At 33.7% G+C, this 55478-nt stretch overlaps 1 protein-coding gene across 1 annotated transcript; it reads right to left on the reverse strand.

Moving 5' to 3' along the window:
• Positions 1 to 26894: 26894 nt before the first annotated feature.
• On the reverse strand, positions 26895 to 33703 carry LOC132548618 (protein glass-like). The gene is made up of 2 exons (XM_060212491.1): positions 33510 to 33703; positions 26895 to 28008 (listed from the first exon to the last, which is right to left on the reverse strand). Exons 1-2 carry the CDS (start codon positions 33701 to 33703, stop codon positions 26895 to 26897), a joined length of 1308 nt encoding a protein of 435 aa, XP_060068474.1.
• Positions 33704 to 55478: the final 21775 nt, after the last annotated feature.

Genomic DNA, 55478 nt, shown 5'->3' on the forward strand with positions numbered 1-55478 from the left:
TGTTACAGTGAGAAGGTTAGGACCACAGGGACCTGAGAACTGGTGGATGTATATCATAGTTTGTTACAGTGAGAAGGTTAGCACCACAGGGACCTGAGAACTGGTGGATGTATATCATAGTTTGTTACAGTGAGAAGGTTAGGACCACAGGGACCTGAGAACTGGTGGATGTATATCATGGTTTGTTACATTAAGAAGGTTAACACCACAGGGACCTGAGAACTGGTGGATGTATATCATAGTTTGTTACACCGAGAAGGTAGGGACCTGAGAACTGGTGGATGTATATCATAGTTTGTTACACCGAGAAGGTAGGGACCTGAGAACTGGTGGATGTATATCATAGTTTGTTACACCGAGAAGGTAGGGACCTGAGAACTGGTGGAAGTATATCACAGTTTGTTACAGTGAGAAGGTTAGGACCACAGGGACCTGAGAACTGGTGGATGTATATCATGGTTTGTTACACCGAGAAGGTTAGCACCACAGGGACCTGAGAACTGGTGGAAACATATGGTTTGTTACATTGAGAAGGTTAGCACCACAGGGACCTGAGAACTGGTGGATGTATATCATGGTTTGTTACACCGAGAAGGTTAGCACCACAGGGACCTGAGAACTGGTGGATGTATATCATAGTTTGTTACAGTGAGAAGGTTAGGACCACAGGGACCTGAGAACTGGTGGATGTATATCATGGTTTGTTACACCGAGAAGGTTAGCACCACAGGGACCTGAGAACTGGTGGATGTATATCATAGTTTGTTACAGTGAGAAGGTTAGGACCACAGGGACCTGAGAACTGGTGGATGTATATCATAGTTTGTTACAGTGAGAAGGTTAGGACCACAGGGACCTGAGAACTGGTGGATGTATATCATAGTTTGTTACAGTGAGAAGGTTAGGACCACAGGGACCTGAGAACTGGTGGAAACATATCACAGTTTGTTACACCGAGAAGGTAGGGACCTGAGAACTGATGGAAACATATCACAGTTTGTTACAGTGAGAAGGTTAACACCACAGGGACCTGAGAACTGGTGGAAACATATCACAGTTTGTTACAGTGAGAAGGTTAACACCACAGGGACCTGAGAACTGGTGGAAACATATCACAGTTTGTTACAGTGAGAAGGTTAACACCACAGGGACCTGAGAACTTGTGGATGTATATCATAGTTTGTTACACCGAGAAGGTAAGGACCACAGGGACCTGAGACCTGGTGGAAACATTGTTTGTTACACTGAGAAGGTTAGCACCACAGGGACCTGAGAACTGGTAGAAGTATATCACAGTTTGTTACAGTGAGAAGGTTAGGACCACAGGGACCTGAGAACTGGTGGATGTATATCACAGTTTGTTACAGTGAGAAGGTTAGGATCATGGGGACATGGACGTTCGACATTGTAGGTACATTTTATCAGATGTGGTTCACAGAAACACGAGAATTTTTTTACAAAGTCTGTTTTATTTTTACCATTATTTCATCATTATTAGTTAAAGATAAATAATACACGTGTTAACATTATAAATAAATATTTATTATTGAAGCAACATATGTGAATCACGCAATATGACAGTTATAACAGGACGTCTGTGGAATTCTGAAAGAACAAAAGAAAAAAAAATTAGTTCTAAATTATTTTTGTTAGAGTTGTAAGTAAATGGCTAAAACATTTCCTTCGTATTTAATATATATATACATGTCCGCAGTTAAGCAAAAGACTGTGTATACCAATTAATACGTATGTTGATCTTTACTGAATGGCGTTGCCAAGGCGACATTATGAAGGGTTTATCGTTTATGTTTTTTCAATGATGATTTTTTAAGGTGAACCTGAATCAGTCAGTTCTTTTACAGTATCTGCATGATACTTAATAAGATAAAATATATATAATAGTTGTATAGATACGGTGAAATTGAAATATTCAGAATACTCACCATTTGATCTCTTGTATACATAGGGTGCATGTCAGCAGCAGAACATTACGCTTAACCAGTGATACTTCCAGTGGCGTTGGTCAAGATGAGGATGGCGAAGAAGAGCAGACCTGGAGTAAAAGACGTGAATCATTAGCGCTAACATCTCTGATATGAGTGACGTAAATATATACACAGATAAGTAGTATATAGTTGATTTTCTTTATACAATGGTTTGTTCTGTGACTTTGTCATGCTTTACAGTACTGCAATTTCAATATATTAACTCAAAAAAAAAAAAAAAGACATGTCAGTATAATTTGGTGACAGACTATGTAGACAAGTCTCTCCCTTACTATCGATACGTTAAATATTTGTTCTAATTTTCCTCCTGAACAAGAAATGACGAATACATTGAATCTAAGTCTATGGCACACGTTTGCATTGATATGTACAATAAAACAGAACAACGAGAATGCGAAACTTTGAATTTTCTCAGAACAATCGTAATCTTTCTAAACTTTGGGTTCAAACATTTGAGAACCAAAACAATTCCTTACCGAAGTTCAACAGGTTGCTGGTCTTGGCTCCTCTGGCGCTCTGTAGAGCGTAGTTGTAATAGTATCCAGGCCCGTAAGCGCCACCGTATCCACCCAATGCACCTGGGTATCCAGGCTGGTAGTACTGGGCCATGACGTAAGCCATCAGGCACGGGATAAGGACGAGCATCAAAGTCTTGTTCATCGTGACTGGCGGGCTGTTAGGCGGGCAAGGATTCTGAAACGACAATACCAATAAGACAAGGTTAGAAGGCGAAAACGTGTGTATATCTATTATTACAGTTGATTGAAGTTGAGTGAACACACAAACTTTCCTTTAAATCGCTGGACCTAACAGTTAATAGTATAAATCTAAAAGCATCAAGTACCTGATACAATTTCCATGCCTGATTTACGCTTCTCAACACATGATACTGTCTCAGTGATATCATAACTCAATTTTAGCTCAAATGAAAAAATATTACCATCAGTAAACTACCAACTTTTAACGGTACACTGTCGTTAATATGTAAAAAAAAATATGACGTCATAATGGTAAAACACTGACTGTCATTTATCGTACTGTATAGTGTACCTCTTCCTGATTAGTTTATAGAGGTAAAGTAATCAACGAACAAAGTATGGCGGTGACAGATGTTGGATTCATTCAATAGAAATTGGCACATTGTGGCAAATGCGCCTTCTATTGAGGAATTTTAATCCTTTTAAAGTTCTATAGTTCTATATTAACTCAAAAATGAAATACATTGAATGTCAACTGTTAAACATTTAGATACAAAATATTACTTGAATACGTAAGTAGACAGAATTATTCTTTATAGCTGCCGTATTATGATAGTTTTCTGTTATTAATAGCACCCGCTCTAGAAAAAAGTGGATCTGGGAATACTGTAGCCTTTTCAGAATTGAACTTTTCTTTAACACGACTTTTTTTTGGCTTAAACTTATGCTATCTATAACAAAAGGATCTTGTTATTTGTTACGTCGCTTTTGATTGGTTAGATGAACGGCGCAATAATTTCACAAATGAATTAGTTCGTGAAAGGTGGTCAAAACTGTAGAATATAAATTAACTTGGATTTTTAATGTGTTTGCCGGTAAAAATAATCTGGAGTATTCTCTGCTTATAAATCACGGTAAAAAACTGTTTATATTTTTTGTATTTCGGTACCACAACCCTAAATATCGAATGACCAAAATATCCTCAACCAAAGCATGATACCAGAACACTTACCTTACTCTGTAGCTGGTGACAGATCGAATGATTTTGCTTGGTGACCACCCGATATTTATACAGATCAGGGTGATCCGTGCGTGTCCAAAGTAGTTACGTCTGATCAGGCAACACTTCCGTGTCGCCACGTTCCGTCGAAGTGTCGTAACATTGCATTCAATAGCACCAGGAAGGCCGCCTAATATCTCTTTCAGGGTTCATCCTGTTTGTCTGGAAATACTCAAGGCTTGATAGAAAACGATTACATTACTTTTCATTTTTGGATCACAAGATGTCACACGGATATCGTGAAGAGTTACTTCGGAAATTTAACAGGTATACAATTAAAGGCGAAAAAACATTTAAAGTTTTTTGTTGAACTCCACGAAATATTCATTCATAATTTGACGTATTTATTTTTTTCATTCAAAAAAGGTTAACCCACAGTGTCAATTTTGTGTACAATTAAAACTAGATTGGAATGAAGATGGAAACAAAAGGACGAGAACCTAATTACAACACTCCAGACAAAAACAGTAGCTTGACGTATATATAATCTATATGATCACTGAAGTAATAACGACAGTATGGACAAGTGATTCTTCAAATCTATCTCTATCACGGATAAATGTTTTATATCGATCTCGGTCTGTTTTGCACTCTAGACACTGAGCGTGTATGCGATCGTACCGAAAACAAATGCATGCAACACACCGAATATATATATATATATATATATATATTAGTAAATATAGGTATTAAGAAATATATATATTAGGATATAAAATATTAGGACATATTTATATTAGGATATATAGATATTAGAATATAAAGATATTAGATATATAGATATTAGGACATATAGGTATTATGATATATAGATATTGGAATATATATATATATATATTGATAAATATAGGTATTAGGATATAAAGATATTAGGATATATATTTCTATATAAAGGATATATAGGTATCAGGATATATATATATATATATAAGGATATATAGGTATATATAGAATTTATAGCTTCAATACCTTATTAATCATTCTGACGTTATGAGGGTGAAGGAACACTTAGAACACTTAATATGTGTATTATTTTTATGTATTCATAAGAACGACAGATTTTAATAATATAAAAAAAAGGGGGGGGCGGGGGGGGGGGAGAGAGAGAGAGAGAGAGAAATTTTGAACGTACTGATTGTTAAATATGCGATTCCATGTATTGAGGTTGTATTTAGATATGTTGGAACAGGACACTACAGAGAAATCCTACTGAAATATGATAGTAACAGATAGAAGATATTGTGATGTTGAAATCAAATACATTTTCATATTCTATAATTATTAATTTTCAAACTTTTTGTGACATAACAATATTCTATTGATAGACGTTAAATACATATGAGCAATATAAAGAGGTACAAAATAGACTGGATAAACATACAAGTGATTAGATATTACTGGACCTTTTTGCTCCTGGGACGAGTTTCTCTATACTCGTCTGTACGTTAACACAAAGAATATTCCTCAGCAGACTGCAGATATTAAATAACGAATGATACCAGATAGTAGGTACATTTATAAAATAGTCATATTAAGATTGATTTCCTTAGATTACTGTGTTTCTCTCCTTGGTATAAGTACAATGTCAGATTACAATGATTTCTTCAGATTTAGGCCCAATTACCGTCACATCACCTTGCAAGAATTTCAGTTAGATTCCCTTTATCTTCGTCGTTAAGCATGTTACACTCTACATATTTCTTAACGAGGCCCAGTTGATTGTACACTGGTATTGTGGTGACGACAGAACAGGCTTTGATATATGTCTTGATCCTTAAGATGTTTAACATCATCATAAATATTCCAATGTTAGATAGTAGACGGAAGGATATGTTGGTAATACTTAATTCATAAAGTTTAGTCTTGATTCGTAAGATATTTCATATTTTCATACATAAATTCAATTACGATAACAGACGGAACAATATGTTGGTAATACTTAGTTCATTAAATTTAGTCTTGATCCGTAAGCTATTTTATATTGTCATATATATATATTCAGTTAAGATAGCAGACAGATTGAGGATGTTTTGACGAAGTCGTCTGTGACCTTGCGACTCATCCAAGCTGTTTTCAATTATTTGGAATTTCTACTGACATATGACGGTAAGCCCTCACTTATCCTTAAACTTGGGCGTCATTTTTCCAATCTCTCCCAATTATTCTAAGACATAAGATGTTCTGTTATGTTTTCCCTCATTGGTAATCAGTGCTAACACTGATACCGAAATGTTGATAGGAGTCAGAAAAGTCATTTTCAGTGTTAACATATGTAATAGCTTAATTAATCTGAATTGATATAAGCTTTAAGCTTGTTTTTCCATCCCGTAAGATTAAATGTTCCTGTCTGTATTTAAATGCTAATCATTGAATAAAAAATATTGTTTATTGTTTAAACTAATATCTTAAGAAGTAGGAGGAGAGACTAGTAGTTTTTAATCGAACAGAATCGGTTTTATCAAACCATGTTTTCATTCAATAGTCAATGATTTCATGATAATCATCAGTTACTCGATGTATTGGATTTCATTAAGGTCGATTATCAGCGAATAGTAAATAAAAGAGGCACAAAAGATAAACCATGACTTCCTCCGGAAGTAATGTCGAAGTCTGTATGAGTAATTTGATAAAATAATTAACCCATGACTGGCCCCATTCTACCTGTGGGCTCTCGTGCCTACGACCCGGTATACGCTAAGGGGACGTAACCCATGGTATCCCGTAGAAATATCTGCATATGGAATGGTTTGGGGTACAATTGTATTAATGATTGAGTGCGGTACAAATATGTTCATGTTACCGCCGTGCACCATGTTGACCACATGTTTGACCATACTGTTATTCCTAACAAGTGATTTTGCAGTTTTCTGTATCTTCGGTATAGATAAAAGACAAACGATATGCATGTTAACATTATAAATAGATATTTATTATTTAAGCAACATATGTGAATCACGCAATATGACAGTTATAACAGGACGTCTGTGGAATTCTGAAAGTACAAAAGAAAAAAAATATTAGTTCTAAATTATTTTTGTTAGAGTTGTAAGTAAATGGATAAATTATTTCCTTCGTATATATATATATATATGTACATGTCCGAAGTTAAGCAAAAAACTGTGTATACTAATAAATACTGTGTTGATCTTTACTGAATGGCGTTGCCAAGGCGACATTATGAAGGGTTTATCGTTTATGTTTTTTCAATGATAAATTTTTAAGATGAACATGAATCAGTAAGTTCTTTTGGTTGCGCGATAGTTTTAAATAAGAAAAAATGTCTGCATATAATAGTTGTATAGATACAGTTAAATTGAAATATTCAGAATACTCACCATTTGATCTCTTGTATACAAAGGGTACATGTCAGCAGCAGAACATTACGCTTAACCAGTGATACTTCCGGTGGCGTTGGTCAAGATGAGGATGGCGAAGAAGAGCAGACCTGGATTAAAGACGTGAATCGTTAGCGTTAAAATCACTAAGATTAGTGACGAAAATACATACACAGACAAGAGCAAAGTCCCGGTAGTCAAATGGATAAACCGACAGAGTCTTCAAAATAAAGAGAAGAAAGGTTGTTTTTGGCTAAGTATCATATAACTTGTCATCGTCATCTTCCTTAAATCAGAAATGGTGAATATATCACAGAGAAAACGATTTCTAGGTCAGTCATGACAACTGTGAGGAGATATCTTAATCCATTCAATTCATTCGCTCTAGAACATAAGATAATTCCTTACCGTAGTTCAACAGGTTGCTGGTCTTGGCTCCTCTGGCGCTCTGGAGAGCGTAGTTGTAATAGTATCCAGGCCCGTAAGCGCCACCGTATCCACCCAATGCACCTGGGTATCCAGGCTGGTAGTACTGGGCCATGACGTAAGCCATCAGGCACGGGATAAGGACGAGCATCAAAGTCTTGTTCATCGTGACTGGCGGGCTGCTAGGCGGGCAAGGATTCTAGAAACAAAACACGTTTTTAAATAAGCTCTGTAATGTTATATCAGATAAGTGTATATAAACACTATTTGGTGAATCTGTGGTATTGTGATATTTAAGTTCAATCTTCTGAGGTCAATGAAGTCTAGTTCTAATAATATGAAACTAATAGATAGGGAGCACAAACATTAAGAGGTCATTTTCAAAATCGTGAATTTTGTTTTCACATTTTTAAAGCATATTTTGAATAGTTTTGTTTTTACTATATCGAATCAGGAAGAATGACTCATTCAGTACTGACGATAGCCAAAACATTGCATTCTTTGATGTTCAATAACCAACTGATTCAGTGATATAGTTCAATGTTCTCCATAACATTCAATCAAGAGAGAGAGAGAGAGAGGGAGAGTTGTTGAACATAAGGAACAAAAAATGACTTCTAAATGATTTAAGCCTATGAAGTTCTAGTGAGATAAGAAAAACATACTTTCTTTTTAGATTAATACGTGAAATATAACGGTGTTAAAGCAGTGATGTTCACTTACCTTACACTGCAATGGCAAACAGGTGAATGACCTTTGAATGTCCAGCACGGCTATTTATACTAACTGGACTGGTGATTTCGTGTGTAGAGCCGTCACTTACATCACTGCCGGCACTTCCGCCTCAGTAAGTGTTACCTTGATTATCGTTATTATTATTCCTTTACTTCCTCAAAAATAAAGACCAAAAAGAAAATCACATGTACAACTGATTAGCGCAGATTAAGTACAATGACATAATAAATTCATAAATACACGTATATATAAGATGATACTAGCTTATTTGTTGTCTTGAAGTACAAGTATCAGTTGATAGGGTTAGTATATTTGCACTTGGTATAACATGACATAATAGACGTTCATCGTAACATACATTTTATCCAAGTAACGTATTATCTGTAGTGATGAAATTTTAACAGTGTAAAACAAAATTTCGTAATCATTTTGGTCTATTCTGAAGTTAGGAGCACCACCAAGCAGTATATGAATTAGAACAAAATCACATTAAATTCATTATTAAGCAATGAGACAAACAGGCACTAGAGATCATCCCGAAGACTTTCAGTTTTGGAACAATGCAGAACGATGTGTGTTGTATTGTCATTGTACAAAAGACCGCAAAAATGACATAGTTCAACATCATTAGACAATTTCAAATCTACACATAATCTTACTACATTTCCGATCTTTTCCAAATGTTCGGGAAACTTCAAAGCAGTAAAGTATGGGGATAAATAACATCATGTATCAACAAAAATCTAGAAAAATCAGAGTCGCTTTTCAAGAGCCATATACTGCTTTAAATACATTTGCTAAATACACAAGTAAAAAGTCAAACAAATTATATTTCTATAGTACTTTCACTATATCGGGAATAAATCTTGGCCAGACTCGTGTATACGATACACGAATAAACGTTTAAGAAATATTTCATTTGATATTTACAATTCATCCCAAAAAACAATTACTTTTTAATATCAATATAGCCATGTCTGTTCTAGTTCTACTGCTGAAACCCTTGTATTGATTTTACAATAAAATTCTGAGCGCGTTCTAATTTAACAAGCTCTGATTTTGTTGTTTGCCATTAGTCACATCCATAAAAAGCAGAAGGATATACTATATACTTGACGGTTTTTTCTACAGTTAACGGATTGAGAGTTCTGGGATGAACACCAGATTTTATAAGAGCCATTGTGCCACATTTTAGTTCTTTACAAGCTATATCAGTCCTGTCATATGAGCAAAACTTGAAATGCATAAAAACTCCGACATGAGTAATGTTTTCAACAACTGGCAATGCTTTGCCATATAAAAACACATTTTTTGGCAAAGCTTGTTTCCTAATATTGGTAAATACAACAATGTTACTTTTATTAACAGAAAAAGAAAATTTCTATCTATAACTATAATTTTCGCAAACTGAAACCATATGTTATAAACCCGTACATGTGTTGCTAACTAAACATATGTCACCAACGTGTGTTTGGATGTTAACTTAAGAATTAACCACCATTGCACATTGATCTAATGATTATACATTGTTAAGTAAGTCATTGATAAAGACCAAATACATTTTAGCAGACAATGATCCACCTTGTAAGATTCCCCCGTTTCATATGTACGGGAGATAACAAATGATCTTTAAAAGTAACATGGATAACAAAGCAAGTGTACATGTTCTTTATTATAGTCCAAATTTTACATCTAAACCCAATGTTATACAAATTAAGAAGCAAACCGTTCTGCCAAACGGTATCAAAGGATTTATTGCTGTCCAGAAAAGCAACATATAAATTAGAACTGTGCTCTAAATCATATATGACACATTATTGAATATTAAAAGAGGTACACAAACTACACATGTTCTTCTGGTAGGCAGATTGTTGTCTATTAGGAAACGTATTAGTCTAAAAAAGAATTCATTCTTTGATCCAGAACTGACTCGAAAATTTTGAAGGAAACTGGAATCAAAGTAATACCTCTATAACTGTTGGGGTAATTTCTGGGTTCCCTCTGACCTTTATACAAGTACAAATTATACCCGTTTTCCAAGCTTTTGGTATTTGTTCATATTTAATAATTAAGTTGAATAATTTTGTTATGTAAGTTAGCAAGTTATCTTTTCCATACTGAATATGTTCATAAACCAAATTATCACAACCACCAGCTTTGTTGGTTTTAAGTTTCATACAAACTCGTCGTTTTTCATCAACACTGCTATCTGAAATATCTGATAAAACGTAATCATTTCTATATGAATACCATTTTGGATTTCACTAATCTTGAGTAATACATTTTGAGCAAAGCTGTCGTCAAATGACTCAAAAGTATTATCGTTATCAAAACGTTTACTGAAGTGTTTACCCAAAGCTTCCAAAGTAATACCATTATACGTCATCTCTGCTTGGCAACAACCAACGTTTCGAGAAAGATTCTTGAAAAATTTTCAACAGATTTCATGGTCGACATCGCCAGATTTATCGAGCTCAGCGAATTGTTCATTCTTATACACATCAAATGCGCGACGAAGAAGTCGTCAAAATTTGGTTTTGATAGACTTGTAATTTTTTTTAAACAAATTACCTCTAGGTCAACCCGATGCGATCCAATTTGACCTTTTGGAAACCCTCTCACTATGGAGAAGTGATAATTCTTTGTTCCAGCATGGTTTCAAATATTTCTTAAAGGAATTCCTTTTAATCGACCTCTCTGCATCCTCAAGTAAACAAGATCTGACCGTAAAAAACATCTACGTCATCTGCTTCTGTATCATCTTCAGGTACACATGTTATTTAGGAGTTCATTAACAGTCTTCTTGTAAAGGTCAACCGATCTTTGTATTACCGCATCTCTCCATTTAAATCTCTCTAAAGCGGGACTTAATGTTTTACTGTTTTTTCAGGAATATTCATTGTACATATTACCGGAATATGATCAGATACATTCAGTTCATGGTCATCTAAAACTTCATAATTGACGACCAAATCTAAACAAGAAGACTCAATAGTAATGTGATCAATAGTAGTATTGTGGTCTGTTGCAGGAACATACGTGTACTAAGGACCTTTACACATCTCTGATACGGTTACTAAAGTCATATTTAGATCACCTAAGAATGACTGAAATTTGAATGATCTATCGTTCTCAACAAAGTGATACCGACTAACATGAATTTGGACATTCATGTCTCCCAGTGTAATGATTTTTTCTTTTACGGAATATACAGAAACTGAAGATTACAGCATATCAATATTTTCCACAAAAATATCTACCGACCTGGAGGCTGCACGCATGTAAACCGAAAAGATAAAGATATATTCGCTACGTGGCAATTGAATTTCAAGTCCTAATATTCTTGGACTTTCAAAAATAATTTCTTATATTCTCAAGTGATCTCTAAACAATACACAAACTCTACCTTTGATATTACACCTGTAGCGAAACTGGTCTAGTTCTTGAACAGGTTTAACAAAACAAGAATAGCCCGTGCCTTTAAATGAATCAAAAGGGACAAGTTACATTCCCTGATCCAATGCTCTGAAATACTAGATATATCAATGTCACACTTTTCTAAAGAGGTAAGGAGGATTCCAGCCATAATACCTCCGATGTTTAAATCAGCTTTAAATTATCTTGTGTCTTCATGTTGATTTTGGAAGACCCCACGAAGGTAACCACTCACGCAAATGGACAACATCTTGCCAAAACGATGAATCTTCAATTAGGTTTGTGAAAGTTTCATCATCAATTACATTGAGTCTAGCCGATGAAGTACGTTTCCAAGACCGCAAGAAATACCGTACATAAGTATATTTGATAGAGTTCTTGTACAGAAAATCGCGAAGTGCCTCAGCTGATGACTTTAACTTGTTTATGCCATGTATGTAGTATCTTCGGACTCGTCACCTTTTTTGTTGATGTGAATACGACATATCGAGAACTAAAGGATGTTGCCGACTGCGGCGCTTGAACAGCAACCATCTCCATAGTATATGGAAACAGACGAAGGAAAATGAGCTGGAACTGACTTCTCTCTCTGTTTTGGTTCCTTTATATTTTTCTTGCTCTTTTTGCAGGGTGTCATTCTTATTCGACCTGAGGAGAGTCTTATCTCTTTCTTCATCAGGCTTCGAAGTCAGATCTCGAAGATGACTGTTCTGAGGTTTAGAGGTGTTTTTTGTTTTGAAACAACCTCACTTAACTCCTCGGTATACTCTTCGACCAAAGCTCGAAGTAACACGAAACAATCTCTAGCAAGTTTGGACTGAATGGGTTGATCACCCGGTCTGCAAGCTCTGAGTCTCTTACGAAGAAGACATTCTTTAATAGGAAAATCGTCCTTTTCAGAGGCTAGCTTAAAAGTTCATACCGTACCTTGTTCGAGATCTGGTTCACTCTCATAGGTTATGGACCATATTTGTTCAATTAGCAATGTTCTGAGTTTGTCAATAATTGACCTCAGTTCATTGAGGTACCCTAGTATATCATTGGAGTTGGCATTAGTAGGTTCAAAAATGAAAGGTCGTTGTCATTGGGTGTATAGATAAAGGATTCGTCGTATTTATTTTGTCTGTTTTGCCCTGAACGTAATGATAGGACGTTCCGGGTGTAACATTAAGTCGCTCATTGTGTCATGCCATCATTATCGGGTATTAACTATCGCAATATGTAAAGTTACATCGTTCTAGAAACTTCACAGGTAACTCGATGATGGTAACTCTACCGATAGGTTCTGCATATTTTTCCACAGACTAAACTGATTTATATCGACAGATTTTTATTATTAATAAGTCCAGAATCAATAAAGTAGCGGTAGCACAGTGGTAAGATCCCTGTGTACGATGTATGCGAATGAGTGTATACCCCCAAAGACATCTTAATAGAACCCATATAAGAAATACACAAAAAAAGGAAGTCTTCAAACGTCACAAAAAGGGAGGATGGTGGGCGTGTCTCCGCCCCAAAAGGAAGTCTTCAAACGTCACTACATTTTTGTATGTCCTAAAAAAAGTTCGATACAGCAGAGTCAAAAAAATTAATTAAACTGCACCTTACAACAGTTTAAAATGGTTCTTACTTCTTCTACAATAGTAATTTGATATAAGCTAAGGGGACGTAACCCATGGTATCCCGTAGAAATATCTGCATATGGAGTGGTTTGGAGTACAATTGTATTAATGATTGAGTGCGGTACAAATATGTTCATGTTACCGCCGTGCACCATGTTGACCACATGTTTGACCATACTGTTATTCCTAACAAGTGATTTTGCAGTTTTCTGTATCATCGGTATAGATAAAAGACAAACGATATTCATGTTTACATTATAAATAAATATTTATTATTGAAGCAACATATGTGAATCACGCAATATGACAGTTATAACAGGACGTCTGTGGAATTCTGAAAGGACAAAAAAAAAAAAAATTAGTTCTAAATTATTTTTGTTAGAGTTGTAAGTAAATGGATAAAACATTTCCTTCGTATTTAATATATATATACATGTCCGAAGTTAAGCAAAACCATTTAATACGTATGTTGATCTTTACTGAATGGCGTTGCCATGGCGACATTATGAAGGGTTTATCGTTTATGTTTTTTCAATGATGATTTTTTAAGGTGAACCTGAATCTGCCAGCTCTTTTACAGTATCTGCATGATACTTTTAAATAAGATAATATATATATAATAGTTGTATAGATACGGTGAAATTGAAATATTCAGAATACTCACCATTTGATCTCTTGTATACATAGGGTGCATGTCAGCAGCAGAACATTACGCTTAACCAGTGATACTTCCGGTGGCGTTGGTCAAGATGAGGATGGCGAAGAAGAGCAGACCTGGAGTAAAAGACGTGAATCGTTAGCGTTAAAATCACTAAGATTAGTGACGAAAATACATACACAGACAAGAGCAAAGTCCCGGTAATCAAATGGATAAAGCGACGGAAAGTCCGCAAAATAAAGAGAAGAAAGGTTGTTTTTGGCTAAGTATCATATAACTTGTCATCGTCATCTTCCTTAAATCAGAAATGGTGAATATATCACAGAGAAAACGATTTCTAGGTCAGTTATGACAACTGTGAGGCGATATCTTAATTCCTTCAATTCAATCGCTCTAGAACATAAGATAATTCCTTACCGAAGTTCAACAGGTTGCTGGTCTTGGCTCCTCTGGCGCTCTGGAGAGCGTAGTTGTAATAGTATCCAGGCCCGTAAGCGCCACCCAATGCACCTGGGTATCCAGGCTGGTAGTACTGGGCCATGACGTAAGCCATCAGGCACGGGATAAGGACGAGCATCAAAGTCTTGTTCATCGTGACTGGCGGGCTGCTAGGCGGGCAAGGATTCTAGAAACAAAACATACGTTTTTAAATAAGCTCTGTAATGTTATATCAGATAAGTGTATATAAACACTATTTGGTGAATATGTGGTATTGTGATATTTAAGTTCAATCTTCTGAGGTCAATGAAGTCTAGTTCTAATAATATGAAACCAATAGATAGGGAGCACAAACATTTAGAGGTCATTTTTGAAATCGTGAATTTTGTTTTCACATTTTTAAAGCATATTTTGAATATTTTTGTTTTTACTATATCGAATCAGGAAGAATGACTCATTCAGTACTGACGATAGCCAAAACATTGCATTCTTTGATGTTCAAATACCAACTGATTCAGTGATATAGTTCAATGTTCTCCATAACATTCAATCACGAGAGAGAGAGAGAGAGAGAGAGAGAGAGAGAGAGAGAGAGAGAGAGTTGTTGAACATAAGGAACAAAAAATGACTTCTAAATGATTTAAGCCTATGAAGTTCTAGTGAGATAAGAAAGATATACTTTCTTTATAGATTCATACGTGAAATATAACGGTGTTAAAGCAGTGATGTTCACTTACCTTACACTGCAATGGCAAACAGGTGAATGACCTTTGAATGTCCAGCACGGCTATTTATACTAACTGGACTGGTCATTTCGTGTGTAGGGCCGTCACTTACATCACTGTCGGCACTTCCGCCTCAATAAGCGCTACCTTGATGTCGTAATGTTGTGTGTAAAAGATTTGTAAGTTACAGAAAACTCTACTTAATGTGCTGTGGTTACATATAATTAATTTGCTAAGTAATATGACGTGAAACTACACTGATATACGTATTACATTACAAATCGTGGTAGCAATGTCTGTTTACAGATCTGCGAGAGTGAATGGTGGTTTTAGATGTTTGCTGCGGCGATAGGGGACCAGAATATTAGTTAAATCTTCATTGATTCATTTTTTATGCAACTTCAGCATACATTTATATATTTATTGTGGAATGCATTAGATTTATAGAGCTAAAATCACACAAAAAAAATCGAATAAATTTACATTCTTTTTCTTACATGATGATTGGCTTGTAAAAGTATATTTTGCTTCCATTCTAGACTGAATCGAGAATGTCTAGTTAATATTAAAAATGTTTCTCCACATACGAGTTTATCAGATGTTAGTTTCCTAAATGATAACGTACGTTCCAACATAGGTTTTCATTAATATATATACATATATATATATAATAGATCAAATTTCGTAGTCTATGACCCAGTATTCAGATATAATCAACACCTTCATGAGTATTTTTTTTCATACCTTATCATTTTTCTTTTTCTTTCTTTTTTAAGTTTGAATTGAAATTCGGTTGCCTTGTTGGTATTTTCTTAGTTGCTTTTATTCGACAGTTCACAACGATTGTAAAACTGAACAAAAGACACCAGTAAATGCCATCATTTAATACATATAACGAATGGACATGAACGGTCAGAAATATAAAGTTATCATAAAAACTGGTTCCTAGCATCACGAGTCTCATAAGGACAGAGAAACTGTTTGTAGCTGTTTAATTCATCATACGGCTTTACTGTATCTAAATCTCTATTTGTATCTAAAGTATTGATAATGTTACTTCTATATTTAGCTCTACTGTATCTAATTCTATATGCGTATCTAAGGTATCGATAATGTTACTTCTATATTTAGCTCTACTGTATCTAATTCTATATGTGTATCTAAGGTATCGATAATGTTACTTCTATATTTAGCTCTACTGTATCTAATTCTATATGCGTATCTAAAGTATTGATAATGTTACTTCTATATTTAGCTCTACTGTATCTAATTCTATATGTGTATCTAAGGTATCGATAATGTTACTTCTATATTTAGCTCAACTGTATCTAATTCTATATGCGTATCTAAAGTATTGATAATGTTACTTCTATATTTAGCTCTACTGTATCTAATTCTATATGTGTATCTAAGGTATCGATAATGTTACTTCTATATTTAGCTCAACTGTATCTAATTCTATATGCGTATCTAAAGTATCGATAATGTTACTTCTATATTTAGCTCTACTTTATCTGATTCTATATGCGTATCTAAGGTATTGATAATGTTACTTCTATATTTAGCTCTACTTTATCTAATTAGGGCTTTTCACCAACTAGTGAAAAGACCTATTGTTTTGTTATGAACTTAATGTTTTGTTTTTCGGTAGATTGTCGCCAAAGAAGAGAAAAGCCCGCAAAATTGTTAGCAACAATTTCTAGTTCTATATTTGTATCTAAAGGTATTGATAATGTTACTTCTATATTTAGCTCTACTGTATCTAATTCTATATTTGTATCTATAGGTATTAATAATTTGTATACATAATGTTGTTTTACGAGTTACAGTTCTCATAAGATAAGGTAAGTTTCTGCTTCATCGACGACACCCGTCATATAAATGTAGGTAAATCCAAGTAAGTAATGTTACATTAACAAGACCGGTTGATTGGTAGGAATAAGTATACATACTACATTAAAGCTGACTGACTTGTTGCTTTTCTGTATCAACACCAGCCTGAGATTTCAGTAGCATTTGTCATAGGCTATGTAGATTTGTCAATATACCATAAATCACATAACAGCCGTGAATTTTCGAGTTTGATTACGCTATGGAAAGAGTATATACATAAACATACTAGTTTTTACAGTTATTTGTACTTGTAAAAATCATCACAGGTATAGCGTACAAATCGGACACAATTATGTACAGAAACTTAAATAGATGTCCTGTACTATCACTTTGCCCACGGGGGATATGTTTCCATGCTTTAAACGTGCAGCTGCGGGCAATAGTAGGATGTTATGGTAAACAATCAAAGAGCCATGACGGACAGATGAAGGAAGAGAAGTTTAATCAGAAAAAAATCATTATAGAGCGCAAACTTTAAACGATTTTTTTATAAAATATATTTATTTTCTAAAATACACAACTGTAATATTTATAACCCACATTAGAGAAGGAAACATGTAGACCTAAAAGATCATAAGAGACATGATATCCAAAGGTTCCATACACATACACGAGTAGATAACAGCGTTATCACAGAGGAATATTTTGGTGAGGAACATCCACTAGCAAGTAAACGTTCACATGAATCAGATAGATATTAACAATGAAGAATAACATAAACTATAACAACTTTTTATGGGATAGATTGATTGGATGTGGAATTTACAAGATTTTCTTATTTATCATTTTTGATAGATACCATTTGGTTTCATATTTATTTACTTTATCGTGTCGTTCATCTATTCATTTACAGTAGACAATAAAGTCATCGTGATTTGTTAACAATTAACAAAGACAATACAATTATGGTAATAATACAAATTATAATTCATTCACAGGAAACATTCACATTAGACCTGTATAGGATCAAAATAATTTTCTTGGAAAAAATGTCAAGTATATTGCAAGCGAAGGATACTAGGATTGTTATTGCTTGTTACACATTAATTGAACAGAATACCGTGTCCAATTCCTGATCTATAAATATATATTGTAAGATTTAAGATAAATAGAAGTGTTTTCTGAAGATAAGATTTCAGCAAATTTGTCCATATTCAATATAAAGAAATATTTCCTTTTCAAAAAATTTTATGCAGGTGGATGAAAATTATGAGGAGGTTTTATGGTCGTCATGGTGATCTCATTGAGAAAAATATCAAGCAGAACATAATCATATCCAAGCTATGCTGTGTGAAGCTGGACGTGTTTGATCCTTGTTAATAAGCAAAAGACGCTTACTCTTTCGGAACACCTGGTCTTCTACTCCTTGTACTTTTTCAGGAGTATCCGTGTAAATATTGTTTGTATTTTGCCTTAGTTTTATTGAAATTTTAGTTTGGATTATGATTATGTTGACATGTTGGCTTGTCCTTATTTTGCTTATACAACCCTTATCAACATATCTATGAAAGGGATCGACAACACACTGCTTGTTCATATATTGCACTATTTTTACTTAATTTGAGATTGGATTTGTACTTTTCACATATACATTGTATAATGTAGTATTGTGTGGTCAGAATATTCCGGAAATTTAATGATTAAGCTCCAGGAGACTTAGACACAAGCAGTCAGAATTATTCTTAATTAGGTACGCCCTCAAAAGTCGTGTTTGACGTTGTTACAAAATAAAAAGTAGATCTGAATAATGAAAAGAAACTTTAAGGTATAAAAGCTTGAATATGCATTCGGTAAAAATGAATATAAAGTACAGTGGGCAGAATAACAGTATTAAAAACAAATATCATGCCGAAATTAATTTATCTGTTCATAAACATTTTTGATAAACATTAAAGTGTCTTGAGCGGATCTTCCTAAAATGCATATGGAATAAAAAAAAAAGACAAGATTACAAGAAATATGATTGTAAAACCATGTGTAGATAGTAAGAAGTTCTAGGTAGAATAAAATCACTGGAGTTGACATGGATCCAACGTTTAGTAAGATCTAGAGGTTTCTGTACAGTTTTTACTTGTAGTGATACCGGGTAATGAAATCTTGTACGTCACCCATTGAATGAGGATGTACATAAGAAAGCCAGTGCTATATTGAAAAAAAAATCGGAAAGAAGTTTAAAATTATTTCCAGATTATTCCGAAGGACGTCAATGTAAACCAACATCTGTGGTGCAACAGAAAATAAAACAATTCATAAAAAAATGAAAGGAAAAATGTTTTCAGTATGTAGATGATTTATTGTGTTCTGAAGTTTGATCCTTACGGACAGACCATCTTGTGAGAACGACTGTCAACCTCCGATAACTGAATTCTATGGTTACGTCTACAGGGAAATGTGATGCAAGTTACTACCATACTATCGTGTTACTATGTGACCTTAAATGTATGTAAAGTGGCACCTCGATTATCCGGATGCCTTCGTTCCTGGCAGTAAAATCGTCCGATTTTTCCGGCCTGCCGAATTCAGTAAACTTGCCGCGAAAAATTGAGTTACCTCCCTTGGTACTATAATTTACAAGACGCTGCAACTAATTCTCAGGAGTATTTATGTTCGGCGGTATTTATTGCAAATACGGGTGTTTATCAATGTGTTTATAATGTGTATTTTTAATAACAATATGTGAATTGTGTAGAATTACATAAATAAATGTTGTTAATTCACTGAAGTCCACTTTCACATAAGATTCTCGTACATCTGCCTGAAAACATTAGTGTTTATTTACTCAAAATATTTGACAAGGTGCACTTTCTAAAAACAATATACACTACATTTTTTTAAAATCTATGCAACCACATTCACAATGTTGCTGTTTGTTTATAGTATTACAATTCGATAAACTGCAAAAATTTTCTATGTATACGACAAAATGGTGTATAGTATTGTAAGAACAAATTATTATTTACATATTATAATATTATTAAGGATTCCTCTATATTTTGTTCTGAAACTATCCTGCACCTTTTTTGTCATAGGTATTCTGAAATCATCCTTCATCTCTTTTGTCATAGGTATTCTGAAACTATCCTGCATCACTTTTGGCAGTGCAGAATTTCTGGGAAGATTCAACTAAAAAGCAGGAAATTGGATCCTCAAAAATCACGATTTAAATTTTAACTGGGAACTTGACCGTAATAGTCCGATATGTGTATCTGGCGGACAATTGACCACTTAGTTATTAAAAATGCATCTAATTCCATTTAGCAGTCTACTGCTGACACCGCTTTTCCAAAGTTTGCACCATACAACCTTATGACTTACACTATCAAATATTCTCTATAAATCGACAAATACACAATTCATTTTTTATTTGGTCTGAATAAAAATATAAACTGATTAATGCTAGGATGTTGAGTCTGGTTAGAAGTCTAGATTGCGTACTAATTACTAGACATGGTTTCCGGTCAAGTTTTAAGCTTGACTAGTTTGAATGTTTTCGGTTACCAGTCCTTTTCCTTAAACAGGATCTGGAAGGATTCCACGCAGGACATGTATATCAGTTGGCGGAAAACACAAGTATTAAAGAAACTCTTATGTTCTTGAAATGTAGATTGTATTTCTCATCGTCCAATTTAGTCAAACTCCGTTAAACATTTAAAGGCAAACATCTGCAAACTCCGTCAAACATTGTCATTCTCCGTCAAACTCCGTCAAACATTGTCATTTAAAGTCAATGATCGTCAAATTATGTTCGGCGGTGTAATGAACTTTAAAAATATCATTAAACAAGGGTATATAGGATCGAAAGGGCGTTTGTTACATCCCTTGTTCTATAGGATCAAACAGTGCAATATCGTCATTTAAAACGTAAAGTGACCGTTAATGTCACTATAACTAAAACAATACTAAAATAATTTAACGATTTTTTTATTCAAAGCAACACAAATACAGCGCAATATCAGCTACAACAGGACGTCTGTGGAATTCTGAAAGTAAAAAAATACCTAAAGTTAAAAACCACTATAAAACGGATATGTTCCGCTTCATTTTGTACACAACGACAAATTCAGCTGCAGGCAAACGTATAAAATCAACAGTAGTAGGTTCTTAATCCAGAAAGACTGATAAGTGCTCTGGATATTATCTACTCTTTATAGATATAAATGTATTAATCAGTTACGTAATTCATAAACTCAAATCGATTCAATGGGGAAAAAATTCTCCCTTCTGTATTTATGAAAGAAAGGATGACAATATTCAGAATACTCACCATTTGATCTCTTGTATACATAGGGTACATGTCAGCAGCAGAACATTACGCTTAACCAGTGATACTTCCGGTGGCGTTGGTCAAGATGAGGATGGCGAAGAAGAGCAGACCTGGAGTAAAAGACGTGAATCGTTAGCGTTAAAATCACTAAGATTAGTGACGAAAATACATACACAGACAAGAGCAAAGTCCCGGTAATCAAATGGATAAAGCGACGGAAAGTCCGCAAAATAAAGAGAAGAAAGGTTGTTTTTGGCTAAGTATCATATAACTTGTCATCGTCATCTTCCTTAAATCAGAAATGGTGAATATATCACAGAGAAAACGATTTCTAGGCCAGTTATGACAACTGTGAGGCGATATCTTAATTCCTTCAATTCAATCACTCTAGAACATAAGATAATTCCTTACCGTAGTTCAACAGGTTGCTGGTCTTGGCTCCTCTGGCGCTCTGGAGAGCGTAGTTGTAATAGTATGCAGGCCCGTAAGCGCCACCGTATCCACCCAATGCACCTTGGTATCCAGGCTGGTAGTACTGGGCCATGACGTAAGCCATCAGGCACGGGATAAGGACGAGCATCAAAGTCTTGTTCATCGTGACTGGCGGGCTTCTAGGCGGGCAAGGATTCTGATAACAATTAAAATATGTTTTATTTAAGATCAAATTTATAGGGGTATATTTAAGGAACCGATGTTGTCATCAAACAAAATCACACTAGCTGTAGAGGGGACATCATTATAGAACTGATGTTACTGATAAAAGGGCATCAAACAAAATACTCTAGCTGTAGAGGGGCATCATTATAGAACTGATGTTGCATACAACACTCTTACTTCAACACGTACGAGGAAAACATTACAGAGTTTCAATTACTGGCAATATTGTTCATTGTAAAATCTTTACCATCTTCATGATCTTTTTAAGTGTTCGAACTCCAAATAAAGAACGACAAGAAAAAAACTTTCTAGTATTTAAGATATTATTGACTTACCTTGACACTGGATGGCTTGTCGAAAGAATGACCACACTGACTGACCACTCGCTATTTATACTGATCAGGTACCACGTGTCTGAAGCAATCATCAAGTACTTCCGTGTCTCCAGTCTACCGTAACGGTGTAATATTATATGTAGGACTGTTGCCAGGAAGACATGGTTTCTACGAAACATTATTTTTCTAAGGAAATGTGTTAATGTGTTCAGGTTACGTAAAGCAAGCCATCTGAAAGGTGGCAATTTTAAAATCTTTCTGATATTTCAGGATACCAACGTTTGTTACTGTTCAACATCATCTTTATACCAGACTTTGTATTCATTGGTTCCAGCGTTCTAAGTCTGCCAGTAACTTAATGCTTTGGAGAATAAAAAAGATATCTGGCAACTGAAATAGCATGTACATGTTGGTTAAACGAAGAAATGAAATGAGTTTCTCGGAGATGTTTGTTTCAAATGTAAATGTATTGATGTTTTCTGGACTCTGCCAGTTCCTACTGTCATATTTACTCTTTTTTAATCATACATGATGTTTTCTTTCATTTTGATATGTCACAGTTCTTGTGTGTTTCCTTTATTGTGTGTTTCCTTCGTCACCTTTGCTTTCCTTTCTTTCCTGTTATTGGTTTTCGTGTTGTGAAGATAGGTCCTCTGTTTTTTTTATCTAGAAAATTTGGATCCATTTAAATTAATAGAATTTAGGTCCGAAATGAAAATTTCAATTATAAATCAAATGATAAAAGCATTTCTATAATTTAGTAGAAAAGTAAATAAAATTATTATTTGCTCTTCAAATAAACTCTCATATATTCTTAGTCTGACAATTTTATGTATGTGTTTCCTTACTTCTGCTGCTGTGTGAGGACAGAAGTAAACATTTAATTTCTTCAGCTGCTGTGAGAAATTTTTGTTTTGGACACAGCTACAGTGTATGTTTTCCGTACTTCAGCTGCTGTGTAAAATTTATAACTGACAGGTAATTTTTGGACACAACTACAGTGTATAGTTTCCGTACTTAAGCTGCTGTTAAAAATTTATAGATTACCTACACACTAAGTGATAATGTAAACTGTTATTTGTCCTTATCTTGCTGTGAACTATGTTAGATAAGTTGCCTTATTTCTTCATTACTGTGAATTTTGTGTTCCTCACAAGAAAAACGACAAAAATGTTTTTTTTCATGTTATGAATTAAAAATCAATATATATTATTATTCTCACTATAGTAATATGTATGTCTATTTATTGAATGGTTAACCTATGTAATCACGTGCATGATTACTCACACGTGTACCCTGGAGTATCTCGCACCTGTTGTATCAGTAAGTCTATACTTATAGGCATTGATGTGATAACAATATTGTTATACAGGATACCAAAAACATGTTGGAACTTCATACCGACATTCCGTATCCTTTAGTCGGCAGGAAGAACATGAAATAATCTACCGAGACATTAGAATAATCCCTATTGTTGTAAAACATGTACAGAGTTTCTCTCGTTTGATGAGTGTGAAATGAGTTCATGACTTAATTACTGGTAATTCCTTATTGCTATGACATAGAAAATAAAAGTTAAAAGATAAATACCACTGCTCAAAAATATTTCAATTTCTCATAATATTTATTCACTTGATATATGTGTAACTTTTATTACAATGGTTGATATTAGTTTAAGATTACGGGTGACCTATACTAACATACGTGACGTGTACCCCGGAGTGCCTCGGGCCTCTCTATGAATTAAAATATACAACGTCCCCAGGGTAAAATTGGTACGAAGCGACCGAGATGGCAGGATACCATCACCCGCCTTTGACGAAAACTTTGTGTATGTAATGCTTTGCAAAATTATATCAACGTATCTGATATTATTTTTATCAGAAGGTAAAAAAAAGGAAGAGAAAAAGTAAACTATATACCTTGACCAGTTATATCGACTTTCTGACAGAAAGTTAGGTAACTGTTATACAAAATGAAACGGCAGGAAATTAATATTTAAAGTATGTTTCAAAATATCTATTGTGAAGATTATTCTGTAACCTGCATGCCATGTTTCCATTCATTCAATTAGTGACACTTCTTAGTATGTACACATGTACACGACGTTGTTCCAGAATTATCAGGTGTATAAAAATAAGGAAATTTATTGAGTTATAGGGCTAATGTATCCCCCCGTCAAAACTTTAACTTTTCTTTCGATCATGTTGGATTTTCCTCATTCGCCTCATGGACTTCAAAATTAAGGCCCTGAGCATCACTGACGAGTCCTAGAAGGACAAAACAGCTGTGTGATGCATTTCAATTCATTGTTTGGCTCTACTATATCTAACGCTAAATTTGTATTGATGTGCTATTCACTTGTGTGTCTTTTGTACAGTATTTGAACTTATATATAAATAATATTTTCATATATGTAGGTAGCAGTACACAGTTTCTCGGTGTGGTCATGGATGATAATTTTGTCCATTATAAAGGTTTTACTTAAAATTAAAAAAAAAAATCCTTGCTAAAATTGGTCTTGTCGTGTTGAAGTTGACAATATGGGGTTTCATTTTTTTCATAATAATATTTTAGCTTTGTGTTGGAGATTATTATTTGGACAGTCTCGAATCTGTGTCTATGCACCAAAAACTATTTTTACAGGAAGTGAAAATGTTATAGTGTTTACATGTGGTCATGTTATGAAGGATTTCCGAGTTGGAATTTGCTGAAATGTAAGTACTTTGTTACAATATCAGTGTTGTTGAGTTTAAGGTGTGAAAGTTGTAGTGTTAAGTTGGATTTAGCAGTATTTTTGCATTTGTAGCATTTTTTCAGTAGGTAACCATGACAATCACGTGCTAGAAATCAAAGAAAAATTTTTATGTACACAAATTTTATCTCTCTACTATGAATTTGTTTGTGATTGATTTATTTTAGGTAACGTAACGTGGGTTGTTGTCCGTTTCTGTCTTTGGTATTCCCCTATCATCGACAATATTGTATTATTCTTGGTGTCAGTGTTTTCATTTCATAACTTATATATACAGTATATTGACAATACAAACAACATATGCTTTATATTCTATTTAATGTATACTGTATATACTTTGTCAACTTTTTATTACCGTCTCTTGTACATTAAGAATTCATGTGACACGGGATTTTCATCAAACTGAATTGACTTAAATTGATGGTAAGTACAGAATAACAATGTCCATGCCATGGATATAATAATAGATAATGTAATGTTCACATTCATGTCCTTATACTTTTGTTTGTCAGTACGAGATTGTCGTTATACTGTTGTTTGTCAGTACGAGATTGTCCTTATACTGTTGTTTGTCAGTATGATGTTGTCGTTATACTGTTGTTTGTCAGTACGAGATTGTCCTTATATTGGCAGTACGAGATTGTCGTTATACTGTTGTTTGTCAGTACGAGATTGTCCTTATACTGTTGTTTGTCAGTATGATGTTGTCGTTATACTGTTGTTTGTCAGTACGAGATTGTCGTTATACTGTTGTTTGTCAGTACGAGATTGTCGTTATACTGTTGTTTGTCAGTATGATATTGTCGTTATACTGTTGTTTGTCAGTACGAGATTGTCCTTATACTGTTGTTTGTCAGTATGATGTTGTCGTTATACTGTTGTTTGTCAGTACGAGATTGTCGTTATACTGTTGTTTGTCAGTACGAGATTGTCGTTATACTGTTGTTTGTCAGTACGAGATTGTCGTTATACTGTTGTTTGTCAGTACGAGATTGTCGTTATACTGTTTTTTGTCAGTACGAGATTGTCGTTATACTGTTGTTTGTCAGTATGATATTGTCGTTATACTGTTGTTTGTCAGAACGAGATTGTCGTTTTACTGTTTTTTGTCAGTACGAGATTGTCGTTATACTGTTGTTTGTCAGTATGATATTGTCGTTATACTGTTGTTTGTCAGTACGAGATTGTCGTTATACTGTTGTTTGTCAGTATGATATTGTCGTTATACTGTTGTTTGTCAGAACGAGATTGTCGTTATACTGTTGTTTGTCAGTACGAGATTGTCGTTATACTGTTGTTTGTCAGTACGAGATTGTCGTTATACTGTTGTTTGTCAGTACGAGATTGTCGTTATACTGTTGTTTGTCAGTACGAGATTGTCGTTATACTGTTGTTTGTCAGTATGATATTGTCGTTATACTGTTGTTTGTCAGTACGAGATTGTCGTTATACTGTTGTTTGTCAGTACGATATTATCGTTATACTGTTGTTTGTCAGTACGAGATTGTCGGTATAATACTGTTTATTATTAAAAATATGCCTTTATACAGTTGTTTGTCCGTATAATACTACCTATCAGAAATGAGACATTATGAAACGACAATGGCATCAAATCTTTACTGTGCTTATATTTGGCAATAGTTATGTCATATTAAACATTGATCTGTTCTCATATAGCATTTTACAATTATAAGATTGTTTTAAATTCTCTTAAAAAACAAAACAAAAGCTGCAAACAGATGAATCCCATAAGCTGATTATTAAACAGTATGTAACGTCAGCGAGAAAGTTTCAATCATCCGATTTGCTGGTATACTGCATATTCTCCCATCACAAAATAGTTTACGGTTTTTTATGAGGAATTAGCATGTACTCGCATATGCCTGTTAAGATTGCCGGATTGTGAGAAGCGAAGAAGACAGAGCTTACATTGGTAGGGTTTTTCTCCACTATGGATACGAAGGTGCTTTGTCAGAGTAGAACTGTCAGAGAAGGCCTTCTTACATAACCTACATCTGTATGGTCGCTCTCCTGAGTGCGTGCGCATGTGCGTGGTGACGCTCGAACTCTGTGAGAATCGACGATCGCAAATTGGGCACCTGAACGGCTTTTCGCCGCTGTGCGTCCGAATGTGCGCCGTTAAGTTTGCTGCCTGGGAAAAGGACTTGTCACACGTTGAACACCTGTATGGTTTCTCACCTGAGTGTGTCCTCAGATGTGTCTTCAATGTACTAGGACGAGCGTATGTCTTTCCACATATCCTACACAGGTTGACCTTGTTATTTTCACTTTGTAACGTTGCATGCGCGTGTCGTCCACCAAAGAATTTGGACCGTTTCCAATGATTCACAGCACAAAGTCTCGCTGCCTCTTTTAAGTTATCATGAGGACGATAAAAAATTCCTCTGGATTCTGAATTCGAAAGAGGTCGTAAGTCCGAGGATAAGGAGTACGAGGACTGGTAGGGATGGGTTTGCGGACAGTTGTACTGAGGGGAAAGAGGAGCCATGTTGTACTGGGAATGCTGGTATTGAGGAGTTATAGTCCGTGGCGGTGGTTGCTGTTGTGTGCTTGGCCACTGTTGGTGATGCACTGGGTTATATTGACAATTACTGACACCGTGAGGGGACATCCCCACATTCATACTCATAGACACACTTACACTCATTGATGGAAACATGTTCGTCTGCGGTTCACAAGGGTAAGGGGGCACGCCATATTGTGGAGATTGCTGAGAAGGATAAATGTTCTGCGGCATCTGTGTGTTTGGATTGAGCGCATAACCGATACTTTGTGGGTGCTGTCCATTGTTTGAACCTGGTCCCGTAGGCGCTTGACCAATATGCATGGTTGGTGAAAGTGGAGATAACTGTCCTCCAAGACCCGGATGTACCACTGCGTGTTTCAAAGAGAGAAGGGCGTCTGCAATATCCTGTGGAGATTTCTCTTTGAATGCGGAAAACTCTCTGAAAGAGAAAAAAATCACTGTTGAAACACTTTTCTTTCTGTAATATATTATCAAAATTCCTAACAGATTTCCAAGCAACGACAAAATATTTCCAACAAGATGGAAAGTTGATATCTTTACAGAACTAGTTACCATTAACTGCCAACAGTATTGATTTCAGTACAAGAACATTTCAAAACTTCAAAAAGCTTTCCTCCTGGTTCATTAGAATTATTCACTGGTGAATAGACATACAATGTACAGTATTCGTGGTTCATTTAGCTTCGATATTCAAAGTATCACGAGCTGACGCCTGTACTGTCTGCTGATTCAATTTCCTGAAACAAAGTCTGAAGCAAATTGTCTATTTCAGCATTCATTACGATTTTCAAGCAATTATTCAGTAAATAATATATGCCTCATACTTTCATGTTTTTAAATTGTAGTCTAGTTTAGAAAAGTAATCTAAAGTTATGACTAACAAGTTTGTGACGATAGTATTTTGAATGATATTAAAAAAAAAAAAAAACAAAAGGGAGAGGTTCACTCATTTATAATACTAGAAAAGATTGTACAATAGACACACAAGTGAATACCACCTTTTTACTGAAATAGAGGACATACAGAACAGATAATTAATTAAACTGCACTATACAGCTATGTTGGCGTTCTAGGACTCGTCAGTGATACTACAGACTGTAAGGCCCCCAAATCGTGAACTTTAGGAGACGAAACTGAAGAAAATCAGAACTAGTCCTCGAGCAGAGTGTGTCATGTATGATTTCGAAGATTCAACAATAGCCGCAAGTGATAAACTTTTAATGGAAATCAACAAGAAAATACCAACAAGTCAAAATAATCACAATCCAAACTCAAAGTCAATAATACTAGGGCAAAATATGAGCAAGACAAAGATTTACAGGGAGACTCCTTTAGAGAAAAACTGCATAATTTCGAGGGAACTTCAAGGAATACGTATACCCTCAGTCGAGCCAAAATTAATAAATATAATAACAGTGAACGCCGATTTATATTCATACGTTAATAACTGATATTGTTTTCTGGAGATCTATCTACAAAACTTGGAAATCCGGAGACATCTTAATTTTGCCAAACCACAATAATGTATAAAGTTGTTATATTCCTACCCTCCTATATCGATAGATTAAATGAATCTAGGATCTTACATGAGTATTTATTTCCAACGAGATTTTATTAAAGAGAAGCAAAAATCGACACTTTGAGCCGATTTTCAAAAACTCTCATATGAAATGAATGTATTAAGATTTTTTTTTACCACACAACTAAAATACCCTTCCACGGGTTTTATTATCAAAATAAGGCGGACAATAAAAAACGATTGTTGCCATTTTGTTGCGCATTTTCAACTCATGTCGCGACGTTGTTACCCATATTATGACGTCACAATCGATTTCTGACCGGCGCATTCAATCAAAAACGCTGCAGGGTATACTATACTTGTGACATATACGCAAAACTATTAAAAGAACGAATTCACAAGATAAAATGCCAACTTTGCAGTATATTCTCAGATTCTATATATCATATCCAGAAGGGACATATTTCTATCATCTACTTGACCTTGTCTTACAAAAATAATAGAAAAAATTGACATTTATAAAGCACACAATTATAGCAAAATAACTTCTTTATATACAACGTCAAATGTAAGACATGTCTGTGATGTCGGGGGTGAAAGCGAAATAAGATTCTGTCTAAAAAAACATATATACAACGTCAATTGTAAGACATGTCTGTGATGTCGGGGGTGAAAGAGAAACAAGAATCTGTCGAAAACAATATATAGAAATTGGATAAGTGTATTTATTCCAGGTTTTTAATATAACGGCAAAGAAGCAAGAAATCGCCATCATGAAAAAAAGGGAAAATTTAAATGAAAGGAGGGAAAGAAAAGTTTCAAGGAGACCATCGGAAGAGTTCAAAGATTGTGAGACCAAATATTCCGGAATAATAGGCACCGTCTACCAATTCAGCCATTTCAATATTAGTTGATCCAAGTACAAATACCATGTTCTTCAATGTGAAAAAGTACTAGATTTATAAAACCAGGTATTCCGGTAGAGTTAGCGTCTTCTGATTCATCGACGACACTCGCCATGTAAAATTGGTAAATCTATATATGTAATGTCCCGTTTTCAAATGAGAACAAGATATACAATAACGTAACCAACAGGCAAACTAACGAGCACCAAGTAATAAACACCTAACTCCAAATCGTAAGAGAAAAAGATAAGTTTTCAAACAGACCATTTCGGTTATCATAAAACGTTACTGTAATCAGTATGATATAAAATTTGCGCACGTTTTTGAAAATTCTCACTAATTTCAGGAACCAAATAAGTCCAACTGTGATAATAAATCGTGTAGATATTCTCAAATACCTAATACTACGTGTAATTAACCTATGTGTATGTTACAAATACGTATTTTTACTGTATTATTTGCTGATAAATATGATATTGTAACTGATATTAATACCCCAATAAGTAACAATTAATTAAAAAAAATACATTTCCATCGAATTTGAGAATGGAAGATATTTTTATATCAAGGTGTAAATAAAAGTGTTTATAAAAAGAATCCAAATAGAATGTTATACAGTGTATGTTGCTTATTGTTGATATTATCATTTACACTTATCCATCATTTGATTAAATGAGAAAAAAAATATGAACGTAAATATCATATTGTATTTTATCTGTAATAGATATATCGTTTACCTTAAACTACCCGAAAAATGTATTCTTTACGTGGTGGCGAATCTTAACATCTCTTCAGTTTGACAATTAAGAAGTAAGCTTGGCCATTGTTCTTGAAAACCTTCACACCATGCTGCATTTCATGTCCCTTTTCGAGGACAAAGTAAACATTCAGACTTTGGGATCACACCGTATTTAAATACCCCGCACTAAATATAGATCCCGTGGCAATGTGCTAACATTTAAGTGAGCATTTACAATTCTATTAAAATTTCTGTCTACTTCTTTCGAAAAAAATCATAAATTAACGGTAATTTATTTCTGGATAAATAAATCAACATTATGAAATATTGTTCCTTATTCTGTAGTAATGTAACGTACTGTTATAAAGTTTGATATAGATCGGGCGAAATAAATTTATCGTAATTTTCAAACTAAAAATATAAATAGAAAAATAAATTCTTAATCTTTATAAAGACATTAGTTAGTTTAATATCCATCTGTTCATAAAGAGAAATAACCAGTCTTGCCGATTTTGATATATCTACGTCGTAATTAAAATTTACATTAGAAACAAGCTGTCCAGTTAGCAGTTGTATATGGCAACGTTTGTTTTGTACTTTATTATATTATATTTGATCTCAGAAAATATTTAAAGTATTTCAGTATATAATGTTATGTGTTTATGCATACTTAATCATTGAATTCGAAGCGGAAATATACATATATATACAGACCTCCATGCACCCATTCATCCGAATACGAAATACATAATGAACAGATGGCACACGGCTGAAGACAAGGACAATACACACGAGTAAACCACATCCATCTTTAAGTCAACACTATACACAGTATGTCCCTCAGATTAATCCATGCACATCAATAAAATTTGGAATCCCAACATTATATATGTATTAATCCCCTCATCCACAAAGAAGCCTTACTGTACCATTGCGTTAGGAGTAGATGACAATGACGTACATCAGAGAGCTGCTATTTCTAGGCTATACCATTCCAGGACAATTTCAAAATCATTAACATAATAAGTCTGCGTCTTCCTCGTTAGACGTTTGAACTACAGATCACTAAGTCCAATAAAGACAGCGTTCTGACAATTTAACAAAAAATATATATTTGACAGACCGAGTTTCCATTCACCCGATCACTTGTCCAAACTTTATATCACAGCGCATGTATTGACATCGACGCGGTCGAACGGATGACAACGGACCGAGATCATAAAGCGCAGGCAGCTTTGTGTTTATCCAAATATTCTTTATAACTTGTCATATCAACTTTAGATATTATAAACAACCATGGTATTTAAATAAAATTTATTATCTGGAATGAAATTATTAATAGAAATAAAAGAACCTGAAAAGTTAATCTATTTATCGAATAAAAAATGATAAAATTCTTTGAAGTAAGCATGATAGTCTCAAAGGCCGTGGGTTAGTTTATATAGGGTAGGGTAAATATACTACTCTCTCATAGTCTAATTAGAACATTTATCAGCCCTAATCAAATACTTCTAACAAACAGATAATTTTGTTTAAATTCGACAATACGTTGACATCTTTGTTACCACCCTGACACTGGAAGACTTACCTCTCCACAAGCACGACCCTGTAACATGAGCCATCATCATGCTCCCCTGAGTGTTTGGAGAAAGCAGCTATTTAGCAAACAATCCCACCCCAAAACACTTTTCTATCTTTACGTGAATGTGTTTAAGCATTAATGTATGAGAGGGTCAATATACTTGTCTTTTAAACCTGAGTCAGTTACATCTTGAGAGTTTTATCCTAGTGATACGTAGCTTATCGATATACTTGATGACCAAGTTCACGACATAAATAACATGTTTTTCAATAGTAAATTATACATCATTTTATTGACACGGCTGTTCACACAGAATTAACACGTATTAAACACCTATCCAAAACATCAGGGAATAGACCACGATTAACGGTCCTCATTACTATTATTCATTCCATCAATTTCGACTTTCTCTTCCGTTCAATTTTCTGAAATTTTATCCTTATTTAAAGAACCTGTCAATGTATTGGAATGTAAATATGTACTCAAATCAAAAACGAAAACTTACCAAACGAACGTACAGATTGTCACAAAACTTCTTTATCAATAATCTTTGTATATGTCGTTGTACTAGCTTTATTGAAATTAAAATTGTTCTAAAATTACTGTATAGTTGTTTTCACATCAGTATATTTCATTATTACCATATAGATAGATATGGCATGATATATTAGGCATTCATTCCTGATTATGAAATTTATCTAATTATCGGGCTGTTGCACCTCCACGTCTGGATTTTGACTTTTCGTTCGGTCACTTGGGATTTTCCTCAGTCGCCTCTTAAGAGGACAACACACCGGTATGATGCAGTTTATTTAATTGTCGTTGCTCTACTGTATCTAACTCTAATTTTGTATTTAAAAGATTCTATTCACTTGTGTGTTTTGTTTTATAACTTTATATAATATGAATTGACTTCATCAAGTCTATTGTTATTCTATCCATATCCGTTAATCAGAAAACATTTTTTTCTCGTCAAGGTATTAAAGTAATGCGTTTTATAAATTATAAATGTTTAAATAACAGCGATGGAAGCCTTACTTGGCATCTTCATAATCTGACGAATTAAGATTTTCGGTGGACGGAAGAACCATCTGGTAATTTTATTTTATTTTTTGAGATCTTTAGATTTGTGATATTGCCGTACATTTTGTGGTGACATTAAAACTATTCTCACCTGTAGGATGGCCCACACGGGGAGAATGTGAAGACGTTAGGGACGGGATCAAACTCTATAGTAGTCACGGGATACGACCCCACATTCAGTTCATACGGAGATCGCGAGAGATCTGGATAGGCTTGCTTTACATCCGGGGAATTTGTCCTCCAGACGTCCTCATATCCAGGGCTTCCAGGCGGATACGTTTCCATGTCTGCGTAATGTTTCTGACAACAAATAACTTCATTATACTTCCCGTTTCTGTGGACATGGGGTTAGTTGAAACAAGTCAAACATAACATATTGGATGATGATTTAATTCATCGATTTTAACGAGATATAACACTGTTAGACTGCAAAATATTGATAACGTGTTAATTATTATAGCAGTAATTTTGTTATCATCACAGCAAATTTTCTACCTATTGTCATAGAGGGTTTTAAAAACATCAGGATAAACAAGTTTCTATAAGCTTCCGACAGTAAAAAAAAACAAACAAACAAACAAACAAACAATAAAATAAGGTTCGGTAATTAAACATTTTTCATTTGATAGTTTAACACAGTTGATAATCTACTATCTAATACTGATATAGTTAGATAAGATAGGAAAGTAAAACGTTTGATTCTCACATGAACATGAGATAAAACAATAAAAAACGAGACAACATCACCTTTGCATTGTAAATATTTCTCAAATATATCATTGATGTTCACTTTTTAGATGTCGTCAATTTTTTAAGCTTCTGTTTTATTTAATTGAAATTTTAATGTAAAATAAACATTTGTTTATTCATACTTGCTAGTTCGTAAGGAAAACGGAAAGCAAAGTACTCCGGAACAGACAACGCAATTTAACACATGCCAGATGAATTCGGTCAGGATTAATAATAATTAAATACGCCTTTGATTGAACGAGAAAAAGAAATTTACTTGATTATATTTTAAAAGATGTAAAGCAAGATCCGCTTTCAGTCTTTATTTCGTATCAGACATATATGACAAAATTTTGAAAATTGAAAATTAAAAATTGCGGATTTAAAAGAACGTTTTCCAGTGAAAAAGACCAGGCTGCGTGGTTTGTGTTAATGAAGCGCTGAAAACCCTAAAGAACGCCCAATCAGGGTATATCCACGAAATTGAATTAAAATGCGAAGATGTAAAAGATAGGCTCTCGACCGCCGATATCTTTCACGTGAGGAAGAAACTAATCGGAAAAACGCTAGGAAGCATTACATATACTGCATTTTTGTGGTAATCGGGAAAATTTACTTATTTCAGAGATTTATAATCCTTACAACAGGAATCGGCGATAGGTATGTACAGATATAATTACGAACGTTACCAAACATACAAACGGCATTTTTATCACTGTGTTTAACAACGGCTTACCTCTGGTAATACGTGCTTGTTCATCCCTGGGCCCCGATCCTTCTTGCATCACAAACTCTTGACGACAAGGAAAAAAGTTGGTTGATTACACTATAAAGTCTAACAAGTTCACTCATATAAAGCCTAAATTGATGATACCAACTAAACGCAGGGATAAGTTGGGATATTTTATATTGAAAAATATTAATTATGATGAAATATATGAACACCTATGATCTTTGACCTTTTGGTGACAGGAAACATGGTTTCACCATTGGCCGACCAAGCTATGTGCACTGACAATTAATAAACAATCATACGAAAACGGTTTTGATTGGATACCATGTTTGATACATGATACGGACACCAGTCAGTTCTCCCTCCTCCACGCCCGCCCGCTACCAGAGGTGAGACACACAGCGTAGCTCTCGGTCTAGAGTAGCCCGCCGTGGTTCATACAAGATCTTCAGTCTTTAATTACACGCATATCTCGATCCATAATTGCTCACGTGCGCGGACAAACGTGACTAACGGTAGTCTGACACGTGACTACACGTGCAAACTAGCAAACGCGCTATCGATGACAGATCAAAAAAGATGCAAATAGCTAATTTTTGCAAGGGATTATCTAACATTTCATGAAGAGGATGAATTTATCTTCTCCTGAGAATCCTGATTTACGAGTGATTAGATTGAGTTTTTTTGCAGTATAAACTGCAATGACCTGTCATCAAAAGATGACAGTAGATATTTGTCATTGTATAGTCCGAAGAATGACCGGGGCTGATTACTGTATTGAATTAATAGGCAATAAAATAGAATTAGTGGTGCACTCCCTGTTTGTCAGTAGTGCATGCTGTTTACCCACGGAAGTTCACACTGGTCATTTTCCAAAGAGAAATTTTAATTTCTTTGAATAGCAGTCTCCAAAACAAAAGAAGTTTCGCTGATAATGATAATGAATAGAAAATAAGAAAAAAATAACAAATCTATTTAGAATTCCCAGTAGGAGGAAAAATATCAATTAAGGAAATATTTGATTTTTTTACTTACACAAAACTCCTGTGACTTACTTATTATTTTCCATACAACATCATCATCATCAACAACAACAACAACAACAAAAAAGGAAATAAACATATTTTGCAAACAGGAAAAGTGCATTGGAAATGTGATATGTTATGATTGTAAGGATGGCCCCAACAAGAATCCCTACGGTTGATAGGAATGTAAAGATAGGTATCTGTTTACATAAATGAATTATTTTCTGCTTGCAGTGTTGACAGCTCTCAATAAGCTGAGGACGTATCTCTGTATTCAGTTTAGTACATCTATTTTTTATCATGCGAGAATCACTGAAAAAAATCAGCCGAAATAAATAAATTAAAAACTTATTAGTGGAGAACAATAGGTTATATATACGCTTGTAGAAAGGTGAATGTACTTGGTACGGTAACATCATTTTGTACTGTAACATTATGTTCTACGATAACATTATTTTGTACGATAACATTATTTCATTTTGTACGATAACATAATTTTGTACGATAACATTATTTTGTACGATAACATTATTTTACACGGTAACATTGTTTTGTACGGTAACATTATTTTGTACGGTAACATTGTTTTGTACGATAACATTATTTTGTACGATAACATTATTTTACACGGTAACATTGTTTTGTACGATAACATTATTTTGTACGGTAACATTATTTTACACGGTAACATTGTTTTGTACGGTAACATTATTTTGTACGGTAACATTGTTTTGTACGATAACATTATTTTACACGGTAACATTGTTTTGTACGGTAACATTATTTTGTACGATAACATTATTTTGTAATGTAACATTGTTTTGTACGATAACATTATTTTACACGGTAACATTATTTTGTACGATAACATTATTTTACACGGTAACATTGTTTTGTACGATAACATTATTTTACACGGTAACATTGTTTTGTAATGTAACATTGTTTTGTACGATAACATTATTTTACACGGTAACATTATTTTGTACGATAACATTATTTTACACGGTAACATTGTTTTGTACGATAACATTATTTTACACGGTAACATTGTTTTGTACGATAACATTATTTTACACGGTAACATTGTTTTGTACGATAACATTATTTTACACGGTAACATTGTTTTGTACGATAACATTATTTTACACGGTAACATTGTTTTGTACGATAACATTATTTTACACGGTAACATTGTTTTGTACGATAACATTATTTTACACGGTAACATTGTTTTGTACGATAACATTATTTTGTACGGTAACATTGTTTTGTACGATAACATTATTTTACACGGTAACATTGTTTTGTACGATAACATTATTTTACACGATAACATTATTTTGTACGATAACATTATTTTGTACGGTAACATTGTTTTGTACGATAACATTATTTTACACGGTAACATTGTTTTGGTCGATAACATTATTTTACACGGTAACATTGTTTTGGTCGATAACATTATTTTACACGGTAACATTGTTTTGGTCGATAACATTATTTTACACGGTAACATTGTTTTGTACGATAACATTATTTTGTACGTACATTATTTTGTACGATAACATTATTTTGTACGGTAACATTGTTTTGTACGATAACATTATTTTGTACGGTAACATTGTTTTGTACGGTAACATTGTTTTGTACGATAACATTATTTTGTACGGTAACATTGTTTTGTACGATAACATTATTTTACACGATAACATTATTTTGTACGGTAACATTATTTTGTACGATAACATTATTTTGTACGGTAACATTATTTTGTACGTACATTATTTTGTACGATAACATTATTTTGTACGGTAACATTATTTTACACGGTAACATTATTTTGTACGATAACATTATTTTACACGGTAACATTATTTTGTACGGTAACATTATTTTACACATTATTTTGTACGATAACATTATTTTGTACGGTAACATCATTTTGTACGATAACATTATTTTGTACGGTAACATTATTTTGTACGGTAACAAAAAAACATTGTTTTGTACGGTAACATTATTTTGTACGATAACATTATTTTGTAAGGTAGCATTATTTTGCACGGTAACATTATTTTGTACGGTAACATTATTTTACACGGTAACATTATTTTACACGGTAACATTATTTTGTACGGTAACATTATTTTACACATTATTTTGTACGATAACATTATTTTGTACGGTAACATCATTTTGTACGATAACATTATTTTGTACGGTAACATTATTTTGTACGGTAACAAAAAAACATTGTTTTGTACGGTAACATTATTTTGTGATAACATTATTTTGTAAGGTAGCATTATTTTGCACGGTAACATTATTTTGCACGGTAACATTATTTTGTACTGTAACATTATTTCATTTTGTGCGATAACATTATTTTATACATCCATTTGTAAATAGGTTAACGTACAGTATATTGCACTTCATTTTAATCAAGTTTTATTTATTTACGATCGGTTGCTACGACATTGAACAAAATTTATTTTTATCCACTGGTCAAAACAGCCCCACACAGAATGTTATACTTTTATTTCACAAATGCTTGAACATAAATGCACTGTTTAAAAATTTACAAATTCACAACCTTGTACAATTGATGATTATATTTATTGTTATGTGATCTAATGGAAACCAAATTAAGAATTAACTAAAGAAGGTATTAATTTTGTTTTCATAATAATTGTTGCGATGCGTATAAAGTTGTCGGATACAAATGAATTCTGACCAGAGTCTTATTATTAAAACAACGAATTGTCTGTTTAAATCATCTAGGAAAATGGACTGAAGATACCGCTTTTGATATAATACATAATTTTAAGTATGAACACTGTCTACGTACTCTGGAAATCAAATACAGCATTATCTTAGTACGTCGTCCACAACAACAATAATTATATTGGTTATTTCAATCTTCAATCAAATTGCTTCATCAACAAAAATGCTATTGTCCCTGTTCTGTCTTTAACAAAGATTAATTCATTTCCAGTAATAAAGTCTGCTTGTTTGGTAACATTAAGAAATAGTTTATGATAAAATGGAAAACATGACTTTTTATTGAAATAGAGAAATAAAGAACAAAGCAACAAAGTGACATTCTCCAAAGCAGATTCAGCAGTATTCTAACTTAATTCAATCAGATTCAGCAGTATTCTAACTTAATTCAATCAGATTCAGTAGTACCCTAACTTAATTCCATCAGATTCAGCAGTAACCTAACTTAATTCTATCAGATTCAGTAGTACCCTAACTTAATTCTATCAGATTCAGCAGTAACCTAACTTAATTCTATCAGATTCAGTAGTACCCTAACTTAATTCCATCAGATTCAGTAGTACCCTAACTTAATTCTATCAGATTCAGTAGTACCCTAACTTAATTCCATCAGATTCAGTAGTACCCTAACTTAATTCAATCAGATTCAGTAGTACCCTAACTTAATTCCATCAGATTCAGCAGTAACCTAACTTAATTCTATCAGATTCAGTAGTACCCTAACTTAATTCTATCAGATTCAGCAGTAACCTAACTTAATTCTATCAGATTCAGTAGTACCCTAACTTAATTCTATCAATTCAGTCAGTAACCAACTTAATACATCAGATTCAAATACATCAGTACCCTAACTTAATTCAATTATCAGATTCAGTCAGTAACCTAACTTAATTCCATCAGTAAACCAACTATAAATACGTCAGGTGAACCAATTATAAACACGTCAGGTAAACCAACTATAAATTCAGGTGAACCAACTATAAATCAGTAGTAAACCTAACTATAATTCATCATCACTATAAATACAGTCAGTGAACCAACTTAATTCCATCAGATTATAAACAGTCAGGTGAACCAACTGTAAATACATCGGCTGGAATAACTATCAGATACAGACAGGTAAACCTAAACTAAATACATCAGGTGAACCAACTATAAATACGTCAGGTGAACCAATTATAAACACGTCAGGTAAACCAACTATAAATACGTCAGGTGAACCAACTATAAATACATCAGGTAAACCAACTATAAATAGGTCAGGTGAACCAACTATAAAAACGTCATGTGCACCAACTATAAATACATCGGGTGAACCAACTATAAATGCATCACGTGAACCAACTATAAATACATCACGTGAACCAACTATAAATACATCACGTGAACCAACTTTAAATACGATAGGTGAACCAATTACAAATAAATTAGGTGAACCAACTATAATTACAGCACGTGAACCAACTATAAATACATCACCTGAACCAACTTTAAATACGAGATTAACAAACTATAAATACATCAGGTGAACCAAGTATAAATACGTCAGTTGAACCAACTGTAAATACGTCAGGTGAACCAACTGTAAATACGTCAGGTGAACCAACTGTAAATACGTCAGGTGAACCAACTATAAATAGGTCAGGTGAACCAACTGTAAATACGTCAGGTGAACCAACTATAAATAGGTCAGGTGAACCAACTATAAATACGTCAGGTGAACCAACTGTAAATACGTCAGGTGAACCAACTATAAATAGGTCAGGTGAACCAACTGTAAATACGTCAGGTGAACCAACTGTAAATAGGTCAGGTGAACCAACTGTAAATACGTCAGGTGAACCAACTATAAATACATCACCTGAACCAACTTTAAATACGAGATTAACAAACTATAAATACATCAGGTGAACCAAGTATAAATACGTCAGTTGAACCAACTGTAAATACATCGGCTGGAATAACTTTAGATACGACAAGTGAACCTAAAATAATACATCAGGTGAACCAACTATAGATACATCAGGTAAATTAATATAAATACGTCATGTGAACCAAATGTAAATACGATAGGTGAATCAACTATAAATACATCAGGTACCCCAGCTATAAATGCATCAGGTGAACAAATCATACATACGTCAGGTGAACCAACTATAAATACATCAGGTAAATTGATCTAAATACGTCAGGTAAACCAATTATAAATACAATAGGTGAACCAATTATAAATACATCAGGTGAACCGACTATAAATACATCAGGTGAACCAACTATAATTACATCACGTGAACCAACTATAATTACATCACGTGAACCAACTATAATACATCACGTGAACCAACTTTAAATACGAGGTTAACCAACTATAAATACATCAGGTTAACTAACTATTAATACATCAGGTTAACCAACTATTAATACATCAGGTAAACCAACTATAAATACGTCAGGTGAACCAACTATAAATACATCAGGTAAACCAACTATAAATACGTCAGGTGAACCAACTGTAAATACGTCAGGTGAACCAACTATAAATAGGTCAGGTGAACCAACTGTAAATACGTCAGGTGAACCAACTATAAATACGTCAGGTGAACCAACTGTAAATACGTCAGGTGAACCAACTATAAATAGGTCAGGTGAACCAACTGTAAATACGTCAGGTGAACCAACTATAAATACGTCAGGTGAACCAACTATAAATACATCAGGTAAACCAACTGTAAATACATCAGGTAAACCAACTATAAATACGTCAGGTGAACCAATTATAAATACGTCAGGTGAACCAACTATAAATACATCAGGTAAACCAACTATAAATACGTCAGGTGAACCAATTATAAACACGTCAGGTAAACCAACTATAAATACGTCAGGTGAACCAACTATAAATACATCAGGTAAACCAACTATAAATACATCAGGTAAACCAACTATAAATACGTCAGGTGAACCAATTATAAACACGTCAGGTGAACCAATTATAAACACGTCAGGTGAACCAACTGTAAATACATCGGCTGGAATAACTATAGATACGACAGGTAAACCTAAAATAAATACATCAGGTGAACCAACTATAAATACGTCAGGTGAACCAATTATAAACACGTCAGGTAAACCAACTATAAATACGTCAGGTGAACCAACTATAAATACATCAGGTAAACCAACTATAAATACATCAGGTAAACCAACTATAAATACGTCAGGTGAACCAATTATAAACACGTCAGGTAAACCAACTATAAATACGTCAGGTGAACCAACTATAAATACATCAGGTAAACCAACTATAAATACATCAGGTAAACCAACTATAAATACGTCAGGTGAACCAATTATAAACACGTCAGGTGAACCAATTATAAACACGTCAGGTGAACCAACTGTAAATACATCGGCTGGAATAACTATAGATACGACAGGTAAACCTAAAATAAATACATCAGGTGAACCAACTAAAGATACATCAGGTACCCCAGCTATAAATGCATCAGATGAACTAACTATAAATACGTCATGTTAACCATATATTAATAGGTCAGGACCACCAACTATAAATACATCACGTGAACCAACTATAGATACATCAGGTGAACCAACTATAAATAGGAGGTTAACCAACTATAAATAGGTCAGGTGAACCAACTATAAATAGGTCAGGTGAACCAACTATAAATACGTCAGGTGAACCAATTATAAACACGTCAGGTGAACCAACTGTAAATACATCGGCTGGAATAACTATAGATACGACAGGTAAACCTAAAATAAATACATCAGGTGAACCAACTAAAGATACATCAGGTACCCCAGCTATAAATGCATCAGATGAACTAACTATAAATACGTCATGTTAACCATATATTAATAGGTCAGGACCACCAACTATAAAAACATCACGTGAACCAACTATAGATACATCAGGTGAACCAACTATAAATACGACAGGCGAACTAACCGTAAATATGTCAGGTGAACCAACTTTAGACACGACAGGCGAACTAACCGTAAATACGTCAGGTGAACCAACTATAAATGAGTAAATTCCTGCAAAGGCATTTCTCCAAACTCAGGAGTGATGTAAAAACATTATAGAAATGTGCTACAAAGCATTTTAACTTTTGACAAGTGAATCAATGTAGGATCATTTGAGTATACTCATAAGCCTATAGATTTGTATATTAACAATTTTTACTTAGATAACCTCTCTTGACGGTTACGTTTATGTACCTGTGTATAAGTTATCACATTTTTATACTTAGATAACCTCTCTTGACGGCTACGTTTATGTACCTGTGTATAAGTTATCACATTTTTATACTAAGATAACCTCTCTTGACGGTTACGTTTATGTACCTGTGTATAAGTTATCACATTTTTATACTAAGATAACCTCTCTTGACGGTTACGTTTATGTACCTGTGTATAAGTTATCACATTTTTATACTAAGATAACCTCTCTTGACGGTTACGTTTATGTACCTGTGTATAAGTTATCACATTTTTATACTTAGATAACCTCTCTTGACGGTTACGTTTATGTACCTGTGTATAAGTTACCACATTTTTATACTTAGATAACCTCTCTTGACGGTTACGTTTATGTACCTGTGTATAAGTTATCACATTATCTTTATGATGTAGAACCACCATATCAGCCTAGAATTCTATTTTTGTTTTCATTGTTTTTTTTATCATTCATTTCTGTTGGCATGTTTTCATGATTATTGTTCTGGTAGTAAAAGGCCGAGGGAAGGATGAATAGTGTTGCTGGCGAATTGATTTAGGGAAGTAGTGCACATGTTTATATTCTGACTTGTACTACAATGTATGTTGGGATTTTTTCCTTTACTTTTTCTTGTTATATAATATATATAAATATTTTATACCTAACTTGTTTCCTTATACATTTCATGAATTTGTATAATCAATTAACAGTTATTACCAACTTAAATATTATCTCATGGTTAGGTCATGGTTCACCTCATTGGTTCTACTTTATTTATCAGATCGACGTGAGCCGATAGTTATCGATCACTACATAGGAGCCGATAGTTATCGATCACTACATAGGAGCCGATAGTTATCGGACACTACATGGGAGTGTAAGACGTAATCTATCACGTTCATTGATAAGAAGAAGCATTAATGAATTATATATATACAAGTACATTCTGAGAGTTTTTTGTCGAGACATCTAAACAAGGTGATTAACAGCACAACTGTCGGCCTTTCGTACTTTACTATTAATGTTATATAAGTCACGTGGTAATTTATTTAAAGTTGTGTCAGAAACCCAGAAATTTTTACCTATTCCAAAGGCACAACTCATGTATATATATATTTATCTCATTCCTAATTTGAACAAAAAAATCTATTTAAAGAAATTCCTTAAATCCATTTTCATTATTGATGGTCGATTCATTTTCGTGCAATAAATGTGAAGACATTTGAAATACTAGAATACAAAGCATTTGATATACAGCTGTACACCACGATACTTGTAGTCACGGTAATCAAATCATTAATTTAATCAATTTGAACGGTGAGGTAAAATGTTGTTTGATACAAAAAATATACATTGAAAACTTAAGACTCCAGAGTGAGAAAATTGGTTTGATAGGTTCTTATCGTAGCAATTTAAACGGTACCGTACCGGTGGTCGCGACAATGGTAACCGCGTGAGTTGAAACACCCGACCTGTGTAACGCTGTCACGACAAATATACAAGTCAACCAGAAAGTTCAGCCAACAGACGATGGTGCTTCCTTATCTCTGCGACAATCTGGTGGGCACGTTTGCCGACTCGACACATCTCTTGTTCCAGGTTGGTAATTAGCCACGCCTTTGTACGAGATCACGGGTGTATTGCTCCAAGGAAAACACGACCAGCACCGGTTGTGACTTCTGCTACGTAAAACAGATCATAGAATTATTTCATGACTAATGTTGATATTGATAATGTTTTATTGGAAGATAAAAATACAAAAAAAATACTACCAACAGCAAGTTTGCACTGATATAAATTTCATGTTCTTTAGAGATTGTGCTAATCCAATCACCGTTCTAGATCGGTTTTACCACAGACTAATTTCTTTTCCAAATAACGCAACAAATATAATTGACAAAAGATTTATCGTTAAGCATAATCAGTGGAGAGATTCCATTCATTATCATTTGGCGTCTGAAATACGTTAGGAGAAACGTAGTAACAGATCCCAGATTTACCTCGACCATCTAACCTCATGTTGAAATATTTTGATACGTAGATGGAACAAAAGATACACATTTTAATAATTCAGAGTAAGACACAGTAGAGCTAAACAATGAATTAAACTGCATCATATAATTGTTTCGTCCTTCTAGGACTCGTCAGTGATGCTGCATCATACAGTTGTTTCGTCCTTCTAGGACTCGTCAGTGATGCTGCATCATACGGTTGTTTCGTCCTTCTAGGACTCGTCAGTGATGCTGCATTATACGGTTGTTTCGTCCTTCTAGGACTCGTCAGTGATGCTATATCATACGGTTGTTTCGTCCTTCTAGGACTCGTCAGTGAAGCTAAGGACCAAACTTTTGAAGGAGGCGACTGAGTAATATCCAAAGTGATCGAAAGAAAAGTCAAAATTTAAACGGGAAGCTGCAGCAGCCCCATAATTAAATAAATTTCGTAATTTTCAGACACCAGATAATTTTGGAACAACGTCAAACTGTGCCACTAATAGAATGAATGAAAACCCGCTCGTTTATGTAAGTAATAAACAAAAGCTAACCTCACGTTGAAATCTTTGATGCAAAATCTATCTGCTACGTAAGGAGCTTATATTCAAAATCTAACGTCATGTTGCGATCTTTTGAGACAAAACCTTCATATATACATAAGTAATGTATACAATCTAACCTTATGTCTCTTTACAATTAACTAACTATAACTGTCAATTATCTTTGAAGAATTCCATTTTATAATGTCGCGATTTTAAATCCTTCAGAACATTTATTGAATACACATTACTTGTAGATGTTGGTAAACATTCGTCTGTCAGTATGACTGAAAGTTTTTTTTTACAAAATGACAAGGTAATAATTCATCAATATTTTAACACTAGAAGTAGACATGTTCACATTTTACATACACGCTTAAGGCTAAATATAATCATTTCAAACAACATTTATACAAACGAACCTCCTGATTGGTTCAAAGTATCTTCCAAGTTTTACTGACTTGTGATAATTATAACACAAAATACAATACAACAATTACATATCAAAGACACGGAAAAAACATATGGACAATTGATGCTGACTTAAAACCGAAAAAAGATGAAATATTTTGGAAGTCAAAAAATCCAACTAAGTCAAACTAGGTAAACACTAAACCAAAAAATTCTTCAGCTTTTTTTTTAAATATGAAAGATGTTGTGTGAATTCATATACATATAGGTACTTAGCAGTATAAGGTAATTTGTATATAAAGATTATTTAAGGTGATATGATTCATCACGTGTTTAGCTGTTAAGATTTATTATCATCCATTTAATATAAATAAGGTGTTTCAAGAGGATTTGTCTATCTTATATGTACTTGGGAAAGGAGTTAATATCAGCGCTAAGCTTGTTTTGTATATCTCATATGTAAAACATGTATGTATGATATTGTTGAATATAAGATAGAAAAGTGTTTAAATAAAATTAATTAAAATCTAAACTCGTGTTGAAATCTTTGTTAGAAACTCGACATACTAAATCTGAATTAATTTTGATTATATGTTTGATAATAATAATGGAAATCAAATGCTAAGAAGAAACCTATGTCAGGTTTGAAGAAATGCATATTACGAGTTAAAATAGAGTTTTGTTTTTTGTTTTTTGTTTTATTTTAATCCTCAGTATTTTAAATATATATATATTTAACTTTTGATTTAATCCTTGTTTATGACATGCGCATACGTGTTCTTTTCGAACAATTACTATTTATTGATAATTACGACAACTTTAGTCCCTTTTGTGATGTTGCCAATTAGTCTTTATATAAAGATATTGTCCTATTACCAAACTTTATCATTTGTCATTTGCTTTCGTGTGCTTCATAAATATATTATATAACCTGTCCGATGACATTATATTCGCCAGATCTCTTACTCCGTTTTAGAACAAAGGAAAGACAAAATAATGAAAGGAGTTATTATTCTGTTTGTAAAATGGGTGTGAACACTCGTATAATGAACCTGTAATTTGTAGTTGCTGGATTATAGTTTGACCACCGTTTAGTTTAAATGTCCACCAGTAAATATCAATGTCCACCTCACTGGTCATCAACTGGTCAGTCCCTCCAGCCAAAAAACGAAAATAAATATAGGGGCGGGTATGAAAAAAATCTTACCGAGCTTCATAAAAAAAATCACCACAAAACACTCCGGTCAGTTGACCAGCTGGTGTCTAATTAGGAACGTCCGAGCACGTGATCACCAGTAGTCAGGTTGTCGGATTCATTGTTATGGTCATTTTAGCGTCAGAGATGACCAGAGGAAAAGTTTGCTGTTATGGAAGGTTTCTGTTGTTATTCTTAAAAAAGTGTTTGCGGCGATAACAATACACGTGTAACTTGCCATCAATGAGGTGGTCACTGCTAAAGATGAGCTCCAGGACAGACTGACCACTCATCATGGTCAGCTTCCACGTGAGCGCGAGGGGGTATTTAGAGTGACATGTTTGCCAAACACATGTACTAATACATGATATCGTTTAAAAAACTGCACCCTGTTATGACAAATATTTACCTTTTAAACTCCATGACAATACTCCACAGCGTCATATGTCATTTAGATCAAGACCATTTAGTTGTCACCAGCTTCAGGATAATACTCCACAGCATGTCCTTTATATAGAGATGTTTTAGTTGTCACCAGCTTCAGGATAATACTCCACAGCATGTCCTCTATATAGAGATGTCTTAGTTGTCACCAGCTTCAGGATAATACGCCACAGCATGTCCTCTATATAGAGATGTTTTAGTTGTCACCAGCTTCAGGATAATACTCCACAGCATGTCCTTTATATAGAGATGTTTTAGTTGTCACCAGCTTCAGGATAATACTCCACAGCATGTCCTTTATATAGCGATGTTTTAGTTGTCACCAGCTTCAGGATAATACTCCACAGCATGTCCTCTATATAGAGATGTCTTAGTTGTCACCAGCTTCAGGATAATACTCCACAGCATGTCCTCTATATAGAGATGTCTTAGTTGTCACCAGCTTCAGGATAATACTCCACAGCATGTCCTCTATATAGAGATGTTTTAGTTGTCACCAGCTTCAGGATAATACTCCACAGTGTTATTAGTCCTCTATATAGAGATGTCTTAGTTGTCACCAGCTTCAGGATAATACTCCACAGCATGTCCTTTATATAGAGATGTTTTAGTTGTCACCAGCTTCAGGATAATACTCCACAGTGTTATTAGTCCTCTATATAGAGATGTCTTAGTTGTCACCAGCTTCAGGATAATACTCCACAGCATGTCCTTTATATAGAGATGTTTTAGTTGTCACCAGCTTCAGGATAATACTCCACAGCGTTATTAGTCCTCTATATAGAGATGTTTTAGTTGTCACCAGCTTCAGGATAATACTCCACAGCATGTCCTTTATATAGAGATGGTTTAGTTGTCACCAGCTTCAGGATAATGCTCCACAGCATGTCCTCTATATAGTGATGTCTTAGTTGTCACCAGCTTCAGGATAATACTCCACAGCGTTATTAGTCCTCTATATAGAGATGTTTTACTTCTAATCAGCTTAAAAATGTAATGTTATGATGTTGTATTGCTACAAGGACACTGTGTTTCTCGAGGTAGTATTGCTACAAGGTAACTGTATTTCTCGAGGTTGTATTGCTACAAGGAAACTGTATTCCACAAGGTAGTATTGCTACAAGGACACTGTATTTCACGAGGTAGTATTGCTGAAATGTGTGTTATGTGACACATGATAACAAATATTGTGGCTTCTAAAATAACTGATACCATTTTCATTACACTAAATGCGTAAGCTTTGGTTTATAACCACATTCTTACATATGAGAAAAAGTAAGAAAATTACTGTCCAACATTGTTGTAAATCAACCAAGGAGACTAAGTCAACATTAGTATTGAATCAGTTTTAAGCACATCAGTTCTACACCCTACATGTGATGAAACTTGTTATAAATGGCACATGATGAAAACTGCATCACTAAGGATTCTGACCTTCGATCAGCCATTTACTTTGGTTTGTGTTGACACAGATAAACTGAATAGAGTATAGGTAGTCAAAGCCTTGCGGACAAACCATAAGGGTACAACCCGGAAATTGATTCAATAATTAAATCATTTAGTACATCAGCTGTTGAGTAATCCCCCACCCGAAAAACAAAACCCAAACAAACACGCAATACTAAGCTAAGTCACGTTTTAGTATTTGATCTTCAAACCAAGTTGATATTATTGACCTTGAAAACAAATTGATGACATAGAATTAATCAGCTATCTTTTATGGATTCTCGATTACCAGTTGCCTACAGATACTTCAGTCGAAAGAGTAACGGATGTAAAGGATGAGCTAGTGTTAGGTAATGTTACAACTTGATATAATAACTAATATCTGGACTCTATTGTTAGCGGCAAAAATGTTTTGATTACAAATTAGAATGAGGATATTGACAACAGGGTAAAATCTGTGTGATATTGGTTATTTTGTGTGTAAGTATACAGACAACAGGGTAAAATCTGTGTGATATTGGTTATTGTGTATATGTATGTAAGTATACAGACAACGGTTAAATCTGTGTGATATTGGTTATTGTGTATATGTATGTAAGTATACAGACAACGGTTAAATCTGTGTGATATTGGTTATTGTGTATATGTATGTAAGTATACAGACAACGGTTAAATCTGTGTGATATTGGTTATTGTGTATGTATGTAAGTATACAGACAACAGAGTTAAATCTGTGTGGTATTGATTATTTTGTATGTAAGTATACAGACAACGGTTAAATCTGTGTGATATTGGTTATTGTGTATATGTATGTAAGTATACAGACAACGGTTAAATCTGTGTGATATTGGTTACTGTATATGTATGTAAGTATACAGAAAACAGAGTTAAATCTGTGTGGTATTGATTATTTTGTATGTAAGTATACAGACAACAGAGTTAAATCTGTGTGGTATTGGTTACTGTGTATGTATGTAAGTATACAGACAACAGAGTTAAATCTGTGTGGTATTGATTATTTTGTATGTAAGTATACTGACAACAGAGTTAAATCTATGTGATATTGATTATTTTGTAAGTAAGTATACAGACAACAGAGTTAAATCTGTGTGATATTGATTATTTTGTATGTAAGTATACAGACAACAGAGTTAAATCTGTGTGATATTGGTTATTTTGTATGTAAGTATACAGACAACAGAGTTAAATCTGTGTGGTATTGGTTACTGTGTATGTATGTAAGTATACAGACAACAGAGTTAAATCTGTGTGATATTGGTTACTGTGTATGTATGTAAGTATACAGACAACAGAGTTAAATCTGTGTGATATTGGTTACTGTGTATGTATGTAAGTATACAGACAACAGAGTTAAATCTGTGTGATATTGGTTACTGTGTATGTAAGTATACAGACAACAGAGTTAAATCTGTGTGATATTGGTTACTGTGTATGTATGTAAGTATACAGACAACAGAGTTAAATCTGTGTGATATTGGTTACTGTGTATGTATGTAAGTATACAGACAACAGAGTTAAATCTGTGTGATATTGGTTACTGTGTATGTATGTAAGTATACAGACAACAGAGTTAAATCTGTGTGATATTGGTTACTGTGTATGTATGTAAGTATACAGACAACAGGGTTAAATCTGTGTGGTATTGGTTACTGTGTATGTATGTAAGTATACAGACAAAAGAGTTAAATCTGTGTGATATTGGTTATTTTGTATGTAAGTATACAGACAACAGAGTTAAATCTGTGTGATATTGGTTATTTTGTATGTAAGTATACAGACAACAGGGTTAAATCTGAGTGATATTGGTTACTGTGTATGTATGTAAGTATGTAGACAACAGAGTTAAATCTGTGTGATATTGATTATTTTGTATGTAAGTATATAGGCAACAGAGTTAAATCTGTGTGGTATTGGTTACTGTGTATGTATGTAAGTATACAGACAACAGAGTTAAATCTGTGTGGTATTGATTATTTTGTATGTGTATGTAAGTATACAGACAACAGAGTTAGATCTGTGTGATGTTGGTTACTGTGTATGTATGTAAGTATACAGACAACAGAGTTAAATCTGTGTAGTATTGATTATTTTGTATGCAAGTATACAGACAACAGAGTTAAATCTTTGTGGTATTGGTTTCTGTGTATGTATGTAAGTATACAGACAACAGAGTTAAATCTGTGTGATATTGATTATTTTGTATGTAAGTATACTGACAACAGAGTTAAATCTGTGTGGTATTGGTTACTGTGTATGTAAGTATACAGACAACAGAGTTAAATCTGTGTGTATTGATTATTTTTGTATGCAAGTATACAGACAACAGAGTTAAATCTTTGTGGTATTGGTTTCTGTGTATGTATGTAAGTATGTAGACAACAGAGTTAAATCTGTGTGATATTGATTATTTTGTATGTATGTAAGTATACAGACAACAGAGTTAAATCTGTGTGGTATTGGTTTCTGTGTATGTATGTAAGTATACAGACAACAGGGTTAAATCTGTGTGGTATTGGTTACTGTGTATGTATGTAAGTATACAGACAACAGAGTTAAATCTGTGTAGTATTGATTATTTTGTATGTAAGTATATAGACAACAGAGTTAGATCTGTGTGATGTTGGTTACTGTGTATGTATGTAAGTATACAGACAACAGAATTAAATCTGTGTGATATTGATTATTTTGTATGTAAGTATACAGACAACAGAGTTAAATCTGTGTGGTATTGATTATTTTGTATGTATGTAAGTATACAGACAACAGAGTTAAATCTGTGTGGTATTGATTATTTTGTATGTATGTAAGTATACAGACAACAGAGTTAAATCTGTGTGGTATTGGTTACTGTGTATGTATGTAAGTATACAGACAACAGGGTTAAATCTGTGTGGTATTGGTTACTGTGTGTATGTAAGTATACAGACAACAGAGTTAAATCTGTGTGATATTATTATTTTGTATGTAAGTATACAGACAACAGAGTTAAATCTGTTAAATCTGTGTGATATTGGTTACTGTGTATGTATGTAAGTATACAGACAACAGAGTTAAATCTGTGTGATATTGGTTACTGTGTATGTATGTAAGTATACAGACAACAGAGTTAAATCTGTGTGATATTGGTTACTGTGTATGTATGTAAGTATACAGACAACAGAGTTAAATCTGTGTGTGTGTATGTATATGGTTATCTGTGTGGTATTGTGTATGTATGTAAGTATACAGACAACAGAGTTAAATCTGTGTGTGGTTATTTTGTATTAGACAACAGAGTTAAATCTGTGTGATATTGATTATTTTGTATGTAAGTATACAGACAACAGAGTTAAATCTGTGTGATATTGGTTAATGTGTATGTATGTAAGTATACAGACAACAGAGTTAAATCTGTGTGATATTGGTTACTGTGTATGTATGTAAGTATACAGACAACAGAGTTAAATCTGTGTGATATTGGTTATTTTGTATGTAAGTATACAGACAACAGAGTTAAATCTGTGTGGTATTGATTATTTTGTATGTAAGTATACAGACAACAGAGTTAAATCTGTGTGGTATTGATTATTTTGTATGTATGTAAGTATGCAGACAACAGAGTTAAATCTGTGTGGTAGTGGTTATTGTGTATGTGTATGTAGGTATACAGACAACAGAGTTAAATCTGTGTGGTATTGATTATTTTGTATGTAAGTATACAGACAACAGAGCTAAATCTGTGTGGTATTGATTATTTTGTATGTAAGTATATAGACAACAGAGTTAAATCTGTGTGATACTGACAACAGAGTTAAATCTGTGTGATATTGTTACTGTGTATGTATGTAAGTATACAGACAACAGAGTTAAATCTGTGTGTATGTAAGTATGAGTTAAATTGTATGTAAGTATACAGACAACAGAGTTAAATCTGTGTGATATTGATTATTTTGTATGTAAGTATACAGACAACAGAGTTAAATCTGTGTGGTATTGGTTAATGTGTATGTATGTAAGTATATAGGCAACAGAGTTAAATCTGTGTGATATTGGTTTCTGTGTATGTATGTAAGTATATAGACAACAGAGTTAAATCTGTGTGGTATTGATTATTTTGTATGTGTATGTAAGTATACAGACAACAGAGTTAGATCTGTGTGATATTGGTTACTGTGTGTGTATGTAAGTATACAGACAACAGAGTTAAATCTGTGTGGTATTGATTATTTTGTATGCAAGTATACAGACAACAGAGTTAAATCTATGTAAGTATACAGACAACAGAGTTAAATCTGTGTGGTATTGGTTACTGTGTATGTATGTAAGTATACAGACAACAGGGTTAAATCTGTGTGGTATTGGTTACTGTGTATGTATGTAAGTATACAGACAACAGAGTTAAATCTGTGTGATATTGATTATTTTGTATGTAAGTATACAGACAACAGAGTTAAATCTGTGTGGTATTGATTATTTTGTATGTATGTAAGTATGCAGACAACAGAGTTAAATCTGTGTGGTAGTGGTTATTGTGTATGTGTATGTAAGTATACAGACAACAGGGTTAAATCTGTGTGATATTGGGTGTTTTGTATGTGTTTGTAAGTATACTGACAACAGAGTTAAATCTGTGTGGTATTGATTATTTTGTATGTAAGTATATAGACAACAGAGTTAAATCTGTGTGATATTGGTTATTTTGTATGTGTTTGTAAGTATACTGACAACAGAGTTAAATCTGTGTGATATTGGGTGTTTTGTATGTGTTTGTAAGTATACAGACAACAGAGTTAAATCTGTGTGATGTTGGTTACTGTGTATGTATGTAAGTATACAGACAACAGAGTTAAATCTGTGTGATATTGGTTACTGTGTATGTATGTAAGTATACAGACAACAGAGTTAAATCAGTGTGGTATTGGTTACTGTATATGTATGTAAGTATACAGACAAAAGAGTTAAATCTGTGTGATATTGGTTATTTTGTATGTAAGTATATAAACAACAGGGTTAAATCTGTGTGGTATTGATTATTTTGTATGTAAGTATACAGACAACAGAGTTAAATCTGTGTGATATTGGTTAATGTGTATGTATGTAAGTATACAGACAACAGAGTTAAATCTGTGTGATATTGGTTACTGTGTATGTATGTAAGTATACAGACAACAGAGTTAAATCTGTGTGATATTGGTTACTGTGTATGTATGTAAGTATACAGACAGCAGAGTTAAATCTGTGTGGTATTGATTATTTTGTATGTAAGTATACAGACAACAGAGTTAAATCTGTGTGATATTGGTTAATGTGTATGTATGTAAGTATACAGACAACAGAGTTAAATCTGTGTGATATTGGTTTCTGTGTATGTATGTAAGTATACAGACAACAGAGTTAAATCTGTGTGATATTGGTGATTTTGTATGTAAGTATACAGACAACAGAGTTAAATCTGTGTGGTATTGATTATTTTGTATGTAAGTATACAGACAACAGAGCTAAATCTGTGTATACAGATATTGGTTAATGTGTATGTGTGTAAGTATACAGACAACAGAGTTAAATCTGTGTGATATTGGTTACTGTGTATGTGTATGTAAGTATACAGACAACAGAGTTAAATCTGTGTGTGTTACTGTGTATGTATTAAGTATACAGACAACAGAGTTAAATCTGTGTGGTATTTATTTTGTATGTAAGTATACAGACAACAGAGTTAAATCAGACAACAGGGTTAAATCTGTGTGGTATTGGTTACTGTATATGTATGTAAGTATACAGACAACAGAGTTAAATCTGTGTGGTATTGGTTACTGCGTATGTATGTAAGTATAAAGACAACAGAGTTAAATCTGTGTGATATTGATTATTTTGTATGTAAGTATACAGACAACAGAGTTAAATCTGTGTGGTATTGATTATTTTGTATGCAAGTATACAGACAACAGAGTTAAATCTTTGTGGTATTGGTTTCTGTGTATGTATGTAAGTATACAGACAACAGGGTTAAATCTGTGTGGTATTGGTTACTGTGTATGTATGTAAGTATACAGACAACAGAGTTAAATCTGTGTGATATTGGTTACTGTGTATGTATGTAAGTATACAGACAACAGAGTTAAATCTGTGTGATATTGATTATTTTGTATGTAAGTATACAGACAACAGGGTTAAATCTGTGTGATATTGATTATTTTGTATGTAAGTATACAGACAACAGGGTTAAATCTGTGTGATATTGGTTACTGTGTATGTATGTAAGTATGCAGACAACAGGGTTAAATCTGTGTGGTATTGATTATTTTGTATGTAAGTATATAGACAACAGAGTTAAATCTGTGTGATATTGGTTACTGTGTATGTATGTAAGTATACAGACAACAGAGTTAAATCTGTGTGATATTGGTTATTTTGTATGTAAGTATACAGACAACAGAGTTAAATCTGTGTGATATTGGTTAATGTGTATGTATGTAAGTATACAGACAACAGAATTAAATCTGTGTGGTATTGGTTA

The sequence above is a fragment of the Ylistrum balloti genome, unplaced genomic scaffold, assembly GCF_031769215.1.
Source record: "Ylistrum balloti isolate Yb309-2 unplaced genomic scaffold, AGI_CSIRO_Ybal_v1 Utg370020, whole genome shotgun sequence".
Lineage (NCBI taxonomy): Eukaryota > Metazoa > Mollusca > Bivalvia > Pectinida > Pectinidae > Ylistrum > Ylistrum balloti.

What these genes read in the sequence shown, in the direction of transcription:
- LOC132548618 (XM_060212491.1), bottom strand. Translation starts at nt 33,703, where the DNA reads ATGGAAACGTATCCGCCTGGAAGCCCTGGATATGAGGACGTCTGGAGG. An exon ending in CCGTGTGGGCCATCCTACAG is followed by an intron (nt 28,009 to 33,509) that starts GTGAGAATAGTT and finishes TTTCTCTTTCAG; the next exon opens with AGAGTTTTCCGCATTCAAAG.